This window comes from Chanodichthys erythropterus, chromosome 13 (genome assembly GCF_024489055.1).
Source record: "Chanodichthys erythropterus isolate Z2021 chromosome 13, ASM2448905v1, whole genome shotgun sequence".
NCBI lineage: Eukaryota > Metazoa > Chordata > Actinopteri > Cypriniformes > Xenocyprididae > Chanodichthys > Chanodichthys erythropterus.
Window position 1 is genome coordinate 33,301,113 of NC_090233.1, and position 61,729 is coordinate 33,362,841.

Below are 61,729 nucleotides of genomic sequence, written 5' to 3' on the forward strand. Positions count from 1 at the left end.
GATATGCACATTACTTTATTTAGTTTGCCTATTTGTCCTTTCTGGTTCTGTCGGTTTTTCGTTACTATCTTCAGGATGTCGTTTTATTTGTACAGGTAAATATACATTCGTACAAAAACAGCTATTATAAAGTTTTAATTTCCCTAAAGTTTCTTCTTTAAATATAGAATAGAATGGTGTATTATGCTTTATGCATCACGGCCCTATTTTTAAATAATTATTTCAGCATATCACAGTCATTCTCTCTCTCTCTATTTTTTTTCTTTTTTCTTTTGCAGTGAATGCCATGTATCTTGAGGAGATTTACCGCACAACTACGTCTGGAGTGACCCTGTTGCTCTTTGCTTTCGCTCTGCTCTTGTTGGCTCTCCGTGGTCGACAGAGAGGACCAGGCTGCTCCTTTCCCCCAGGTCCCAGACCTTGGCCGTTAGTGGGCAACCTTTTCCAGATAGGGGAACAAATCCATTTGTCATTAACAAACCTGAGGGTTCAGTATGGAGATGTGTTCCAGATGCAAATGGGTTCTCTTGTGGTAGTTGTTTTGAGCGGCTATTCTACAATCAAGGAGGCTCTGGTACGGCAAGGAGAGGCATTTGCTGGACGTCCTGACCTTTTTACATTCTCTGCAGTTGCTAATGGCACCAGTATGACATTTAGTGAGAAGTATGGCGAAGCTTGGGTGCTTCACAAAAAGATCTGCAGAAATGCCCTGAGGACTTTCTCCCAAGCTGAGCCCAGAGACTCAAGCGCCTCTTGTCTTTTGGAGGAACGTATCTGCACAGAGGCCATGGAGATGGTGGAGGCTCTGAAGGAACAAGGAGAAAAGGTTGGAGATTCAGGGCTCGACCCAGTTAAGTTGCTAGTGACCTCAGTTGCCAATGTGGTTTGCACTCTGTGTTTTGGCAAGCGGTATGCCCATAACGATAAAGAGTTCCTCACCATCGTCCACATCAATAATGAAGTGCTGCGCCTCTTTGCTGCAGGGAATCTGGCAGATTTTTTCCCTATCTTCCGTTACCTGCCCAGTCCGTCTCTGCGAAAGATGGTCCAGTACATTGGCAGAATGAACAGCTTCATGGAGCGCAACATCAGTGAACATCTTATCACCTTTGATAGGGTAATGTTGAAATAAACAAATGAGAAAACAAAATATTCCTACAGGAACATGATTATTTTATCTCAGAGATGAGTGGCAGGTTGTTAGTCTCAGAAGCCTCAAATTACATCTCTTCTCATGAGATGAGAATGAGATCAGATGAGGTTATCAGGACCTGGACCTGTTATGAATATACTTCATGCATGCGTACATGCTTCATTAGCAGAAAATCTGTCAGCATGCTTGCATTTACAGAGGTTTACGTTTGTTTAGGGTTGGCATGATTTTTTGGAACAAGTCTCTTATGCTCACAAAGGCTGCATTTATTTAAAGGTGCAATATGTAATATTTTTGCAGTAAAATATCCAAAAACCACTAGGCCAGTGTTATATATTTTTTTATATATTATTTGTACACTTGAGTACTTACAATATCCCAAATGTTTCCAAATATTTGTAAATCGTGAGAAAATTGCAATTTTAACCATAGCTCCGGGACGTGTGAGGAGTCGCCTGCCAATTGCGGTTTCCGGTTTTATTTTGTAGAAACCATGGAAACACCAAAGACACTTTAAAATATTACACATTTTAATAGACAAGGCAACATCTGTTTTGATATATTTATAGACAGAAAACGGATTGTTATTATACAGCTCAACATGTTTAGTCTTATTGTTTAAATCAATTTTCTTGATTTTTTTCGAGTACCATGCTTTACCATGCCTCAGAGAAAAACACTATTTTGTCAAATAGCTAACATAGCATAATCAGATGCAGCTTTATTTTTAGTAACAGTAATACATAATTTTCTCCATCATACAATACATTTTAAAATTAATTGCATGCCATTTATCAACACAAGACATCCAATATTTAATATTATATTCTAAAATCGATCTAGGTTACTGCAGTGTCTCACAGCAGCCACCGAGCGAACGCACAGAGTAACATTATAAAATTTTCGAAACACTCAAATGTATCTAATATGATAAACAGAGCTGTGTTACCTCATACTCATGACTGGAAAAGCGCGAGCGGCGACGGCGTCATAATAAAGTTCCGCTGCTCGTGAGGCGTGTGTTTCGCAATCGCTCCAGCGACCTCGTTCAGCTCCCACACACAGTTGGTCCTGCTCTGCTTCATACTACAGTAACGTTAATAATTGCATCCATGAACATGATTTGTTCCAGAGTCATATCCCTATTCTTTTGCACCGTCCGTTGAGATGGAGACCACATGTCCCAAGATTCCGCTCTAAAACTTGGCGTCATCAAGCTACGCCTTTGTTTTGAAAAGGCTTCTAGCAACTTCTAGTGGACAAAATTATTACATATTGTACCTTTAATCAAAATACAATTCAGTAAATTCAATAAAACAGTAACATTGTGAAATGTTATGACATTTTAAATAATTCTTTTCTGTTTTAATATAAATATATGTTATTATATATGTATAACAAATATGTAATATGTTATTTATTCCTGTGATGGCAAAGCTCAATTTTCTGCATCATTACTTGATTGAAGCTGATTTAGCACTAAAGTAACATTTCTTGTTGTTAGCAATTTTGAAAATAACTGTCTTTACTGTTACTTCTGATCAATTTAATTCATCCTTGCTGAAAAAAAAAAATCAATTTCTTTCTTTCCAAAAAAAAAAAAAAAAAAATCTTACTGACCTCAAACTTTGAAAAGTATGGTATAATGGTATTTTTTTTTTTATACTGTACGTTGTGGTCAGTAACTATTTGATCCGACCTATACTCCAAAATATGAGATTTCTCTTTCAGAGCTCCTGTGAAGTGATGCTTTGTTTCTGTTTATACGAACATATTCACATACACAGTTGAATTTGGTATAAACAATTTATGCATGTGTGGAGAAGGCACCCGCATACATTGCCAGGAACAAGATGGATGTAAATGTCATATAAAAGCGAGTATACATTCATAGTTTATTTTTCTGCATTTTGAACATTTTGCCAATCTGATTCTCTGTTTTTTTTGTACAGAACTGTATCCGGGACATCACTGATGCTCTCATAGCAATGTGTGAGGACAGGCAGGAGGACGAGGAAACGGCCATGCTCAGCAACTCACAGATTGTCCACAGTGTCATTGACATCTTCGGAGCCGGTGAGAGACCAGGAGTCAAGACATTAAATGTGCTAATGTCAACAGCATTGTACTCTTAGAAATACAACAGACAAATTTACATCCAGAACCAGATGTTTTTCCTGGCTCTTTGTTGTCACAGGGGAGGCACTGCAGACTGATCTAGAAACAGACCTTGAGTTTTTCTGAGAATTTGCTTTAGATGTATGCGTTTCATCTGCTCTTGGCTCATGCTGTTCATTCCTGTTTCAGTTTATGCATCTTGGTAGTTCTAGTTCATTTAATAGTATTTAACAAACCCCCATGAGGAGCGTAAACCATTCCTTTGCATTCTTTTAGCCTGAGAACGTTGTGGGTTTTCAACCCACAGCATGTCTTGCCCATAACCTAATTGTGACTTGTGTCTTGAGGCTGTTTACAGATTATTATCATAACCAATGCCATTTTTCCTTGTAGGTTTTGACACTATCATCACCGGTTTGCAGTGGAGCCTTTTATACCTGATCAAGTTTCCAGACATCCAGGCTAAAATCCTCCAGGAGATAGGTGAAGACTAGAAAGGGCCAATCAAAACAACATTGTGTTTACTGGAAAAAAACAAAACGCTTTCTTCGGTTGTGCTGTGGCATCCTGGGGAAACTGGATCTGCATTAGCTGGGATTTGTGGTTTGTTTTGAGGCAGACACAGGAAACCAAAAATTATAGACAATTTGATACACAATTTTGAAAGTGGAGCTTAAAAGATGTAAACATAAACAGGAAATTATTTTGTTTAAATGAGATTTTATCTACACGGCTATTCAGAAGTAACTGCAAACAGCAATTTAGTATGATCTGCTGAACTCATAGAGATGAACTCTGTAATAATGTATACTAGATCAAATTTGCAATGTGCAAGCTAAAGTTCAGAAGCTTGCTTTTGTCCCACAATTCAGTTTCTTTTGCAGTCTGTGGGTGTTATCTTGCCAATAAATTGCAGGGGTCAACTCAGCGTAATGAGCTCATATTTCCTCAATGGGCTTAGAGTTTAGCCCACTTGGGACTCACACGACTGGTCACAGTAATATGTTGACGCCAGAATCCCTCTGGACCTAAAAAACGAATGCGTTCTGTCATGAAAGCGTCCTGCATTTTGTTATAGTTTTTTTTTTTTTTTTCTTTTAAAGAAGTGCTAAAATGATTATTGAGGTCCAAAATAATTCAGTTTAAAATTCCTGAAGTATTTCTTCATCATCTGTTCTGTGTGTTTATTATTTGCTATATGTGCTTTCCTAGATAACCAGGTTGGCATGAACAGGTTTCCACAGTTTAAAGACAAGCCAAACATGCCGTACACAGAAGCTTTCATATTTGAAGTGTTTCGTCATGCGTCCTACATGCCTTTCACTATACCTCACTGGTGAGTCCATTTTTCTTTCTGTTGGTTTATAGTATTATAGTATCATACTGTAATCATAGGTCTGCATTCATAAACAGGTACTCATATTTTCCTCCGTCATGTTATCTAGCACAACTGAAAATATTACACTGAATGGATACTTCATCCCCAAAGACACATGTGTGTTCATCAACCAATATCAAGTCAATCACGACATGCAAGTATCACGTTCCTGCCACATTGTTTTTACAATTAGTTTCCTTAGGCTTTAACAAACTTTAATAAATACAATTTTTGTCATTATTTGCCAAAAAGGGATATTTGGGGTGATCCTGAGGCTTTCCGACCCGAACGATTCCTCACCCTGTCTGGCCATCTAAATAAAAATGTCACTGAGAAGGTAATGATATTTGGCATGGGAATACGGCGTTGTCTCGGTGACAGCTTTGCCCGTCTGGAGATGTTTGTGTTCTTAACCACCCTGTTGCACCGTCTGCACATTGAGAATATTCCAGGGCAGGAGCTTGACCTGAGCTCTACATTTGGCCTCACCATGAAGCCCAGGCCCTTCCGAATAAAAATCTCACCTCGTAACTAAACTATTATGCTCTCAGTGCTCCATATGTTATGTTTTATGCACACCAAATGGACCTACAATGCACCTCAGAATCATTGCTGGAGTCACAGCACAAAGCTAATGCTGGCCATCACTGGACTGCTAAGCTAATTCGTCACTAACTATCATGTGGTCTTTTCTCTACCTCTGTTTTAAATGTTTTAGTAGTTTTTTTTTGTTACTTGAATGTTTACTTTTGTTGATCAATTTGAGATTATCAGTATTTGTGATTAATGCATGAAGTTTTAAGCTTGTAAGTGGTCTGGATACTGTTTTTCGCAGATATCTGAAACATTAAAGATGGCCACAATGTGTATTTAAGTGGCATTGGAGGTTTCAACAGATCTACTTGTTGAAAATGTGCTTTGTGTTATTTAAATTGAACCAGTGAGAGAGAATCAGAATTTATTTTACTGATGATTTTGCATTAATGAACAAATATTGTTAATAATTAATAAAATGTAATCAAAGTTAATATAATATATTGACTATACAAAATTATATATTTATAATACTTTAAAATTGTCAAGTCTCTATTATATCACTAAACTATGTTAACCATCACACAACTTAATAGAATAAAGGATAGTTAAAACCACTAAAATGTGCATTTGCTGCTTTTTTTTCTTTTCTTTTTTCAAAGTTTGTGAAGAGAGATGACTGATTCAGATCTGTTTGTGTCTCAGAATATAGCATGAGCTTGTATTAATGTACACCACTGTTTAAAAGTTTGGGGACAGTAAGATGTTTTTTAGAAGAAATAATACATGATTTTAGCAAGGATGTATTAAATTAAGACTTTTACATTGTTACAAAAATATTATAAATAAATGCTGTTCTTTTGAACTTTTTATTCATCAAAGAATCCTGAAAGAATATATTTTTTATAACACTGTGAAATGTGACTTGATCACCAAATCAGCATATTAGAACGATTTCTGAAGGATCATGTGACACTGAAGACTGGAGTAATGATGCTGAAAATTCAGCTTTGCCATCACAAGAATAAATTACATTTTAAAATATACACTCACTGGCCACTTTATTAGGTGCTCATTAACACAACTTACTAATTAGCCAATCACATGGCAGCAACTTAATACATTTAGGCATGACATGGTCAAGAGAATCTGCTGAAGTTCAAACTGAGCATCAGAATGGGAAAGAAAGACTTTGAATGGCATGGTTGTTGGTGTCAGATTGGCTAGTCTGGGTATTTCAGAAACTGCTGATCTACTGTGATTATTTACACACAACCATCCCTACAGCTTACAAAGAATGATCAAAAAAAAGGAAAATACCCAGTGAGTGGCAGTTCTGTGGGCGAAAATGCCTTGTTGATGCCAGAGGTCAGAGGAGAATGGCCAGACTGGTTCAAATTGATAGAAAGGCAACAGTAACTCAAATAACAACTTGTTAGAACCGAGGTCTGCAGAAGGGCATCTCTGAATGCAAAACATGCTTGAAGAAGATGGGCAACAGCAGCAGAAGATCACACCGGGTGCTGCTCTGTTCAACTATAAGAACAGGAAACAATTCGCACAGGCTCACCAAAATTGGACAATAGAAGATTGGAAAAATGAGATCTCTGGGGCCAGTTGCATAAACTTAGTGACTATATTAAGACCGTGTCTTAAAAACTAGTTTGACCAACTTGCAGTTAACCAAGGGGTAAGCAATGTTGTTTTTCCAATTCAAATTACACCAGTCTACCTTTTTATGTAACGGACTTTAAAAAATTAGAACCACTCTTCAAGAAAAATATTAGTGTCTTAACTTTTAAGACTAGTCTAAGTGGTTTATGCAACCGGCCCCTGGGCTGGCCTCAGTCTCAATTTCTGCTGCAACATTCAGATGGTAGGGTCAAAATTTGGCATAATATGAAATCATAGATCCATCCTGCCTTGTGTGGTGTAATGGTGTGGGAGATATTTTCTTGGCACACTTTGGGACATTTAGTATCAATTGAACATTGTTATCCAATCATCTCTTGAACATGAGTTGGCCTCCACAGTCACCAGATCTCAATCCAATAGAGCACCTTTGGGATGTGGTGGAACAAGAGATTTGCATCATGGATGTGCAGCCGAAAAATCTGCAGCAACTGCGTGATGCTATGATGTCAGTATAGACTAGTGATGGGTCGTTCTTTTACGTGAACGTAGGGAGCCGGCTCACATATCTGAAGAGCCGACTCTATTTTAAAAATATAGCCTATAGAAATTAAATCATTATGTAATGAATGATTTTAATTTTATTTAAAACAATAGACTAATAATTCAAAGAAAAACACAAAAAAATATAATTATATAAGCCTAGGTGCACACACTAGAGATGGGCATTCTGGCTCTTTTTCGTGAGCCGGCTCGTCATAGTCAAACCTATCGTAGTCAAAGTCATAGTTAAAACATTTATTATTTAAAGAGCCATTTATGAGCCAAAAGAGCCGGCTCTTTTCAGTGAGCTGAGTCAAACGAGCCGGCTCACGAAAAATAGCCGGAATGCCCATCACTATTATAGACCAAAATCTCTGAGGAATGTTTCCAGTTCCTTGTTGTATCTATGCTACAAAAAAGGCAATTCTGAAGGCAAAAGGGGCTCCAACCCAGTACTAGCACGGTGTACCTAATAAAGTGGCCAGTGTGTGTATATATATATATATATATATATATATATATATATATATATAAATAACAGTTATTTTAAATTATAATAATACTTCACAATATTACTGTTTTGTGTTTTACTGCCTTAATAAACATAAGAGACTTCTTTTAGAAACATTAAACAATCTTATGGACCCCATGGTAGTGCATGAGCATTTAGATCAACTGAAATACATTTCACTCTATTTTATACCCTACAGCTCACATATAGTCTTCTCCAGTTTCTCTTGCACTTTGTGTACTTGTAGCTTTATATTTCCTATTTACAGGCTGTAAAACAGGACTCTAAATTTATGGAGATTGCCATTGTCCTCAAACCATCAAATGGGCCTTTCATGTCCCTGGGCCACCCTGTGTTTTGCATTGAGATCTGACTGCATGACAGCGTCAATCAGCACAACTCTCTCTCATTTGCCTCCTGTATTTGCCAAGTGAGGCTTCATTCATGCTCATTTCCTTTTCACACATTAGCAGCATAAGTTGGCCAAGTGACTTCATAATTGGCGGTGGTTCCTCTGATCCCTCCACTGGGCACCGTATGCGCCTTATTGGGTTGCATGCAATGGCCTGGCCCAACTTTGCCTTCGGCATTAGCCTGACACGCACATTTAGATAAGGGGTGAAAAGGGACACACTGGGTACAAATTCCTTTTCACAGAAAGAAATCATATTATACAAACAAACAAAGAACACATTACACACAAAAAAGGCCATGACTGGAGCTGCAATTATTGAAATGTATATTGAAATGAAAGATATGTTTGATTTTTTTTTAATTAAATGTACATGTACATTTCCAGTGTTCATGAGAAATGGTTAGAAAGGTATTTAACATGCATAAATGCAAACAGGCCTAATTTAAAACAGCCATATCTCCAGGACTATATGATAGTTTAGATGTCTTCTTCCACAGGCTGACCTGACTTCAATTTTAAAATCACCTGTGAAGTAAACAAATAGTGTAAATGAGACATAAATGTGTGCTCACAGAATAAGAAGGTGTGATTTTGATAAATAATGTACATACCTCTTTCAGTTGAGCGATTTCTTTGCTGTCTATGTTCCTTTGAGCATTGTTGGTGATGGCTTTCACTCGAGTTGCATAGCTGGAAGACATAAACCAATTTTAAAATGTATATTACTATATTCCTTGAACAGCTGATTTATAGCCTTTATGCTGCAAAACAACTGTATATAAAATTGTATCATTACTCAAGATTTCAAGTTGAGAGCAGAAAACATGTTAGTGTGGTACAAAATCTAAAGTTAAAAATTGATCTTGGAGTTTATTAACATATGTAACTGATTTTTTTTAGTTCTGCTAACTTTATAGAGTTTACAGTGAGATAAAGTGAGGTCCAAAAATCTTTAAAAATATTTTTATTTAAACCTGGGGGGAAAAAAACCCAGAGAATTTTTGACTTCTCAGGTGTGCAAGAATATTCAAAAGACTTTAGGACACAGATTATCTCACTTCACATTAAGTGACATTTATTTATATAATGCTTTATACAAAGATTGTTTCAAAGCAGCTTCAGATTAATTAACAGAAAAAAAATTAGTGTTATTGATGTGAAATGCATCAATTATGAAACAAATTCAATTTCAGCTGTAAAGCAGCTCTACAGAAGATAACAGTGCCATTATTCAAGTCAATTTAATTCAATAACAGTGTTGATGTTGAAAAGGTCATTAATATGAAATGCAGTTCTACAGAAGGCAGCATTGCATTATTTAATTATTCAGTTCAGTTCTGTTCAATAACAGTGTCAATGCTGTAAAGTTAGTGTCATTATCCAGCTCAGTTCAATTTACATTTTTGCAGTTGATGAATCGGTGCAATTACTAAATATTAATTTTCTTTTAAACCCCAACTGAGCAAGCCAAAATGGACAATGGCAAGGAGCAGCCTTGTGCTGCTATTGATTTAGGTGATTGAGCATGTAAGGTGCATGCAAGGTATTTGGTTCTCACATGAGCGAGGTGAGAGTCTCGTCCAGGTTGCAGTCAGAGGGAGAGATGTTGAGAAACATGAGGGTCTTGGCATTACCCCCCAGTGAGTCCTGCATGAGCTGGGTCAGCTTGTTGTTGCGGTAGGGCACGTGAGGCTGCTCCATTGATAAAGCTGAAATTACATCTCCAAGAGCACTCAGAGATTTGTTAATAGAGTTTGCCTCCTGGGAAGAAACACACACAATGTGGGACAAATGTTGTCATGAGAGGTAGAGGTATGTGAGGAGGGGCTGTTGTTGGCATTTGGACACTTTGAGGTTGTCAAACTTTGTGTTTTTGTAAGTGATGCAAGTGTATTACCTTATTCACGTAATACTCAGTAATATTATTTATTTGACACTGACTTGAGCTGGATAATGACACCACTGTTTTCAGCAAAGCTGCTTTATAAAGGATTTATAACAGTTTCATAACAGATGAATTCTGCAACATCAACATTTATCACTGTAAAGCTGCTTTGAAACAGTACACTGTAAAAAATTACCGTGATTTTAACAGTAAAAGACTGTAAAAATGCTGCGGTGAAAAACTGCTAATTGGTTTAGAGAAAGTTTCCGTACTATATACGGTGATTAACTGTAATAGATCTAACGGTACATTTAATGTAATTTTACAGTAAAATACCGTTAAATTCACAGTTTTTGAAAGTGAAAAATAACAATTCATTGTAAAATTTACAGTGAAAAAACGTAAATTGACATTCCCACAATTCCCTGCGTGACACTTCACATTTGATATATTTTCGTTGAAATAACTCTGTTTCTTCTTAGTTTTTCTCATTTTTTTCTAATCAGTTATGTACATTAGGGTTTTATGTTACATCTAATGTTGTTAAATTAAATTAATTAATGTTTATTGCATTTTTAAAATTTCATGCATGTTACCATGATGGTGTTTAGTGTGTGTGTGAATGAGACTGTGTGCTCCTTCTATATATTAGTATTGTGCTTTTCAGCTTGTGGAAAAGCTGCTTGTGATGAACTTTGATTCATCATGTGACTCTTATCACCACTGTGTTTGGTGACTGTCAGTGTATTATAAAGTTACAAAACAGATATTAGTACTTCATTAGGTTGGTAAATTAACATTATATCAGTTAATGAAATATGTTATTTTACCGTAAATTTTACTTGGATTTTTTTTACAGTGTACTGAAATCCAATGTTAAATATACATATTTAAAATGTAAAATTCACATGTAACTCTGTAAGTATGTTTACGGTTTGGTAACCACGGCTGCCGGTATTTTTCCGTAGAAACAACAGGATTTTTTTTACAGTGTATATTGTATAAAACACTATATAAATAAAGGTGACTTGACATATTCAGTGGAACAGCAGAAATAAAAGTAGTTTTGCTATGGTTTAGCTATGAATTAAATGTGACAAGTCATAATAATGACTGTCCAATTTTCTCAGGCGCACATAAATGCTAACATGAAGTGTCCAAATACTTTCTGGGGCCACTGTAAAACCGTTTAAAAAAAAAAAAAAAAAAAAAAAAAAAACCTTCAGCTGGTCATCTTTTGCTCCAGTTTTTGCTGCTCGTTCACTTCCTGCCAGGTCCACCAGACTGAGCTTCCCAAAACTCACACTTCCATTGGTCAGATTCCGGCTCTCAATCATTATGCCAACGATCAGGTGAGAGCGGGAACTCTCTACGTTCATCTCTACAAGAAGGCACAATGAAAATGAAAATGTTTCAAAATTAATGTGACACCAAATATTAATGGATAGATTGATGAATGGATGGATGCATTCATAGATGATGCACAGAGACTGTATTAAATCTGTGTTTGTTCAAGACAGACACACTTGTCTCTCTTATATAATGTTAATGCTCTTTATAACTCTAAATCACTCATTTAGGGATGTTCTCAGACACATCACACGGTTAAACTCAAGGACCTCCTCCTTTGTTATGAAGTTTGGCATCAGTGCCAGGTCATTATGTTCTTACCATGAATTCATACTGAGTGTATCTAAAGCAATTAATCCAAACCATTTAACCAGAGCCTTTTGAGGTTTCATTAAGCACATACTTGTGGCCGCAATGTGGCGATTTGCACAGCCCTGCTCAAATAATGCAAAGAGTTCGCCGGCACTGGCTGCCTCCTTTGTCTCTGCTCCCTGGGCAAACACAAGCCCCTTTCTGTCCCTCTTAATTTCGATTCGCTTGCTGAAAGCTTCAGCGGGGCTCACAAAGAGATCCTGTAGACGGTCGTTGTACAGCTCCAGCATGTAGGCTGAAACCTGAGGACGGACAAAAGAAAGGAGTTTAACATCAGCTCAGCTCAAGAAACACGTACTGTACCTAAACATACCTTAAACTCAAATTTAGACTCATTATCCTGGATGATCTCAAAGATCTTGGTGAATGTTCTGGGAATGATTCCTGGGTTCCTCCGATCTCTGTCTCCAACCATTGTGAAGGTTTTCCCTGAACCCGTATGACCGTATGCAAAAATGCATACGTTAAATCCATCAATTGCACACTGGATTAGCCTAGGAAAAATGAGCATTTTAGCATCTTCATCTTGAGGAAATCTGCACAAATGTCACAAGGAATATTTCACAAAAAAATTCATTATTTACATCTCATGTCATTCCAAATGAAACTCAGAATATACACATCACATATTATGATACTTTTATAGTGCCTTTTCGTCATTTTTGCAGCTTGACAGCCACAGTCCTGATTAATTTTCATTATATTGAATAAAACATCCAGGATTTTCCTCAAATTCATCTTTTGTGTTCAACAGACAAAAAAAAAGGTTTCGAGTGACATGAGGTTGAGTAAATGACAGGTTTTTCATTTTGGGATGAGCTATTCCTTTAATTTAGCACATTATTTTCAGCAAGAAGTATGTCCCAGTATCACATTTACCCACTGGACTCTATGAAGACCTCCTCTTGCGTACAATCTGAGTTGAAGATTTTGTCAAACTGAAACTCACGAGGTCCTCGAGGGGTCTCCAGGATCACAGAGTAGTCATCAAGACAAGCAACAATGGTCTGACCTCTTCTTGTCTGCTCTGCAAGAGTCAGTGGCCTTATTCGACAGAATACTCTGATCTTACCTGTACAAGACCAGACCAGACATAAAGTCAGAGACAGCCTTTTTAAAGGTCAAAAATTTACTTATTCGATTAGTGACCTGGTAGTAAGTGCAGAAACTTTTAATTTGTATTTATTTTATATGTGTTTTATTAATTTCACATCACAACTTTTCTATTCTCAGTGTACCTTTGAAAAATTTGAAAAAGAAAATAATACTTTAAATTTTTCAAAAGAGACAGTAAAGACTAGACTGGGTAAACCCAGCCTGATCTGCCGACGATTTGATTTTGCCTGGCAACTCAGTCTGGAAACCCGTACATTCATTTCTACTGCTTCTGTTACACTTTTGCGGGAACCAATCACAGACTGGCATATCCACCTTGCTCGCTATTGGCGGGTATAACACGATGACGATAGAGAAGCGACGGCATGCATGACCATCAATCCAATTCTTTTTAACCTCTCGATGATGCTGAATGACTTCTTTAGTTTAGCAAACAAATCGCTCGAGTGGGAGTAAATACCACTCACTTTCATGTTTTTTTTTTTGCACAACCTGCAAAAATCGCTCGATGTCATTTCTGATTCTGCAAACCGCTGATCAGTGCTACAAACCAATACAAACTAAACCTGTCTGGAGTTTTGCTAAGCATAAGACAACATTTAAAATATTCTGCAATTCAAGCCTTGCAAATCATTAAAAGCCTTTCATGGGCAAAAATGCCTGTATCTGTCATCTGTAATACTATTGGATTTGAATACAACTGATTAAAATAGGGGAAAAAAGTATGTCTGGGAAACCAGTCAAGGGCCTTTGGGATATGAAATTGTATATCCAAAAAAAGGGCTTTTCCAGTCCATGTTGGCAACAGTTCTTATATAAACTAATTTCTTAAGTCAAACTGTAAGACAGAGCTAGACGCATTCCTGGGTCAACATATTTTGTTGATCCTGAAACAGCATTCCTGTCGGAAAATTTTATCCTAACCATATCCCTACCCCTAAACCTAACCCTACCCATAAGATATCCTTAAAATCTGAGGGAAATGATAGGTGAATAACACTGATGTAGAAGCACCTAACCCTGGTTGTAAGCCTAAACTTGACGTAAACTGTAAACTTCTCCCACAAATCTGATTAGTTGATTGGAAGGTTGTTCCAGGATCAACAAAGATGCTGATCCAAGAACATGTTGCTCTCTGTGAAATCAGGTTCTGCATGCCTTTCATGTCCTCCACCATGTTGTAGTACTTCTTCCTCAAGGTTCTTTCAGCTGAGTAGTTTTCAATAATCTTCTTGTTTTCATCTTTGATTTGCTTCAACTAGATAGACAGACAAGAAATATAAGGCCATAAATGGCAAAACAAAAAACTCACTATTCCTCTATGACATTTTAGAGAGTCTAATATTAGTTTAGATTATACATTGAAAGATATATTTCTTGGCTGTGGTCACCTCAGCTTGAAGTGATAACAACTGCTGCCCCACACTTTTAGCAGTTTCAGAGTTTAAGAATCCATTGTTTTGGAAATCCTCCTCAAATTTCTAAAATGAGAGGGGAAATGTCTGTATGGAGTGAGAATGAGTAAATTTAGTAGTGTGTGTGTTTGAGAGAGACAGTTTGTGCCATACTCTGACTTTTTCATCCAGCTCTGCCTCCCATGCTTCATTCATGTCAGTCTCTAAAAATAACACAGAATGAATTTATGTAGACATCCATCCAAAAAGACATTAATCATTTACACAGTTACCAATTTACCATATTTACCAATGACATTGGGTTTAGCCCCTGCTCTGATGCACTCCAAAGCCACCTGTATGACCTGATGATGGAGTAAACTGGCCTGTGATTCATCAGCCAGCTGTGGCTCTGCCCTGATTTAATGTGTTATTCAGTTAGAAGATGCTTATGTTCTGAGTTTGATAGTTTTATTCTGACTTTAGAAACCATGCAATGATCCTACATTTTCTGCTGTGCATCCTCTAGTTCCTCTTGACTCTTCTGGCTGGACTCTTCCACTGTTTGGCCAAGACTTTCTTTAATCTCAGCCAGAAGTTTTAGGTTGTCTTCTGCCATTTGATCAAACTGCTGTTTAGCCTCTGTCAGCTCAGCATAAACATGATGAGCCTGGAATACACAATGCAGGAAAATCGTTTTGTTCAGTCATGATCAATTTGAAGGCACAAAGTAGCATTTTGTTAGCAGTTCATGTTCAGTTTTAGTGCACTATTTTTCATAGGACTATATTTTACTCATATACTGAAAACTATATAATAAAATAAAATGACCTGTTGTATAACAGCACTGAGGAGGCGAGAATATTCTGACTGTTTGACAGTATCTGTCACACGCTCTTGTTCTTCCATGAGCATTGAGATCTCTCTCTCCCTCTTCAGCAGATTATCCTTCAAAATCTCCAGACGTGCTTGTGCTCCATCTAGTGGAGCATCTGAGTTACTACTGTCCTGATGGCAAAGGTGTGTACAGCACAGTTAAAGTAAGTTACCTCACAAAAATCACACATACCAAGTTACCTCACAACACCACTTGAATGGTAAACACCACAACACGTCTTTCTTTGCAGGGAATCTTTTAGAATGAAGATGGTCTTCAAAGCTGGAAGTGACTTTTTTTATAGATTTTCTACCTTTCCTTCAGAGGTAGGTTCTTTCTTCTCCTGAAAGGCCGCAAGCATCTCCTGGACCTTCCCCATCTCTGCCCTGGCCAAATGCAGCTCCTGCAGTGCTGTTAAAGAAATGGAGACATATGCTAAGACGTCACATCTTAACATATGTCTTTTTATCCTTGTAAAAAGCATACAATATTAACCAATATTAACCTCTTACTTGATGCCTGGTGGTTGTGAAGGAGGTCCAATCGAGAGGAGAACAATTCCATCATCTTGTTCTGTAAAAGTTTTCATTGATGCCTTTAGTCTATTAAAATCTTCTATATAGTCTCTGATATAAGACAGTGTGTATATATATATATATATATATATATATATATATATATATATATATATATATATAGATATAGATATATAATGATATACAGTACTGAGTAAAAGTCTTAGGCCACCACCAGCTTTGTTGTTTTAGCAATGTTTTCAATGACCATCCATATTTATTTTTCAGCTTTTCAGTCTTTATTATGAAACAAACAGAAAATACAGGAAATATGTACACAAAATGTGTAAAAATGTGAACAAAATAGTTTCTTTAAGCAAAAATCAGTATTTATTGTGAACTCCTGGACTTCTTCCATTTTCTCAAAAATGAAACTCTGAGAAACTGCTCATCAGATTTTGAAAGTTTCCTTGGCCTTCCAGTCCTTTCCCATTTCATTTATGTTTAAGAGAGCCAGGTTCCTGCTATTGCTCAAGTGTAAGGATAGGTCACTAAATACTTGCCACTTTAGCCTAAAAAAGCTGTTTTGTTTTTCTTTGTTTTTTTTTTTAATACTGCATACAAATTTACTGTATTTTCTATGTATATTCTATTAAAGAGACTGAGAAATGATATTGTCATTATATCATTACTAAAACAACATCTAATGGTAGCCTAAGACTTTTGCACAGTACTAATATATATATATATGGTTTTATATATATATATATATATATATATATATATATATAACTATAATTTACCAAAATTTGATACCTTTTCTTTATCCCATGAAGCCAAGTCTTTTTGGTTCCTCTCCTGAAGCAGTTTGTGTTGCCCCTGAAGTATTTCATTTAGATTCTCCAGAGTCTGATCCCAGGAAAATGAAATATTCAGTGACATAAACTTTAAGACAATAAACCATATAATACAAATCCTATACTATATAGCATTACATCATGTGTTCAGGTTTAGGCCTGAATTGGGAATTACATGTGCTGTGATCAAGCCAATGAGAGTTTGGGAAGATTGAGGAAGTAAAACAAATTTGATGATGCTTGTGACTCACCTTGACCTTCTCTTCCCAGTATGCGTTTTTTCTGGCCACCTTTTGCTGATAAATATCTAGGATTCTCTTCAGGGTGTTAAGTTTGTTTTGGTAATACCTTTTTATTTTGAGAGCTGTTTTTTCCTACACACATACATATTAAGCATCAATACAATCAGCACATACTTTGTTTGAATGAATGAATGAATGAATGAATGAATGAATGAATGAATGAATGAATGAATGAATGAATGAATGAATGAATGAATGAATGAATGATCAGTAAACAAGCTCATCACCTGATTCTCTCGTGATGCAATGAGAAAGTTCTCCTCCAGTTCTTGAATCATCTCCTCATGTCTGCTCTTCAATGCGATCATATCATCTGTTATCTGTTGGTATGGTAACAGTCATATACTAAAATACATAGTGGCAATAAAAAAGATTCTACATGACCGACCCCAGAACTGTTAAAATGTAAATAGTTCACCATTAAAGCTCTCAAAAAAGCCACTTGGTCAATCTTTTTAACCCACAATATAAATTATTTTTTGTGTAAACGTGAATAATTGTGACCATTTTAATAAACTGAATTAGTACTGAATTATATCATCATCATTAATTGAAACTGACATATTTCTTGGTACTTGAGCCTATGACAAGGTTGGGAACCATTATTATAGGTGTCTGCATATAACATTTCTTAATGGAGTACAGTATATGATGGCATAATGCTTTTAGCAAAACTAAACAAAGATAACATGAGGTATGTACTGGAACCTTTTGAGAATCAATATAAATTATGGGGTATGAGTTGTTTAATAATGTGTAGTTATGAAAGGGCCTTGCTCTCAGAAGAACCTAAAACACATGACATCCGATGAGATGTCTCATCCCCACCCTATGCCCCTGGGAAACAGAGGGAGTGACAGACATGTGACTAATGCAAGAAGCAAACCAAAACTCTTGAAAAACATCTTGTTCCAATTTCTTAACCAAAATATTTTGGCTTAGGTTACATCTGATGGATAAAGAAAACAATACAGAGAACAAAACAGTCCGTATAGGAAAGCATAAGGGATGATAACTACATACTTGGGTTATGCATAGCTTGGCAGAGTCGTATGGGATAAACATCTTGACATCCATTGGAGTCTCATCTTCAGGATGTCTTACGCTTGCACTCATAGAAGACACATTGGGTGCTGTGATTTGAAAATGCAATGAAAATGAAAGAACTTCTATCAGTACTTAAGTATGCCCAATTTCCACTTGTAGAACCTACCTTTGCTACCTCGCTTTGGATCACGGTGCCGGTCTGTGCCGATCCAGCGCCTGAATGTGTTCCATTTGAGTCTACCTTTCCTCAGCCATGAGAACTCACATTTTGCTGCACCTTCAAATATTAACATGCAGTTACAGCGACACTTCACTCAATGGACTCAGTTGGGGAGTCTTGAGATTTTTTAAAACAGTCTGAAGAACACTTCCTCTAGATGTGGGATAGATCAGTGATAGTCTTTTGACTAGTATTGATGTATGCCAAACATTAGGGTGCAGTAAATGTAACAAGGTAAATTAGCTAAACAGGTCATCTAGGTACGCAGTAAAATCCCCAGACTTAAATCAACTCTGCTCAGAGTACATATGGTTCCTCTCTAAATAGTGTTAAAATAACACTGAAGCAGAGTTAAAGTTAATGAGAAAATTAAGCAATTAATAAGGCTGTGACTGAAATCACTTGTAGTTCTTGGCTGCGTCCGAAAACCTAGGTAGCTGTCTTGCTGCCTCGCTATCTTATAAGAGAATGACTTGTACGGCAGCGTTTGTGCATGAAGGTACCTCATGAAAATGATTTTGGACAGACTTCTGAGGCAGTGTAACAGTTTAATGATCTACAGCAATATAGCGCGAGCTTTGGTGAGAACTAAACAAATATTTAATTACTACAGTAGTAATTTCTCGATAGAAATGATATCAAAATTGAAAAATGTTGATCAAAATCGTACATTTATACACACACTGTGCAGCAAACGCAACCTTCGGACGCCATCTTTATTTTTCTAGCTCAACTGTCACAGAATGGAAAGCACAAGATTGTGGGATATCAAAGGCAGCTAAGGATACATCTATGCTTCCTTCAAAAATCGATCTGAGGAAGGTATCTCATGAGAGAGGAAGTGAAGCTAACATTGGATTCGGACGTGCCTTGATGCCTTCTTACCTTGAAATGTGTCCTTGGAAGGCAGCATTTTTCAGTTTTCGGACGCAGCCCTTGTGTTTCTCTTTTCTTCAGTGATTTTGCTTGTTACCAGCAGGTGTTCATCACTAATGCTCAAGCATCACTTAATTGTTTAATTATCTCATTAACTTTAACTCTGCTTCAGTGTTATTTTAACACTATTTAGAGAGGGGCCATATGTAATCTGAGCAGAGTTGATTTAACTCTGGAGATTTTGCTGTGTATTCATCTTATATAGTCAGATGCATCTGAATAAACAATACCATTCAAGTATACAAATGTATTAAATCTTTAATTTATACATTTTATCATGCAGTTTATACATTTTAAGAATTGATTTATTTCTTAAAGTTACAGTTTTACAAACACATTCATTTTAGTTTTATTTATTCCTTTATTTAAATTTACATTAGATTTAAGGTGTTTAATTAAATATGCAATTAAGTGAGAGCACAAAGTTATTACTGTAATGTACTTTATTACATCATTGTTTATCATAATATTTCCACAATAGCACTGAATAAACCTTTTAAATTACTTAAACATGTCTGTACAACACATTATGCATATTTATACATTGAGATTACTTTCAGATTACTTTCACTTATTTTTTATGCAAGTAGTTTCTTCTTCTATCATTTTCAGTGGCATAAACATCATGTTGAAACGTTTGTTCCAGACGTGCTTGCTTAAAAGACAAAAAAAGAAAAGAAAAAAAAAACTATGTAAATAAATTAAACTGTTTTAAAGAAGATGGCTGAATGTCATTTTTAATGTTTTAAAATTAGGTTTAAAATCTAAATGAGTCAGATCAAGTTATTTTAGTCAGGTAGTATTGAGATTATTATGTTAGGATTAATTAGGTGTTAGTTTAAATGTTATGCAAATATTAGATTCTTTAGATTCTGGGAGGTTACAGGGACACTCAACTTACCTCTATTTTTATCCTGGTCTAGGAGCGTATTATGAATGTTACACGGTCTACGCCACTGAACCTCTTCTCTCAGATCAGGCACACTGCCTGGCAGTTCCTCTGATGACATGGGATGTGAAAGTACCACTCGGGTGGAGACCACCGGATCATCCTGATATCGAGAACGGTCAGTGTTCTCCCAGGCACCTAGAGATAGTTAAAGAAAACACTTAGCCTGTCCTAAGACATGTTCTTCAATAATGTATATAATATTTTGACACTTAAAAAGGTGACAATTGGTATGTGAAAAGCCAGCAGTTTGTAGTATGGAAATGAATCCTCTCATGCAATAATATTCAGAACCAATTTTCTTCTAAAATCACTACCTTAAAAGGAACAACAGAACATTGATATAGACTACCGAGTAGGAAAACCCTTCATTGCACAGAATAAACACTCAAGTCTGATTACACAAGACTCAAATGATATATTAAGATGAAAGGAAGGAGTGGGCACTTGTGTGAATGTGATATTTACTTACGTTGTTTGGCTGCTGGGGCAACAGTGTGATTACGTAACTTCCTGCCCATGAAGTTCAAAGACATGGACACATTTTCTGCTCCAGAATTGGCATACATGATGCCAGAGCGCTTGTATCTGTTTTGTTTAGAAATGGTAAAGAACCCATCACAACAAAACATTAAAACACTGTTTGCTTGTTACTGTTTGAGGTCACTGTACCTGCCGGATTCCTTCACAAACATACAAACTAAGCAAAACATATATTTTAAAGAACTATCTATTTGAATATATTCAATAGAACAGTAAAAGCATCCTCCAGTGTATCTTTGATGTTGAAAATTGTAAACTTTCATAGCATTTTACTACACCACTGGTTAACCAGGATTAAGCAGTAAGGGTGTGAATGACCTTGTCATCTAATGAAAGTATAGGTTATAAACAAAAGCTACCTCTGGCTATAAGAGACAGATAGACTTGCATTTAAAAGCTTTTGTTGAATCTGAGAGATAAACATTAACATAATGAGTGAAACCATCACTATCCACTTTACAAATCAGATTAAAGAAATGAATGAATCATTAAATCAGAGAGATTACCTGAATTCAAAATGATGCTTGACTGCGGTTAAAGCTGTAGGAAGACCTGCCTGGCAAACATGATAGAGAAAAACTGGAAAGATGCTTGTTTTTGTGAGGAACCAAACTCTCAACACTTGTTAAATATTAACCTCAGTGGATGAGGTTTCAGGTGGGATTAGTTTGCTTGAATGGACGACACAAGCTGCATCAGGTTTCCAATGTGTGAGATAGAGATTGTAATTAGATCTACACTGGTCTATCTCTCTGGTACAGTGCTAATGGAAAACCTGCATTGTGGTCATCTGTCAGTTTTGTGAATTACTATCTTCCCTTAATAATGGGTTAAATATTTTTCATGAACTGAGAACCATATGATTGGACATCATTCTGTCATAATGCACTTCCATTGTCTGTTTGTGTGTGTGTAACAATACAGACTGTCTCTATGGACAGGTAACTATACAGGTAGTCAATTACTTGTTATTTATTGTAGCATTTTCCCATTATTTTTTGGTTTAACATTTTATACAGTGTGTATGCAGTCATCAATCACATTTAAAGGCAAAGAAAATATAATACAGTATTGTTTATCTTCCCTATGTCAAATATCACTGGGATTTAATATGCTTACTCAGTGGAGTGGGAAAAAATAGCTGTCAAGAGTTGTCAAGTGAGTTACACTTGTTGAAATCAACCCAGCTGATCTTGTTGAGTTGTGCAAGTGTCGAAAATTATATGGAGATCACATTTAGCAACTAATAAATCAACATTACCCAATTGTGCTAGCAAATGTTAGGCAGAAATGTTTGAACATAGTGGATGCATGTACAGTATACATGTCAAAAGAGTATAGAGCACTAGAGGTTTACACGGTCAAGTAAAAGGTGTGAGGAAATACTGAAAAAAATGAGAACATGTCACAGTCTGTCTGGGCAGTGGTCATAAATACGTGTGTCGACAGGTCTGCATTCACAAAACAGCAATTACTGGCTGTACCTTTCCAACAAACAACCTTTTGTACTGGAACATTAATAGATAGATAGGTAAGATAGCTCATTTTAATCGGTTGGTGTGTATTGAGGAATGCAGGAGAACTAGAACCTCAAAAGCATTGCTCGTCACTGTTTGTTCCCCAATGCCCTTTTCTCACAAATTCAGTTAATTAACCAGTTGTTCAAGGTGATCATAATGTGTTATCATAGCCACTGAACCATGGGTAAAAAACAACATTTGCACAACACAGTAAATAAATGTAAAAACCTTCACATAAATTGCTTGCAAGAATTGCGCAAACTGCCTCCATCTTGCATGTTTGATGGAGTGTAGCCAGAGTATTCACATTGCATACTTTTCGCAACAGCATTTCCAGTTGTTCTCCTCCTGAGAACAAGTACATTCCTTAGCAAAGAGTGTTTAATATGGATGCCCAAACCTGCAGAAATGATAAATAATAGGAAAATAAATAAAGGAATGGGCAAAATTTTTTTCATTTATGTTTTAATTGCTGTTTCTGTTGCTCTAGGATAAAGCTGTCCATGACTGCTGGTCATTTATCAGTTGTTGTTTTTTGGTTTTGTGTTTTTGAACCAAGGTGCTGTAACAGGAGATTTAAAAGCTGACTCTAGAACAGCGACAGCATTTTTTATGGCGTAGGCGTTCATGTCTGCGCACAGAAAGTGTTCATTCTGGTTTTACACGATGTTGCACTATTTTTAAATAACCTGACCTAGTGCGATAAAATGTGAAATGAAAAGTACTAATTAAAAGTATGGAAGCACTAAAAACATGTTCATCCAAGTACTGTCTGTAGGCTATGTAAAATGATTTGTTCTCTGAAATGACTTTGGTGAAAATAAATTAACCAGACATGCCTTGAATTTGCTGGTCTCTCTCCCCCAACAACAACAATGCACCTAATGTCAGGTTCAAGTGTTGCATGAAGTAAGAAGACAATGGCTGGCTATTCTTTACGACTCATTCTGGCTTCCATGACAATGGAAAACAGTATACAGTATACAGGAATATGCCTGCTGAGTTTCTTAAAAAATGAGTAATATGAAGTGAATTGGCCTATATGATCATAACCTGTCTAAGTTGCACAAAGGGACTTCTGGTCCCACGTGACCTCTGTACCATCTGGCCTGCATATTTCCCGGTCCAAAGACGTGAACAGAGTAGAACTTTAGGGATTGTCATCTCGAAATTACGGTAATTACGAACGCAGCACATGATGCGACTCAATCCATGTGAAATAAAACAGCTTTTTAACCGCTACTGATATGACATGTCAGTGTATTTAATTTAAAACTGATTTTAATTTACCTACTATTCTTTATGTGCATTTTTTTAAAATCAGGAAATAAATTAATCAATGTATCTTTAATAAAAAAAAAATAAATAAAAAAAAAACCTATGCTTCCCACATATTTTCTTTTTGCGCCATAGAACCGGCTGTTTAATACGGGAAGGAGGCGAGGAGGAAAGTAGACTTGCCGAGGCAACGCCCATCTGTAGCGCAAGACTTCAGCTGATGTTGCTAGGTGTGGTTCTGTGAGTATAAATACAGCTCAAACTCTTCTCCTACTCTCTTGCTGTGCATTCGGTCTCGGTAAGTGGGGAACTGGGATTTTCTTTATTTCTTACACGTCGTCTAACCCCGGAGAGTGCTTTCGGTTTTTTTTTTTTTAAAGATACAATTGTTGCATATTTATGACAGCGTTGTTTTTGTTTACTGAAAGATAAATTGCAAATGAGAAAAGTTAAAAAAAAAATGCTAATGAAAATTATGCAACAAAGTTATGCAATGTAGTTGCTTAAAGTAGTTCTATAAAAAAAACTTGGCACAATTTGAGCTCTAAAATTCCACATCCTGGTTTTGTGAACTGGTTTTGACATTCTCAGTCCTGTTCTATTGGTGAATCATGTGCTTCCTGTAAGATTAAAACTGCTAGAAAACGTATATTAAAACATGATTAGTTCCTTAAAACTATAATGTATTTTTAAAGGATTCTACTTTGTGATATATGCATTTTAACATATTTCAACATGTAGGTTTGGCTGTTCAGTTCCAAGTGTCAACATGTCATTCATCAGTGCTTTTCTCGAGCAGCTTGCCTATCAGGGCATGCAAGACAGCACAGTACAAGACATCACAGTAAGTTTGCTTTAACTTTCTGGAAAATTTGAGCAGTTCCAGACTGAATGAGTCAGCAATAGGAATGTAGTCCACTCCCCATTTTAGTCATGGCCATCCTGTTAAAGGGCAAGAGCTTCAATGTTTCTCCTTTCCTTCCTAAAATTTGCCTCTTACATTGATCTGCTATTAGTCAGTTTGTTATCATGTGTAGGCTATTATTAAGTGTCTCTCATGTCTTTAGGAGGGGCAGGGGACAGTGAAGCCCTTTGCTCAGTTTAATGCAGCTGCAGATGCAGGAGTCCTGGACAAAGCTATCAAGGCAAAAGGTTGGTATATGTTGAAATGTGAAGATTTATAAAACACCTGTATGCCAGTGGATTGTGCATCTGTTTGCTCTATTGACACAAATGTTTGTTCACAGGTGTGGATGAGCCCACAATCATCAATACACTGGTCCACAGGAGCAATGCCCAACGCCAGCAAATTAAGGCTGCTTACCAGCAAGCCACCGGCAAGGTATTACATTCACTAGACCGGAAATGAACGCATTCTTACTCTCTGGATCCTCCCTCACCTAAATGATCTCTTCTCCTCTCTGCAGCCTCTGGATGTAGCCCTGAAAGCGGCCCTTAAAGGTGAGCTGGAAGATGTGGTTCTGAGCCTGTTGATGACTCCTGCTCAGTATGATGCCTCTCTGCTCAAAAATGCCATGAAGGTAACATTATTTTGGGGCTATATACTGTAGATAAACTTCACATTTTTACCCTGAATTTGGTGAATATTTTAAATAGACAGCCCCTGGACTTGTAGATCTTCTCAATTTCACAACCCCACACACAAGATTTGACATGGGTTGTTGTATAACTCAAGTCTTTTTCTCTCCAGGGTTTGGGCACAGATGAAGATATACTTATTGAGATTCTGGCCTCTAGGACCAATAAAGAGATACGAGAAATTAAACAGGTTTTCAAACAAGGTAACATTAAAGCTAATTATTAGCCAGTTATCTTTTGAATATGTGTATGGCATGGGTGTCCAATCTTGCTCCTGTAGTGCCAACGTCCTGCTGAGTTTGGCCCCAACCTGCTCCAACACACCTGTCTGGAAGTTTCAAGTTATCCTGAAGATCTTGTTCAGCTGGTTTGTTCAGGTGTGTTAATTAGAATTAGAGCTAAACTCTGCAAGATGGTTGCCCTCCAGGAGCAGGATTGGACACCCCTGGTTTATGGCATCTGAGTTCAGTATACCTGTAAATTAATGTATGGCTTACATTTATAGATTATAAAAAGGAACTAGAGGCGGAGATCAAGTCTGAGACGAGTGGCGACTTCAGGAATGCCCTACTTGCTCTCTGCAAGGTTGGCTTTTCTTACATAGATGATCAGCCTTACATTTTCTAGTAGTGTTTCTCAACTCTGCCCTTCCCAGTACGTGCATGTCTTGGATGTCTGTCTTATCGAAACCATCTGATTCTGCACCTCAGTTCACTAGGAGAGTGATTCGTGACTTGAATTGGTTTGTTAATAAACGTTCTTTTTATATGAATCCACAGGCTACAAGAAGTGAAGACAAGATTGTGCAAGATGACCTGGCTGACAAAGATGCCAGGGTAATTAAGTGTGTATTGTGAACATGGGGTGGCTTGTTGTATGTGCGTGTTTCTTGACCTCTCGTTCTACCTGTAGGCCTTGTATGAGGCAGGAGAAAAAAGAAAAGGCACAGACTGTGCCGTGTTCATTGACATCCTCACTTCACGGAATGCTCCTCACCTGAGGAAAGGTATGACTGACCTCCTCCACCACCCTGTTTTCAAAAAAAGTAGAGCAGTTGTCTTCTAATCCACTTTGGTGATGATGATAATGTCATATTTTTTCTTTACATTTAGTTTTTCAGCAGTACTCCAAGTACAGTAAAGTGGATGTTGCAAAAGCCATTGATCTGGAGCTGAAGGGTGACATTGAGAACTGCTTGACTGCTGTTGGTGAGACTCTGAAACCTTCATGACTGTCTATAGCATTACATATTGCATTTTAAAATGGTGTAACTGCAAATTTTTCTTTGAATGGCCACAGAGACTCTTAGTGACACTGTGACTTGTCATCTTTTCAACAGTGAAATGTGCTGGAAACAAAGCTGCATTCTTTGCTGAGAAACTAAATCTAGCAATGAAGGCAAGTGTAACTTGACAAATAATTTATACCTTTTTTATATCACTACTTTTCTAAAGTGTTGGAATTAAAAAAAACTCCAGCAAGAACCATCAATGTGACTTTATGGGTTCACAGGGCTCTGGTTACAAAGGCAAGATCTTGACCAGAATATTGGTGAGCCGCTCTGAGATTGACTTGGCCAAAATCAAGCAAGAGTATCAGAATAAGTTTGGCAAGAGTCTCTACCAGGACATCCAGGTAAATAAATCTCCGTAGCAAATTTTAAATATCTTTATTTCGTATTGTCATTATTATACTCTTCAATACAAAAACACAAAATAGTGAGTGATATATTGTGGTCCTGTAAAGATTCAATTGTTAAAGATTGTGTTTTTTGTTTTTAGGATGACACCAAAGGAGACTATGAGATGATCCTGCTAGCCTTGTGTGGCAATTAATTGGCGCTAACAATTAATGTATACAAATGAGAACCCACTATCTATCAATATATGAATTCTACACTCTGTATAATCAGCCGTATTGGATTAAAAAATAATTTTGATAGATAAAAACTTGTCTTAAAGTGTGTGTGTGTGTGTAAATTATGCAATACTTCTGGTGTGGTTTGTGTCTGAATTTAAAGTCATGTTGACAAAAAAAAAAACTGCAGATGATGGCAGTTTTATGACTCAGTGGTCAAAGTTATTAAGGGGATCAAGAAAGCATGAAGAGTTATGCTGGTTGAAAACCGGGATGGAAACTCAAGTCGCAAATAAGAAAGAAGGACTTGAGTTGAACTATAAATTAGAGCCTAGTGAACAACACAAGTCTTTAAGCTCCTTCTGTTCCTTTAAAGGGTGCTCCAGAAGGTTCTGTCAGTGTGGCAATCTGAGGAAGCCCATTTGGTGCTTCAAGAAAATTTTCTATCTCTTTAGTCTGTGCAGTCTCTGTCATAAAAACAAAGTGAACCTACTATTCAAAGAGGGGAAAATGTGCCTAAAAGTTCTTAGGTTTTTAGTAAACAGTCCCCCATTTGCTGACTTATAATGAATACATTTGCTTGTATATAAAATACCATTTGATTCAAGTAAAATCTCACATATTTCTTTTAGATCTTTATATTTATCAAGGAAATAGTAGCTACATTATTTAAAAAATAAATGAAATTTCCTATCAAGATGTGTTCTAAACTTAACTGCTGTATAGAAAACTATTACCACAAAAGATTGAGGATGACAAAGACTAGACTCTGTGCGAGAAACATGTTTGGCTGGAACAGTGGGAGTGGTGGGAAATGGATAAATATTGACTAAGAGAGAGGGCGTGATGTCTTTAAAATCCATACTTAATGGACTTGTGAGAAACGGTACAGTACTTTATAATGTCATCGGTGTCAGTACACGCCAAATCTTGCTGTGATTCCTGCCCTATGCTGCAATACCGAGTGGCGCTGTTGATTTATTGGCTATGAGACGGGGGCTCTGTCGAGTGCTATATGTTGATTGGTTGAATGGGTGCGTTACGTCACGCGCTCGCGCGGAAGTAACAAGGATTGGAAAATAGAGGTTATGCAGCATCGAGCACAGCATCTGAAGGAGACATTTACGTGTAAATACAGTAAGGCATTTGCTTTACTTAAATTGTGTTATTTGTACGTTGATATATGTATAATCTCGGTTGTTCGTAGTCCTAATTGAAAGTCTCCTTCAAGTAACGTAACGTTAGAGCAAATGTGGACAGTAATGGACTCTTTGACTGTGAATTAATTGTTCTTATGCTCAAATATTTAATTTTAGTTCAAAGCAGTTTGCAGAATGTTTATAAAAAGATATCTACTGACACTTGCAAATGTTCTCGTTTATATCAAGTTATGATGTTATGTTAGTGTCGTGAATGAATGACTGAACCGCTCAGCACTCTTTGCAGTGCTAGTTTGTGTTTTTAAATAGAAGAATGCATTAAACCACTACGTTAACTTGACAATTCCATTGCAAACACTCTAGTTCTGTTCGTTACAGAGTACAGCCATGAGCTGAGGCTCCCCAAACCCGCCTTTCTCAATGATAAACGACAAGCTGGTGTTCCTGGGTCTCCTTTACTTCATCCAGGGGATTCCATATGGCCTGCAATCATCCCTGCTCCCAGTGTACCTGCGCGGTGCCGGTCACTCCCTCACCCGCATCAGCCTCACCAAAATCCTCTACTTCCCCTGGGTGCTCAAGGTACTCTGGGCCCCTCTGGTGGACCGGACGGGCACCAAGCGCTGCTGGTTGGTGGGCACGGTGGCTGGACTGGCCCTCACCTGTTTGGTGAGCGCTACTATTTCACCTGATGTTCAGTACATGAGTGTGGCGGGCTCCCTGCTCGCCATGAACATGCTGGCATCCGTGCAGGACATTGCAGCAGATGGGGCGGCTGTGCGGCTGCTCAGGGGGCAGGGAGAGCTGGGTCTGGGGAACACTGTACAGGTGGTGGGGTATAAAGCTGGGTCTGTGTTTGCTGGAGGGGGGCTCCTGGCTGTGATTGATGTTGCAGGCTGGGGATGGATGTTCGCACTGCTGGCCTGCGTGTACGGTGGTGTTGCTTTGTTCGTGTGGGGTGCCCCAGTGTTGGATGGAGAGTCAGCGCGGGGACAGGGAGAAGGACGAAGAGGGCCAAAGGATGTGATGCAGCCATGGAAGGTGTGGAGGAAGCTCTTGTCTGTGCCAGGAACGCCATGGACGATGTTCTACGTCCTCACTTACAAGCTAGGTAAGATATTTGTCATAATTCAACATCATTTACATTTGTTTACACTTACATTTGTTGAGTAAGTTGACACACTCCTGTTGTTTTGTAGTTGTCCACTGAATAAATTATTTTCAGACCGTTTAATATGTAAAGGTGAAGTGTGTCATTTCTACATCACCAGAAAAAAACTGCAGGTTTTCCAAACATTTATAACTTTCCTTTCCACCCCACTATTCTCACATTCTATAGATTTACTAATCATTTTCACGTTTAACATTTACAAATAATTTTATTGCAATGTATTATTATTTTAAAAATATATATTTGTGTGTGCGTGTACAATTCTTGTACACACACATATATACAGTATTTCACAGAAGTGAGTACACCCCTCACATTTTTGTAAATATTTTATTATATCTTTTCATGTGACAACACTGAAGAAATGTGACTAGTTAGTGTTACAAGGTCTCAGGTGTGAATGGGGAGCAGGTGTGTTAAATTTGGTGTTATCGCTCTCACTCTCTCATACTGGTCACTGGAAGTTCAACATGGCACCTCATGGCAAAGAACTCTCTGAGGATCTGAAAAAAACAGTTGTTGCTCTACATAAAGATGGATTGCCAAGACCCTGAAACTGAGCTGCAGCACGGTGGCCAAGACCATAAAGCGGTTTAACAGGACAGGTTCCACTCAGAACAGGCCTCGCCATGGTTGACCAAAGAAGTTGAGTGCACGTGCTCAGCGTCATATCCAGAGGTAGTGTTTGGGAAATAGACGTATGAGTGCTGCCAGCATTGCTGCAAGAGATTGAAGGGGTTGGGGGTCAGCCTGTCAGTGCTCAGACCATACATCGCACACTGCATCAAATTGGATGGCAGAAGAAAGCCTCTTCTTAAGATGATGCACAAGAAAGCCCGCAAACAGTTTGCTGAAGACAAGCAGACTAAGGACATGGATTACTGGAACCATGTCCTGTGGTCTGATGAGACCAAGATAAACTTATTTTGTTCAGATAGTGTCAAGCGTGTGTGGTGGCAAGAAGGTGAGGAGTACAAAGACAAGTGTGTCTTGCCTACAGTCAAGCATGGAGGTGGAAGTGTCATGTTCTGGGGCTGTATGAGTGCTGCCGGCACTGCGGAGCTACAGTTCATTGAGGGAACCATGAATGCCAACATGTACTGTGACATACTGAAGCAGAGCATGATCCCCTCCCTTTGGAGACTGGGCCGCAGGGCAGTATTCCAACATGAATACGACCCCAAACACACCTCCAAGATGGCCACTGCCTTGCTAAAGAAGCTGAGGGTAAAGGTGATGGACTGGCCAAGCAAACCCTATTTAGCATCTGTGGGGCATCCTCAAACGGAAGGTGGAGGAGCGCAAGGTCTCTAACATCCACCAGCTCCATGATGTTGTCATGGAGGAGTGGAAGAGGACTCCAGTGGCAACCTGTGAAGCTCTGGTGAACTCCATGACGAGAAGGTTAAGGCAGTGCTAGAAAATAATGGTGGCCACACAAAATATTGACACTTTGGGCCCAATTTGGACATTTTCACTTAGGGGTGTACTCACTTTTGTGGCCAGTGGTTTAGACATTAATGGCTGTGTGTTGAGTTATTTTGAGGGGACAGCAAATTTACACTGTTATACAAGCTGTACACTCACTACTTTACATTGTAGCAAAGTGTCATTTCTTCAGTGATGTCACATGAAAAGATATAATAAAATATTTACAAAAATGTGAGGGGTGTATTCACTTCTGTGACATACTGTGTGTGTATATATAATATTATATATATATATATATGTATAATATATACACACACACATTTTAATAGAATTTGTAAATGTTTAATATTATTTATGTGCTGTGATAACTATACAGCTATAAGTTAGAGATTTCTTAAGTTATTTAGTAGGAAAGTGACTACTTTGTGTCAGAATGGTGGGACGGAGTGAAAGTTATAGTTATAAATCAAAAACAACAACAACGCTTTACTGACCACAAACTTAAAACTGAGCAGAATATATACAAAAATATATATTTTTTAGTTCATGGACAGTCATGGTAATGTTGTTTTGCCACAAGATGGCAGCCTTGCCCTTTTCCATTCTTACTGTCACATTATTCTCTATGGCTTTGAAGCCGCTAAACAGCAGGAAACCATACACAGTTGAGCCATCCAGTTGTTCAGAATGTCTGTACGGAAACGGATATTGAAATCTTTCATTTAACTTTAAGCTAGCATTTCACCACAAGCCTAATGATAAGTGTCATAATATAAATCAAGAATATAGGTATAAATTGCAGCTAATGAATCACTTTCAATGAGCTGAATGTGGTGTTTGGCACCAGAAGGGGATTATGGCCAGATTAGAGTCTCTTTGTGTCTGTGGTATTTTCATTGAAAACTGAATTAATATGTTTATTTGGATGTGTTTTGTTTGTCGCTTCATTTGAGTGCAATATTTTTTGTAAAATTTGAGCAATTTAATCAGAAAACCAAGCTTTGTGTGGCTTGTGTATGTACAGTATATGGATCTCTGGCAAAGAGAGAGAGGTGGCACTGTAATCGGATGAGCTCCAGCAGACAAAATCAGACAGGACAAGCGGCAACCCCCCTGTTAATCCGTTTTATAAGGTTTCTCCCCCTGATCATCATCATAATCATTATTAAACAGCACTTCATATGACACAAACTACTTTACTAATTCAATAACATCTTTCGTTTACAAGTGTGCTAGCCAAGGTGCAAAACATCATTTCATTGTCTTATTTTTCAGTAAATATATCTATAAAATAAGATGCATTTACTTGAAACAAATTTGCATAAGATAAGATTTGTTTTAGAGAATATGACATGAATTAAGTTTATTTTTTGTTTTCCAGTGACAATTTTGTTTTCTTTTTTAATAGACAATCTTATTAATTAGTTTTTTTTTTTTTTAGCACAAATTGTCCAATTTTGTGCAGTTTGCGTTTCAAGCAAACAACAAACAAATCTGCCAGTGGGATAAGAAAAGTTAAACTTAATTCTCTGAAAACAAGTCTTATATTATGGAGTTTTGCATCTCAGTTATTTATTTTTAAGATTGTGTAAATGTTAGTATGGATTTTTTTAGAAAACAAGACAATTTTTGATTAAGAAAATTGTTTTGCTTTGTTTATTCCTAAAATATCACTAAAAGATGTTAGAAATCACATTAAAACTATTAACGCATATTGATGGTGAGTGAAGATAGAAAGTCTTAGAATCCACCATGCATTAAATGGTCATTTGCAATTAATTATTGCTTATTTCTCAAAAGATTGATATGATCATATATATTACAGTACATAGGAATTCACAAACTAAAGTTCTCTGTTATATACTTCAGGATTTAATAAGATGTTTATTGGATTGTAGAATAATGTGTCTTACTAAGCTGACAAATCAATCACGCTTTACTTCGTTGCTTGTCATCTAGCGCCTCTATTGCATCACAGGTTGTTACCAAAATGTGTTCAGCCCAAGCGTTGATAAAGGGTGATGGAGGGACAGTGATGGGATGGAGAGGGCTGGGATCAGGCCAGACGTGCTTTCCTGGGAAGTGTCCAGCTGGAGGTGGGAGTGTACTTGTGGGGGGTTAAATTTGGACTCTGTATGGGAGTAGAAAGCCACTTTTGCTCTATGTCTGTCTGTCTCTCACTCTCTTTCTCTAACTATATACACATAACAAACACTCATACACACTTACATGCATGTATATTGCCTGATGCTGCCCTCCCTCTGTTCCGCACAGCAGGGGCTAGGGAAAGGAGGGGCTCGCAGGGGGGATGGAGGGGTGACAGGAGGCAAATATTTTCTAGAGGGAACGCAGAGGACTGCAGGGGGGATGAATTAATGAACACCCACCACATGGTCAACTATGAGAGAGAGTGAGAGAGCGAGAGAGATGGTGGGGTGCAGGGGGCATTTCTTATTATGAAAAAACGTGCGAGTTGGAGCCTGATGGAGAAAAGACAGAATTCCAAGGAAGAAGATGAGTAAAGTATGTGATGTCTTTAAGTTGACCTACATTGTTTTCCCATTGTCTGGACCATTGTGTAACTCGGGTGTGAACATTAAAAAGCATTCTGTTTAGATATGTGAGCTTACATAACATTTTGAATAGGATGTGTCTCCGTTTCCTATCCATACCAACGTATCTTCGCTCACATTCACATAGCTAACGGTGCAAGTGATCATTCTCTATGCTTTTGTTTCAGCTGAACTATTATGTCATTGTGTCCCAGAATGTAAAGGGAATAACCTAGACCTTTGCGTATTCTAACCTCAGAGGTCCGTAGAGACTTGGTATGGAGCTTGTTGTTGGTTGAGGAACATTTACAATAGAGTTGTGTGACCTGCTCAGGTACACACAAATGCATATACACACGGCACAGTGACCTACATGAACTGGGAGGGACCCAGGTTCCTCAGGCTGTTCCCATGCTGAAGACTCTGGGGACTTTAAATCATAGAGCTGGTTTTAGTCAGCATCTAGTTGACTATGATGGCATTTCATTGAAATGCATGCTCATGTTGCTCCAAACCCATATGGCTTTCTATCTTCTGTGGAACACAAAAGGTGAATACTTGAAGAATATCCTGGCCTTTCTTTTCTATGCAATAAAAATAACAGAGGACTGGAGCTATCAAGTTTAACGTGATAAAAAAAAAAAAAAAAAAAAAAAAAACTTAAAAGTGGTCCATATGATTTATCCACTATACTTCAAGTCTTCTGTAGACATGATAGCCTTGTGTGAGGAACAAACTAAAATGTAAATCATTATTCATTGAGATTCTTGACATCTGTACTGTATTGCAGTTTGGTATGTCATGAAAATAGAGATATCTGATATATTTTGGGTTTTGAGTGAAATTTCCAATGAATCAGGTGATCCAATTCACAAAACCTCTGTGATTTGTTCATGAATCAGACTTATTAGTTTGTCAAATTCAACTCGCTGACTCGATCTGATTGTATCAGTTAACAAGACACTGGATGGGAAGATCACTGTTAATAATCATATACATTTCAGTCTTTTAATTACACAAAGCTATAAATCATGCAAAATATTGATACTTTATGGTGCTTTTGTGTCCTGTCTAGGACTTAGAAACTCCAGTCCTTATTTATTCTAATTGCATGTATTTAACCAATATATCCTTAAAAATATCTTGTTTTGGTTCCATTGAAGAAATTAAAAGTGCAGTGTGTAAAATTTGGGAGGATATATTGACAGAAATGCAATATAATATACATAACTATGTTTTCAGTGGTGCATAAAGACCTTACATAATGGACCGTTGTGTATTTAATACTTAGAATGAGCCATTTCTGTCTCATACACTGCCCCCCTCCATGTCAAGTCACCATTACGCATTGGCATTTTTTTTACAGTAACCCTAAATGGACAAACTGCTCTACAGATCGCGTTTCATCACTGTGTTTGTTGGTGTTTTTAGGGGCAGCTTGCATCGTAAGAAGAAACATTATTGCTTTAAAGGGTTAGTTCACTCAAAAATGAAAATTCTGTCATTTATTACTCACCCTCATGCTGTTCCACACCCGTAAGACCTTCGTTAATCTTTGGAACACAAATTAAGATATTTTAGTTGAAATCCGATGGCTCCGTGAAGCCTCCATAGGGAGCAATAACACTTCCTCTCTCAAGATCCATAAAGGTACTAAAAACATATTTAAATCGGTTCATGTGAGTACAGTGGTTCAATATTAATATTATAAAGTGATGAGAATATTTTTGGAGCACCAAAAAAAAAAAAAAAAACGACTTATTTAGTGATGGCCAATTTTAAAACACTGCTTCAGGAAGCATCGGAGCACAAATTAATCAGTGTATCGAATCTGCTGTTCGGAGCGCCAAAGTCACGTGATTTCAGCCGTTGGCAGTTTGACATGCGATCTGAATCATGATTCGATACACTGATTCATTTGTGCTCCGAATCTTCCTGAAGCAGTGTTTTGAAATCGGCCATTAAAGGAGCTTTAGATCTTTCATCAAGTTTCAATCAGATGTATCAGTACCATGCAAGTGTAGTACAGTTCTTTACCTATTTGCTATCATAATTGTTCAGTCTCATCCTGAATCTGTTGTCCGTTTTTGTCTTCATCTGTTCCCCATTATCTATCGTTGTTAACAGAGGTGAACTAAGCATCTCTCCCTACTCTCTCTCTAACTCCCCCCTTTCTCCTCCCAGGGCCCCCCCTCTTCTGCTTTCCTTCGCTGTGTTTTTGTGGATGTCTAATGAAATCCCATGTGAAATGGACAATTGTTGCTCTGAGATTATTTATAGACATAAATAAGCAGCCTTGTTGTTTGTTTTCAATCCCTGCTTAAGAAATAATTAGTTTGAAGCAGCGTAGGAGAAAAAAAAAAGACTGAGATAGAACGCTGAAGCGCATGTCCAGAATTCACATATGAGATGATTTACAGCATCTGAACTGTTCAATCAATCATCCTTTTTTGCAATTTATTTATAAAGCACTTTTAAAAACAACTTTTAGTTTACCAATGTGCTGTACAATTTGTAAACATATACAAAGAGCAAACACACAAAACACACCAATATTACACAACACAATTTACATTACCATGTTGACACTGATCACTGTTTGTTTTGCAGTGTTCAAATTTTCACCTATCTTAATTGTTATATTTTAGTGGAAATGTAGATTCATACTATCTTTCCATAATCTTAAGGATTAAGAAAGAAATAAGACATTCATATAAAAAAAAAAATTTCTGTGGGAGCAATTGGGGGGTTGGTGCCTTGCTCAAGGGCACCTCAGCTGTGGGTAATGAGAGTGGAAGAGAGCGCGTGTTCATTTACTTTCCCCACCTATATTTCCTGCCGGTACTGAGACTCGAACCCGCGACCATCAGGTTACAAGTCCGACTTGCAAAGATATTTTTACTGTGGTTTTTACTATGGTAATGGCCTCCGTAGTTCTATCTGTGGTTACTATGCTCTAAAACAAGTAAATTATGGTTATGCAAATGCAGGACCTGTGCTAGATTTTCAAGGGGTAGGTGATAAATTACTATTTTGACATTAGTCAACACACAATATAAGCAAAGTAACACGCAATGCCCTGTGTGCAGAGTGAATGTGACTGGCTTGAATGTGTTCATTCTTATGTAAAATTGCATCCTTATTCCTTGAACGCTTTGGACCTGGGTGGCATAGCTGCCTTATATGAAAAAAAGATGTGCTGAATGTGAAAAATGAGTCCCATTGTTCATTGTTGCCACCACATTACAAACTTTACAACATCCTTTACAAATTTAGTTCTACTGTCAGACTCAATCCCCCACAAAGAAAGCGATGTCAAAGCACTCACGTGGTGCTGTCAGCGACCGTAGCAGAACTCCGGCAGAAGCGTCTGATTTTTGATTTGATTTTCTGTTTTTGTTTCTCACCGGTTTCATCCCGGGGTCCCCGGAAGCGCAGATTCTGTTTGACGGCGGTCTCAGAGCTGTCAGTCAGCGGGCTGTCTCGCTGTCAAACTGAAGGCAGACTCCATAAATAATGACAATGGCTTTAAATAATACACGGCGGCGGGTTACCAAGGCCTCCGCGCACCCACTATCATGCAGCGAGGCAGGACTCAGCGCAATGTATCGGCAATGCTTTCACTGGCAGCTTTTGTTTTTGTCACATTTGTCTGAGTTTAAGTGACAAAGTCTGACTGGAAGGCAATCCAGGCACTGATCCTTTGAGGAGTAAAGAAAAAAAACCATGGTCTCTCTGCTCAGGTTATCACTTTTTTTTTATTTTGACTAAGTTTGTGCTGTGATATGCAGTTAATATCATGAGTTTAACACCAGGTTTGAGAAAAGTCTGATGCAATGTTAAGAATCCAGCACATTTTCAATAATTCTGTCAATTTTCTTGGTCTTTTCGTTTTCTCTATCTAAAGTCCAGAGTTTTCCAAGAAAAGAACATTTACAATCCTTGGAACTATGTCTGTGTGTGTGTGCTGATGTAATCCTATGTTTTTTGTACAGGTGAACAGGGTGCTATCACCATGTTTCCTCTCTTCCTGCTGGACCACCACATGACGGCCAGAGAACTGGGGCTGTGGAACGGTGTGGTTGCCATGGCGTTTTCCATCTGCGGCTCATCAATCGGGGGCTTCTTGCTCTCTCAGTACAGGTAGGGAGTGTGTTTTGTAATAAAACGATGGTGAAACTGACTCAATTCTAGCTGCAACACCCTTTCAGCCAAGTCATGCTTTGCTATTAATGTTGCAGGAATGGTGTTGGAAGACTTTGTTCTTTTTGATTTCACCTTACATGTTTTCTAAGCCCCCTCTTGCTTTATCGGTTTTTGTAGCCCGTCATCTCTCTGTGAAAGAAACACGGCCCTTTTCTTTTTCTCAGTGTTTTCTCACTATATCTCTCCACCCATCTCAGCCCCAGGTGTGAAAGAAGGAGAGAGAAAGAGATAGAGAGTGTGTGTGAGAGATAGAAAGAGTGATAGTAATGGAAGTAAACACAGCCTTTTGTGGGAGCTGAGAGTAAAGAAGGCTCAGGTGTGAGCTGAAAGGCCTCCAGGATGCATAAGGTTGGACTGCGTGAATAGAGATATACTTGTTGCTGATACGTTGCCCTTGTCTACTGAACTGAGACCGGTTTTTGCTAGTTATGTCTTGCAAAAGTTAAGATAGGAGTTTGGTTGCCTAAACTGTTCCAAGAGCAGCCGAAGTCACTTATCTTCCTCAAGCGGTATTGACTCATAAGCCCACACACCTGTTAGTGTGCTCAGAGAAAGGCATGAGGAAGAGGATTTTGGAGAAACAGGTTCTGTGGTTCTGTGTTTATTTTGTTCCTTCCATACTTGAGGGCAGACATCCAGTCATGTTTTAGGGATTAAAGTGAAATGATACTCTTCATACTGGACATGTGCCATTTTCTCCAGGCTGATTTGCTTTACATTATGGCATCATGAAACATTTTAATGCAGTTTACACAACTCTGGAATGCATTACATTATCTTCTGCACTTGACTGTTGGTGTGTACTTTAGTTAAAATGATGTAATGTTGGTCTATTAATAGCCTGAGAGTAACATCACCCTTAGTCTACCGTCTCTGTGAGCTGCAATTCCCTAACCATCTAAACAAGTATTAGTCACTGAGGTGATAGAAACATTGGCTAGATCAGAGGTCACCAAAATTCAGACCATAATGTTTAAAGTCAGTAAGATGTTGTTGAAAGAAGTCTCTTACCATGGGTGCATTTATCTGATCAAAACTGTGTTATAGTTTAATATATTATAAAATGTAATTTATTCCTGTGATGGCAAAGCTGAATTTTCAGCATTCATTACTCCAGTCTTCAGTGTCACATAATACTTCTGAAATCATTCTAATATGCTGATTTGTTGCTCAGGAAACATTTCTTCTTTTTCTTCTTAATAATAATAATAATAATAATAATAATATTATTATTATTATTATCAATGTTAACAGTAGTTGTGCTGCTTAAAATCTTTGTGGAAACTGATAGATTTTTCAGGATTTTCTATAAATACAAAGTTCAAAGAACAGCATTTATTTGAAATAGAATTTTTTAACTTAATAAGCATTTTTCACTGTCATGTTTGAGCAATTTCAAGGAATGGTAGCCAATGTTTTTCATAAACATGTTTTGTTATACTGGTTGAAATTCTTCACATCCTGATAGTAATCGATAACAGAAGTGGTTTAAATACTAAAAAATGTACATATAACTTCTGTGAAAGTCTTGGACAAGTGGCAACCTCCTAGCCTGACTACGTCAGACTTCCTACTTCCGCTCAATTTCATTTCGCTTCTGTACTTAGTCTGAGACAGCGTCAGAGCTTTCTGTTTACCACCGGTCTGGAAACAGCCGGGCCAATCAACGAACAGAGGGCGGGCTGAGAGCCGTGACGTAGATGTTAAGCGCCGAGTCTTACATTGTAGGTTAGAGAAATCGAAAACCGAACGCGGAAATGGCTGAGACACGGGATGCAGTTCGCTCGGTTATAGAGAACATTCAACTCAAACTGAAGCCAGCTGTGTTTAAAAGATCTAATCCTAAGTTTGAGAGTTGGCTACAAATATTTTCTTGTTTCACTCTGTCAAAAATAAGTTTAGAGCCCGTGATTGTACCGTGTATGCGTAGATTAACTTCGCATAATCTGCAAAAGTCGTTTACAGCCATGTTCACTCCGGTATTTCGCTTGCATCATCATGTGTTTACAACAGGTTTACAATGGAAGTTCAATCATAGATTTGAGCTCGATGCATGATGCCTGTGCTTCGATGAGGCTGTAAAGGCGCATACCATACGTCATAACTAAACGTATCTGATTGGCTTACGGGTAACCAATGATTTTAAACTTCAGACAATCGCCCCCTAGCGAGAGAGTAAACACTTCTCTATTATGCCATTCCAGACTCTGTCTACGAAGCAAAGTGAAGTAGCAGAGTCTGGTATTACCAGGCTAGCAACCTCCCCCAGTTTCTCTTGAATCCAGTACTGAAGTGACTTGAACTGCAATTCATCGACTGGCCGCTAGGGGCAGGCTGCAAAAGAGAGCAGAATCTCATTGACTCACCTTTACAGCAGAAAAAGCATGTTTACAGCCTGGAACAAATTGTGGTGCCCTTCATGACAACTCTGAGGGGGGTGAATTGTTTTATAACTCATCCGTTTAAGCCTAGTTCTGCATAATTGAGGGCGTGGTCAATTGAGTGACAGGTAGATTGCCGCTGCTGTCTGTGAGCCGTCATTTTATTCCAGCAGCTGAATTTGGCATCTCTGCCGTATTTGTGCTTTTTTCTGGATTATTTTATACAATTATAAAATAATATGGCTTTCTGCGTTAATGGTCGAGACTCGAGACAGATGTACATCTGTGTAGATGTGCACGCATGCGGAAGATCAACAGAACACACGTTGTTGGATCGTGACAATGGCAGGAGGATATAAAACAATGACAGCCTGCTTGGATATTATAAAACTAAAACTGCTGCATTTTGAAAAATTATACTCTGGACGTGGGCTCATTTTACAACATAAATGCTGCTCAGGTTGCATAATTTCTTGAAGAACGATGATAGAGAGCAGATCATTCAGAAGAAATAGATAAATAGCTCCTTTGCCTACTAACATGATCACGTCGAGCCAGGCGCACATGGTTTCAGCAACCAGCAAACTCTGCCCATTTTCAGTTATCCGGGAGTGATGTGCGGTGACGTGCAGCTAAGATGGCAGCGGCCTCATTTTCGCTTCAGAAATGCTCTTCAGAAATCTACGGGTGACGTCACGGACACTACGTCCATATTTTTTTTACAGTCTATGCTTGGGACCAAAAAATGTTCATCCAATCTTTGCCTTTGGTCTGAATGCAATGATGGGATGTCTTACCTGCCTGTATTTGCATATCTCCGTGTACCCTGCTCTCCCAGACATCACACACATCATCAGGGTGTTACATGATGCTGTGAGTTGTAGACACATAGTCATTGAGTCAATGGCAAAATGAATCTGCAGCAGTCAGGTGGTACAAGTCAAAGCTCTCTAAATTGTGTACATTCATTATTATTGTAAAGTTATGTGCTTTGAGACATGAGGTAATTTAACACCTTCTCTCTTGACTCTTTGCAGACTGTGCTCTGGCTGTGTGTGTTCATGTGTTTTGAAGGAGGTGTGGCTTTGGGGAGTGCTCTGAAGGGAGGGTGGGATCTTGTGCTTTCAAAGCTAGCTTGCTATTGCAAGCCTTTCCAAAATTGCCTACCCTACCTTTAATGCATCCTTCTTTAAAAAAAAAAAAAAAAAAAATCTGACCTCAAACGTTTGAGTCACTAGCCTAGTATTCAATTAACACTTAAGTATAGGTCCAGTCTCTAAATTTCCTTCCCAGCAAATATCCAAACAATCATAACTTGTACTGGGTAATCAGCCAATATGTTGTATGGATATGAAATTAAATGTGCATTTCAGTGTAATATTATTGCAAGAGTGATTATGGGGAATATAAATTTCAGGGGCTCATCAGGGGCTCATCAGGGGCTTTGAGATGATGTGGTCTCTAAGAAATGTAAATTATAGATGGATACTGTAAATGAACATGCCTTCAGAATACCAAGGGCCTCATGTATAAAATTTTGCATAGATTTCATCCTAAAAAGTGTGGGTACGCACAAAAGGCAGGTTTTGCGTGCACACAAAAGTTTTTAGATTTGTAAAACCATATGTATGCCAGCCCAAAACCTGTAGAAAATTCCCTCTTGAAATCTTAATCAGATTGTGTGTACATGCTTCCCCACCTCACGCCAAAATAACCATATCAGGAGCTTACAATGCCTAGTTTTACTATGCGTATCCTCACCTGCATATCATTTTCATATGTATATTTCCATCCATGTAATACCCTACTACTGCTTTTAAAGGTACAAGACACTCGGACAATATGAGATGAGCGGACGGTAAATGCTGTTTTTGCCATCACATTACATTGCTAAAAATCATTCAGTATCCTTGTCTTGTTTGAAATAAAAATATTCATATAAAATATTCAGTAAAAGAGCACCAATATTGTAGGTATAAAATACTTTTTAGAGAAATTTTTCAAAGAATTATTCTCATTCATTCCTCTTGGCAGAATTTACAATTTTTAGTTGTTTTAAACAAAACGAATTTGTGCAGTTTTACGCATAAAATAAACGTTTTTTAAATAAAATGTTTTTTTGATAATTTTATTGGAAACTGAACAGATACTCATTTTTCGGTGTAACAGTTTTCTGACATCAGTGCTTCACAGAACATTTTAAAAATAAATAATGTAAATCTTACTGTTTCCTTTAAATGGGCATTTTCATGATACTTGGAAGACTGTGTAAGGTGTTATCATTAGGCTACTGTCTGTCTGCACAGGATAAACAGCACACCTGTGTGCGATGTGACAGCAGTTGTACAGTATTGTGTCATCAGACCTATGGACCGTTTGACCACCCAAAGAGTCTGTGAGTGTCTGTCATTATGCCGTCAGAGTCAAGTGTACATCAATGATCAATTTTCTCACTGTTGTTAAAACATTAAAATGTAGCATTCCATAGAAAAAATGATAAAAAGCAGCACATCTATTACAAATATTCATATTTAAATTGATGAATTATTTTTAAACTTCTGGATAATGATTTAATGTAATTTGAGTGCTTAACTCGATTAATGAGAGTGGCATATTTCATATAAACTTGTATATTAAATAGAAAAACAATAGTTTAAAATAATTTTATTTACTTCAAGTGCATTTGCATCCTCTGTACAGGCGCTGCACGTATATTTACTGTAAGTTTATTTTTTATAAATCCCGATATGTGCATGGAAAATTGCGTACACATATTTCAATGCCCATTTTGTGCAATGTTTATATGCCCGGCCTCAGGTGAGTGGAACAGATGTGCGGTCCCAAAAATATGCTAAAAAAATTTACAAGTTAAATATCTATTCTCTCTTAAATGTTCTTACCTTTCCTTCTCTCTCTTTCTCTCTAATCTCTCCATTTCTCTTGTTCCCTTCATCTTTTTTTTCTGTTTTACCTTTCTCCCTCCCTTTCTCTCTTTTGGTCTCTCTCTCCGTCTCTATGCTAAAGGCAGTGTTAGTGAATGGGGAGGAATGTAAAGTTTCACACGCAGGGGGCTTGTTCATTCGACACAGTCGTGCATTCAGGCCTTGCTTCCCACAGATTGGGTTTCTGTCGTTGTCTGTTCAGGGCCACTAAAAGCTAATTTGGACACTTATCCCGGCCCCATCTGAAACGCTTGAGTGGCCAAAAACTGACCCCCATACACTGATCGCCATCAGCAATCTGAGAGTACGAATCTTATCGGGCCTAACTGCTCGTGTGATACGCCTGTTTTAGACTTGCTTTCGATCTCTCGCACCCTTCTCTCTCTCTCTCTCTTTCTAACTTGCTTGTTTTCGTCTTTAAGACTTTCTCTGCCTTTCTTACAGCTCTTTCTCTCTCCTCTCATCTGAGTGAAATATGAAAGAGTGTTATTGAGTGAATGCAGGGAGGGTGTTTGCATGAGAATGATGGCAGATTGGCTTTCTGTCTGACCGGCTGCTGTTGTTGACTGGGTTCATCTAGATCTAAAAGGCTGGTTTAACATGACAGACGATTCCTTACTCTTCTCTTAAAGTTCAGTTGACCTTTACCCACATCTCCTTCTCTCTTTCTCAACTTGCTTTCTCTGTCAGAGGCCTCAGAGTTTATTCACATGGAAAGGACATTTAATTGATGATGCAATTTTATACTTCCTTTTACAACCTTAGGGACTAGTCAAACTAATTTTCATGCAATAGATGCTGTCATCAGAGCTTAACTCAAGCCTGGTTCTTAATCATTCTGCCTGACCTCTTTAAGCATTAATGCATGTATTCATTTTAGAGAACATGATGTAAAATGATGCTAACTATACTGATAATTGGAAATATTAACACCGTAGAAGCCATGACTCCAGACCCTGTGTGTGATTGACAGGGCCCGACGGGTGTTCTGATTGGAGCTGGTAGAAATTGAGGTGTGTGATGGTCACTAATTAGCGGGGGGGGGGGGTTAATCAGCCCATGTCTATGGATCTTGACGCGTTATTGATTATGTCGTTAAGAAAGTTCACCCAGGGGGATTCTTAACTGCTAATAGAGAATCAATGTGAGTGTGCAAGCAAACACAATGCATGTGTACAGGAGTGCTTCTCTGTCTCATTGTGGCAGTCATGTGTGGGTGACTCTCATTAATGTCCTACAATTAGAGATGCACTAATATCATGTTTTTCCAGAACATGACCGATACTGATACTTTCATTTTTGGTACTCACCAATACCGATACCGATACATGTATTTTTACTGCATTTGTAGTTTTAAAATATATTAGGTAGAGAAACCAAAGGAATATTAGCAAAAAATAATGTATTGTATGAGCTTCTGTTACTTTCACTGTTTCACATTCTATTGCTCTATCATATTTTCTTTTTCTTTTAATAGTACAGCACATATTTAGAGCACATATTGTCCTTTGTTTTTTTTTTTGTGATTATTTTTTTTATTGCAGAATAGAACATGGACAATTTGTGTGTCACAGCTTAACTATATACAAAACCAGGGTTTGCATATATAAGAAATAAAATAAATGACAATAATAAATAATAGATGAATAAAAATAAATAAAAAGAGGAGGGAGAGGGGTTGAGTAGATAACACCAACACAGATCTAAGAATCCAACTGCACCTTCTTCCTGGACTTATAGAGCGAGCAGTACAGCTGCTCTAATGAGATATTAACTGGGAGATTTTCCTAATAAATTCTGCCCATGCCTTAAGTGTTTTTGGTTTGGCTTTATTAATTCTTGCTGTTGTGCATTCTAACAATGCAATATTTTTTAGTTCTATAAGCCACATTTTAAATGCTGGGGATGTGGGTTCATGCCAAATTTTAAAAATGATCTTTTTGGCTGCAGTTAGAGCAGCGTGAATGATCTTTCTCTGATTAACATTCAGATTGAGCTCACTATCATCATTCAACAGACAAAGAATGGGATGTTTAGGGATAACCACGTCACACAGCTCTGTCAAGGCTTGAAAAACCTTATCCCAAAATTTTCCAATATGTTGACACTCATAAAACATGTGCATATAGTTCCCCACAGTATTTGAATTACAAAGTAAGCAAAAAGGGGTAGGCAGGCGCTTCATTTTGTGCAGGACATATGGAGTAGTGTAAGGCTTGTGGATGAGTTTGTAGCGTATTAGTTGGTGGGCGAGATTTTTGGACATTGTTGGAATACTTTCCCAAATCCAATTCCAGTTTGGTTTGTAATGGGCCAGTTCCTTTTCCCATATAGTAGTGATAGGGAGTGTGCCACAGCACTGCTTGAGTAATCTGTTATAAATGAATGACACTGCCCCGCGTGCCTGAGAAAAATTCACACAGTCCAACAGAGGATGAGAGTCCAGGTTACAGTTCCATGGTACACCATATGCACGCCTTGCGCTTCTCAATCTTAAATACAGAAAATAGGAGTGACCAGGAAGATTATAGCAGTCTTTCAGATCCTGAAAGGATCTTAATCCTTGAATGTTGAATAAATCACCCAGAACATGTACCCCTTGGTCAGACCATGGCTTGAAAACAAAAGGTTTGTTATCAGATTGTAAGTGATGATTATGCCAAATCGGGGAATCAGTTGTAAACTTCATAGAACTTCCCATAAATTTGCAGACCTATATTGTCCTTTGTTGTTTGATTAACACTACAAACACATTAGCAGGTTTATTAAGCTGCTGTCCCTTTAAGACCGAATGCACTGATCCAATATTTTTACACATACGTTTTATTTCCCATGTGTTTACATTCACATAAATAAACTGACCAAAGTACAAACTTTCTAGAGTTCCCTGAGCCTAGGGGCCTGTGTAGACCTTAATTCACCCCAGGCAGGGCCCGATATCGATACTGGCATTCCTGCCTACAATGACTGATCTGTAAAATATTAGCCTTTAGTATGTATTTTGTTTATTTTTTGCCTTTTTAATGTTGTGTTATATTGCATTACCGTAAACAGGGTCACACTTAAGATTAGGGTCCAGTTCTTACTATTAACTAACTACGACTTTTGCCTCAATAGACTCCTAATTACTGCTTATTAATAGTTAGTAAGGTAGTTGTTAAGTTTAGATACTGGGTAGGATTAAGGGATGTAGAATATGGTCATGCTGAATAAGGCATTAATGTGTGCTTTATAAGTAATAAACAATCAATATCCTAGTAATATGCATGCCAACTAGTTAATAGTGAGAATTGGACCCTGAAATAAAGTGTTACCAAAAACAGTAATAATATTGTGAAATATTATTACAATTGAAAATAACTGTTCTTCGGTGTCACATGATCCTTCAGAAATCATTCTAATATGTTGTTTTAGTGCTCAAGAAACACTGTTCCAAACATTGTTCTGCTCAGTATCTTTATGGAACCTGTACCAGTGATAATAAATAGAAAGTTTGAAAGAGCAGCATTTATTTGAAAATTACATTTTTTTGTAATATAATAAATGTCTTTACTGTCACTTGTCAAAATCAATTGATTGTGCCCTTGACAAATTAAATTAAATTCTTTAAATATTTTTAACTGTAATGTACATTATATTATATTATACATATTTGTGGAGTATGAGATGATATGAACTTTTTCTCTTTTATGTCTTTAGTATTGGCCTGCTGATGAGACGTGTGTTTATGATACGGACTATCAGCATGGTCTTCCAGAGCTCACTTCTCGTAGTGCTGGAGCCCTCGCCCTTGATGAAAGGTGAGAAATTCGCATACACACATATACACATGAACATTCTATAGGACCAAATTTTATTTTATTTTATTTTATTTTATTTTATTTTATTTTATTTTATTTTATTTTATTTTATATTATTTATTTTTTATTTTTTTATTTTTTTTTTTTTTTTATTTTTTTTTTTTTTTTTTTTTTTTATTTTTTTTTTATTTTATTTTATTATTTTATTTTATTTTCAATAGTACACTGCTTTATAAGTTAAAGAACAGAAAAAAACTCAGTACACTGTTTTTCAATGCATTCAAAACATGTTTATTACTGCCATGTACATTTTGCGGATACAGTTTGTTCTTAAGAGTCAAATGGCTTACCTGTACGTATGTATATATAGAAGTGAAATTGACCTGTTCTCCACTGAGCTTTCTACTGTTCCCCTGCATTTAAGAATCCATAGGGCCATCTCCGGTTTCCCGCGTTTTCCACTGACAGGCTGAAGTGTCCATTTCAGCACCTTGCACAGAGTAAACAGGTGTTCAGGCAGAGTGTGTCTGAATAAAGCTTTCAATGCTGCATTAAACATCATCTGATTAAAAAAAGGGAGAGTATTAACATGAATGTCATACAGACCAGCATAGAGTTCATCTTGCTGTATAGTGAGATCAGAATAGAAAAGTTAAAATCAAAAGTTGACGTGTGCGATTAAAAATAATGTGTTTCATTTAGTATTTATTTTAGGATAATGAAGACATTTGCACTCTTTATATAAATCTCATCAAATATCAACATGTATGAACAATGTTATTTTGCAAACATTAATATAACCATCACATGATAACGGCAAAAACTTTTTTGGTGCTTAAGTGACGTCTGGAGAATTACAAAAGAAAAATACACATTTTCAGATTAATCCGGAATTGACAGTTAAGTCTGTTCACAGACTTGGTTTCATTTCATCACTTGCTCAGTTCTGTTTATTTGTTGCCTTAGGTATCTCTTTTAATATTAAAAACCGAAGTACCAGAGGCTGATATCTTACTGAAGCCAAACTTTCAGTATTGATCCAACCAGATCAGTGTGCTCTCTTTTATTCCATAATTCTTCTGTAAGACTCCTGTAGATCTGATGTCGATAACCATCTTCATAGTCCTAGTGCTTGGATTCAGCATAATGCATGCAAAATTTTATGCATGAACTGTATAGAAGTGATCATACAGAAGTTATGTCAAACATACTCTCTCCCGGTTCAACTTGCTTAAGTGGATTTGCGTTTCTGTTTCTGTCTGCAGAAGCTAACGCTATTTTACCTTGAGTATTCTCAAGGCTCACTTTGATAAATGAATAAACCCATATTCATACCCTCTGCCTGTTCCTCTTTTTTTCTTGCGCTGTCTCTTTCTCTCACAGGTGCTTTGAATGTTTATTTAATGACAATGAAAAAAAGGAAATGGGGAAACTCTTTCGTTTTAGCTGTTTTACTCTGTATTTTTTGCCACTGTATTACTTCTTCCCCTGGATGTCGATGCTTTTTAGTCAAGATGTTTTTGTCAGCGAGCTTCTGTTTGACAACTCCCTCATCTCTCTGTCTTTCTTATTCTTTCTCTCTGTCTCTCTTTTTTCCACTCTCCCAAACGAAACGGAACAAAGTAACTCTGCACCCCATCCAACCCCCCTCCAAAAAGGAAAAAAAAAGAAAAAAGAATGATAAAGTTCTGCAGAAAATATTTTTCAATATTGTATGAGACTGGATGCCTCAGAAGAGCTGATTTTCCTTCCTGTGGTTCCTGGATAAGTAATGGAGAAGTCTTGTTAGGCAGAACTAAACATTTCCAGTGAATAATTCAGATGGAGCTGGATGTGAAAGCTTCATGGTTTTCTTTTTTTTTTTTTTTTTGCAAATGGGCTTCTGGTAATGATTGATTTGAGATTCATGATTTTTAGAGGCTTTAATGGTAGACGTTCTGTCTCATGCTCTGGGTGGACGTTATTCAGGTGATTTACTAATCAACTTCAAAAAGGCCAAAAAAGACACCAATTTCTAAGCGTCAGGGCAACATATAGAGTCAGATTTTGGGTGTCTCTTAAGTTAAACTGCTAGTAGTTTGACATGGTTCTGTCTTCATAAATGATAGTCTGGGAGAGCTTAGTGTTATAACAAGCATGTGCGGTACTGTTTCTGCTAACACAGGTATGACAGTGTTGAGTCTGAGTAGAGATGAAATGGTATAAGTTTCATATCATGACATATTAACCAAAATTATCATGATTGTCAATATTTTAATGGTATTGTTAAAATATGCTGATGAAAACATTTCAAGTTTTATGTCGAAAACCAACAAACAACAAATAAAAGTAGCAGCAGTATGCACAGGTTTGCATAAAAATATGTTAAAAATGATGGTCAGATTTTAAACTAACGATAAATATTGGTTGGGTGACTTACAACATAACATGTTATCTATCTACTAATATGTACTAGATGTTTAAATAAAGTTTTGGCAAAATAATAATAATAATAATATATATATAAATAATTAAAGGCTGAAATGTGAGGTTTATCATTTTTTATATATATATATATATATATATAAATGATAAACCTCACATTTCAGCCTTTAATTATTTTTATGAAAAGGATGTAAAAATTATAAATTATCGGTATTTTATCTGATTTTTTTAGAATGCACATTAGCTTATTTTCCATTCTACCAGTTAAAATTTACAACAAAAATTTGGTCCGATTTTGTTTTCCTGGTAACCTCTGTAAACAAATCAGCGCTGCACCTGTAGAGTGCAGCAGTCGGGTTCCAGTAGGTGGCGTTTTTCTGGTAACCTCTGCAAACAAGCACTACACCTATAGAGTGCAACAGCCAGGTTCTGAAAGTAAAAACTTTAAGTTTCTTTATAGGGAAATTGATTTTTAACAATAACTTATAAACCTTTAAAGACAGACCCACTGTCAGCTATGAGGTTGTTTAAGTCTTCCTGTAGTCAATCATTTTATCCCTTAAAACTCATCTTGAATCACCAGAATGACATTTAAAAAATGTTTCTGGTGAAATTTTTTTTTTCATGCCTTAAAATAGCTTGAATGTAACTCTACATCCTTGCCTCATTTATTATACGTGGATATATGAATATGCTAATTAGCCCCACCTCCACTCACTCATGAGATCCACTCGGTGAACTTACTGTGATAACCGCTGCACAATGGTATCGCTCTTTACAACGCCAGACACATAACAGTAATTAATTTGATTAGCCTTTTGTTTATTTTTTTATTAATTGGATTTGTCATTATTGTTGTTGTTGTTGTTATTATTATTATTATTATTAATATTGCTATTACTATCGCTACTATCACCTTCCTCATCCCCCATTTTCCATTTTCCAACACTGGTTATGTCTGTTGTACTTCCCTACATGCTCCTTTATTCCTATATTTCCACTCCCACACCCAGTTACACACACACACATACACACACATACCCAAATCCTACTGGCTGTTATGTATGTATGTATGTTTTGTTGGTCTAAGTATTTGTATTTTGCATTTAATTTCTCTTCTGTAAATATTGTAATTGTCTGTTTGCAATTAAAAAAAAAAAAAAAAAAAAAAAAAAAATCTATTTAGATACTACTTATAGTACATTTGAACCCATAGTGTACTAGAAGTGGTAACTAAATATATTTTTAAATACAGAGATAGTATATGAGACCATTGTACCAGTCGCATTGAGACATTTAGAAAAAAGAAAAGAAAAAAAAACCCACCACATAGACATAAACAATATTAAAAACCTTATTTTCACCACAGGGGTACTTTAACTGATAGTATTTGCTTCCATTGAAGCCGTTAGCCTGCATTATTCAACTGTTTGCTTTGTGTTTTGTTTTATGTTTTTTTGTGTTTGTCCACAATTTCATTATTTGTATATTTATATGAAAATTCAAAGTCACAAATTAAAACTTGAGATGTGTCTGTGACTGACACATGCTCTGAGTTTCCTACGATCTGAGTCTATTGTTGCCGACTTAAAAAGTATGTTGTATTAATGTGTATTGCGTCTGTTCTTCCTCAGGTATGGCAGTGCTGAGTCTGAGTTTGCAGCATTTCATAGCGGGTCTCATCACTACTCTCACTTTCACCACAATGATGAACTGCACACAGAGAGCCGAGGAAAGCATACAGGTATCACACGCCACCCTCTTCAATTGACCGCAGCTCTTCGTGTTCCCTGACGGATCAGAACAGACTTCTTAACGGCATTACACATGTTCACCTGAGGTCAACAGCAGAACAAATCTGTTGTGTTTTCTCTTAAGTTTCAGCAGCCAAGCTCTGAAGACAACAAAACACGCATCTTACAGTTTTTGATAGTTGTTGACAGGTAGAGTCTCACAACAGGTCGTGAGCTGCAGAACGCCTGAGAGTGTTTCCTGTCTGCCACATGCGTGAGCACATCACAGCAGTCAAAAGCTTATTTATCTGTCAATCAATATCTCCACTCAGAGAACTGAGCAGTTTTAACACTCTCTTTAGCTCTGCACGTCAACCCATTTCAACTCATCAATCACCTACAAAGCATACTCATCAGAAAGTATATTCACATTCACAGATTTGACATTTTGATTTATTTATTTATTTTTAATTTGTCAAGATTATATCTTTGGTAGCAGTAGTCCAGTGGTTAGTTTGCATGCTCTTAACATTGAACCTTGGTGCTTATGCGAGCAATGGAAGTTTAAGTTATTTCAAGTCTCTGTTACCCTTCTCTATGGTTTCAAAACTTTCTTCCTAGCAAAGGTCTCAAAAGTCACTGCTTTCACTTGCAATTTGTATATATACAACCGTTCAAAAGTTTGATTTCAGATTTTATAGTGTCAGATACACTTATGCTCACCAGGCCTGCATTTATTTGATAGAAAGTTCAGCAAATAATATAATTTATTCCTGTGATGGCAAAGCTGAATCTTCAGCATCATTACTCCAGTCTTCAGTGTCACATGATCCTTCAGAAACTCCAAACTGAGAGCTTTCTGTCCCTCCATAGACAGCCTACACAATTGAAACTTTGACTCTTCAAAATGTTCATAAAGAGATCGTAAAACTAATCCGTATGAATTGAGTGGTTTAGTCCAAATTTTCTGAAGAAACTTAATCACTTTTTATGATGAACATGTGATTTACTCACATATAAACATTGATCAGCACACAAACAGATGCTCAACCAAACCTGAATGACGCACAAGGACAAACCTCTTCCGGAAGCTCAAACGTGCTGCATAACACACGAGAATGAACCTCATTGGTTATGCAGCACGTTTGAGCTTCTGTTAGAGGTTTGTTCTTGTGCGTCATTCAGGTTATGAACTTTTTGAAGCGTCAAAGTTTTGTAGCTGTCTGTGGAGGGACAGAAGGCTCTCATCAAAAAGATCTGCATTCAGAAGATGAACAAAAGTCTCACAGGTTTGTAACAACATGAGGGTGAGTAACTAACATCATTTTCATTTCTGTGTGAACTAACCCATTAATGTGAGATAATATACAGTGGAGGTCACTGTATATCACTGTAGGTCAGAATTATTGGCACCCTTGGTAAATATGATCAAAGATGACTGTACAAATAAATCTGCATTGTTTATTCTTTTGATCTTTAATTCATAAAATTAGCAAAAATCTAACTTTTCATTGAAGGAAAAGAATTGAAAGTGGGGGGAAAGTCACATTATGAAATAAATGTTTATATCCAAAACATGTTGGCCACAATTATTGACACCCTTTTATTCAATAGTTTTTGCAACCTCCTTTTGCCAATTTAACAGCTCTGACTCTTCTTCTATAATGCCTGATGAGTTTGGAGAACACCTGAGAAGAGATCAGAGACCGTTCCTTCATGCAGAATCTCTCCAGATCTTTCAGATTCCCAGCTCCATGCTGGTGCTTCTTCTCTTCAGTTCACTCCACTCATTTTCTTTAGGGTTCAGGTCAGGGGACTGGGAAGACCATGGCAGAAGCTTCATTTTGTGCTCAGTGACACATTTTTGTGTTTGTTTTGATGTTTGTTTTTGGATCATTGTCCTGATGGAAGATCCAACCATGGCTCATTATTGGATTTCTAGCAGAAGCGTCAGGTTTAGATTTTTTTATCTGTTGATATTTGGTAGAATCCATGATACCATATATCTGAACAAGATGTCCAGGACTTCCAGCAGAAAAATAGGCCCACAACATTAAAGATCCAGCAGTAGATTTAACCGTGGGCATGAGGTACTTTTTATCCATGTGTGCACCAAACCCATCTGGTGGGTTTGCTGCCAAAAAGCTCTTTTTTTAGTTTCATCTGACCATAGAAGCCGGTCCCATTTGAAGTTCCAGTCGTGTCTGACAACTCAATATACTGGAGATTGTTTCTGGATGAGAGCAGAGGACTTTTCTTGAAAACCTCCAGAACAACTTGTGGGGATGTAGGTGCTGTTTGATTTTTTTATTTTATTTATTTTTTTAACGCTTTCTGAGACTCAAGACTCAACTAATCTCTGCAATTCTCCAACTATGATTCTTGGAGAGTCTTTGGCCACTCAAACTCTCCTCTTCACCACGCATTAGGACAATTTAGACACACGTCCTCTTCCAGGCAGATTTGTAACCTCTTTAGTTGATTGGAACTTCTTAATTATTGCCCTGATGGTAGAAATGGGGATTTTCAATGCTTTAGCTATTTTCGTACAGCCACTTTCTATTTTGTGAAGCTCAACAATCTTTTGCTGCACATCAGAACTATATTCTTTGGTTTTACCCATTGTGATGAATGATTAAGGGAATTTGGCCTTTGTGTTTCATCATGTTTATACTCCTGTGGAACAGGAAGTCATGGCTGGACAATTTCATGTTCATGATCACCCTGGTTTGCTAAAAAAATGGAAATATGAATGGAAATATACTTCAGAGATATTTTACTCATAAAAAAATTCTAGGGGTGCCAATAATTGTGGCCAATGTGTTTTGGAGAAAAACAATTATTTCATAATGTAATTTTTTTTTTTTTTTTTTTTCACTTTCAATTATTTTCCTTCAATGAAAGGTTGATGAATTAAAGATCAAAAGGATAAACAATGCAGATTTATTTTTACAGTCATATTTGATCATATTTACCAAGGGTGCCAATAATTCTGACCACCACTGTATTAATAATTTGTTCTTCAAAACTTAAAAAAAAGTTTAGTATTTACAGTAAAAAATTGCTGTTTATATAGCTGTGATGTTTAGGAAATCCATTCTGTAAATCTACAGTATAAACAAAGATGGCATACAATGTAAAAGTTTGCTCTTGTGACAATCAGTGCACGTTTTGTTCTGAATATGTGCATAAGATGAATAGTTTTTTTTTTAGTTTGTAAAACACACCTAATGCACCATGTTATTGTATTTTTCTTCAAATACTGCTTCTGTTTCACTTTTACAGTGTAATGACAGCTTACATGTCTATCGAAAAACAATCCATCTATACCAGCTCTGTTCATCGGCTCCCTATTATGTCCCACTAAACTTGTCTAATTTCTCTCTTTGTTAGTTCAGTTGTTCATTCTCTCTATTTGTTTATTTATGTGTCCCCTAGATGATAAACGGTAGTTCTCACTGTTCATAGATATCTCTCCCCTCCCATGTTCTCTCATTTCATCCCCTCGTTCATCTTTGACATGACTGTATTGTCCTGTTTAAATGGGCCTGCGCTGCTTGTATGTGATCTTTCACTGCTCTCTCAGCTTTTTGTCACTCCATCAACTCAGTACGTGCTGAATTAATGGCACTAATGAAACTCATTAAACAATAAGCTTAAACAAGTGTTGGTTTGTTTTCCCTCAGTCTCTAAGCAATTAAAATCTTCAGATTCACATTCGGAAAAACATAACCAGGAGGAGGATTGTAAACTGTAGGTTAATTCGAAATGTTCTTATGACATACATACTGTAGCGAGAGCAGCTTGTGTGTGTTTGTTTTAAGGTGGTTTTAGATGACCGAAAACTGATACTGTGAATGTTTGTGAAAAGGCCCTGGAGGGAGAAACTGAACACCTTAAACAAGTTTGTAGGAATAAAGGTACTTCACTTAACTTTAGTGGCGGGGCCATGTGAAGGAATGGACTTGGCATTGCTTTCCCATTCTGTGTGCTAAGTTGAAGGACTAGAGTATGGAGACAGACAGAGGAGAGGGATTCAGACTGATTCAGACTGCTCTTTGATCCTCCTATTGGAATTGTTTTGATGTGAGGCAAAGTTAAAAATTGATAAAGAAGAATCAAGTTAAAAAGTCATAAGTTATTTTGAAGAATATCACACATCAGAAAGGTCAAAAGCAAAAAGCATTTCTGTTGTACACATAATCTGGAGTGTTGCACTTTGGCACTTATGGTGCCGACCTGAGTTTGAATCCGGCTCAGTTCTTTTTTTTTTCTTCTAAATCGCATCTTTTCTGTTGTTTCCCGTACTGTCTCGGACTATCCTGTCCTATGAAGACATTTAGGGCCATAATATTTAAATCAATGAAGCACAATGTATATTAGTTATCATACGAAATTGGACATATTTTTAATTTGTTGTAATATTGTATATTTCATTGTGATATTGTATATTTAATTATGCATATTCAATTGTGCCTGCTCATTTCCCCTATTTTTACATTTAGATTACCTTTGCCATCATCTCCTTAAAGTTTGTCTTTAAAAATACTAATACATTAATAATCTCAAATTAAATATCCATTTTCATACTGTACATTATAGTGTTAATTTTAGTATTTCAACTTATTTTATTTTAAGTTGCTAAGGCAACATTTCTAATTTTTGTTTCAGTTTTTCATCTAATATTTATATTTTGTTTTATTTCAGCTTTATTTCAGTCAATGGAAACTTTTTTTTCATAGTTTTAGTTTCAGTTTTGGTAAACAACAACAAACTGAAAAATTATGTAATGATAACATTATATGTTGTGATGTCTAAAGGCACTTATTATTTAACATGTAAGATTCTAGTTTGTGTTTTCTTTTTAGGTTATAAGGCAATATAGTGTAGAATTGTTATATAAGTTATTTATTGGTTTTCAGCCATAACATGGGGGAAAAAATATTGGGTTATTGGCCAATTTTTAAAAAAAATCGTTGCATCCTTAATGTAAAGATCACTTGTGTAATTTAGTTCAGGACCTTTGCAGGATTTAAAACATTTTTTAAAAGTAGAGATCAGTGAGTGAATGGCATGTTGCACACACGGCATGCCTAACAGCAAAACGCATTCCCCTTTATAATTTACTGTCCCTTTTTCACTACTGAGTGATTCCCAAAAATTGTCAAAAGTTAATGCTTTCTATATTTCTCTCTTTCTCTGTCTATCTATCTTTAGGCTACCCACTACAGTTTTCTGGCCACTTTGGAGGTTCTGGGGAAACTGAGTTTTAGTGCTTTGGCTGGCGGTATGGTGGACACTGTGGGCTTTCCCATAGCCTTCATCCTCTTCCTTTTCCTCACCTCCAGCAGTGCCCTGCACGTGTGGAGAGCCACAGAGACTGGCGTACTGAAGGAGCAGCTTAAAGAGCAGCCAAAGTGACCAGTGTGAGCCGTGTGTTCATGTCTGGTGACCAAATAACCAGAGATGCAAATATGTTGTTTTTATTTGTATTTATTTGTGACACAACCAGCATTTTCCGTGACAAGAGCCACATGAGCACTCTCACTGAAAGCCAGTACCTCTCTGAAAAACACTGCAAATGTTTAACAGCTACATTTAGTCAATTAGATTTAAAGGTATTTGCTTTTATACAACAATGACAAGCAGACTGAGCTATGGCAACACTGTGAACATATTATCTAGTCTGCCTGGAGGACAATAGTCAATCATTGAAAAAATAAAATATGGTTAATCCATTATATTTGCTATAATGGACAATGCCAAACGTATAATTCAACAGAATTTTACTGGTTATGAAAGGTTAACAGCTTCTTTAAGGGTCTAGTTAGGTTTACAGTAGTTATACACACCCTAGTCATTTACACATTTCCTTATATGCAGCATGTATTCACCTTAGAAATGCCTTTAGTTTTTAACCAGATGCTCTCTGACACCTTTGGAAACACTTGCAGCAAATTCAGCTTGATGACCATTCAGCAACATGCTGCATTTTAAGAACCGCTTGACTTTAGAGTCATGCAAATTTGTAAGCAGAATGAACATTGAATTATGGTTCTATGGTTAGTGGAGTGCTTTTGTATTCTCAATGCAATACTTTTATTAAAGGGGTCATATCATGGGAATGTGCTTAACTGTACCTTTTGACAATGTAGTTCAGCAACTCGGCCAAAACATGTTACCTAACTCCTCAAAAATTAATAATGAGAGTTAAATGAGTTAAAAACCTTGTGCTGCTCCTGGTTGTGCATAGCACCTGAGACATCTGCTTGGATTGTTAGGAAATGTAAGAAAAAGAGTAGCCCTGCAGCAAAGTGACCAAACTGTTTCTCATTTCACTTACCTAGATGGTGTTGTGCAAGGCAGAACACCAAAAATTGCTGCTTCATTCAGCAAGTTAGAGAGAGGGTGGAAAGCAGTCATGACAAACTAAATTAGTTTTGATGCAGAAAACTTGACTAACATATTAAGTGGACCTCAGGGAAAAAAATATTTTAAAGTATGATGTGACCCCTTTAATGTCTAATAAATACTGTACATTTAAACTCATCAAGCTCATTTTTGAGCCAGAACTATATTGTTTAAAATTATTATTTTTTTGTATAATGAGTTGTCTGCATTTCCTATGCAATAACACAAATTATTCATGATTATTCAATACAATTTTGCTTCTCATGGTACCTAAAAAAATTTTTTTTGAAGTTTAGTGAAATATAGACTATCATCATGAATTGATATATTAACATTAATCCTGAAGTTCTTGTCACTATCTTTTCTTTTTGAATATGTTTGAATTGCCTTACTTTTTTATATAATTTATTGCAGAGCCAAAACATGTGGAGATATTGTTGAGCCTACACAGGCATACATGTGGGTTTTGCCATAACTAATGTGTTTAAGATACCTTGAATCTATAATGTACTAAAATTATTTATAAACATTTTGAAGGGGAATTTCAACTGCAAAAAAAAAAAAAAAAAAAAAAAGGCAGAAAATGAAAATGCAATGATACATGTAAATGTTTTCCATTCTGCAGAAAAATATTTAAATATATATAATACACCATAAGGTATGGCCAATTAATGGTTATAATTAAATCCTCTGATAAGCAAAGGCCTTTATACATTTTTGGGGATATTTGCCCTAACTATACATGTAGGTGACTCAAAAATAAAAGCTATTACTGAATCCAGAATGTGCCTGTGCTTTTATGAGCTTATCAGACAAGAATTAAAAGCCATTCATCTGTGTTGTTAAGAGATCTTGGCCATACCACTTAACCTTAGTCTTTAGAAAATCCAATATCGTGTCGTGCACATTTGTGTTTTATACACTGCTCTAAAGATATAAAGCACAGTGAAACGCTAATAACTCAAGTATTTCCCCAGATGGAGCCTGGAGACGTTTCCCTATGATATGACGTAATAACTGTAGAACCGTATGTTGTTGATGGGACTGAACCATATCCTCAGCTTTTACCATGACATTGTATACTCTCCCTCATCATGACAGAGAGGTGATTCTTCCTGATCTGTCAAAGGGATTAGGAGTCCTTATGTAATTCGTGAATAGACCCGCTCTTCACCTTTTCACTGAGACATTATTTCCTGGGTGGTTTAGACAGAAAAAAAGGACAGGGAAGAAAGGAAGGGAGCGTCTTCTTCACACTTCAGCTTCGCAAAGCACAAGAGACCAAGAACTGGTCAAATAGAGAGTGTGTGTTTACATGCGCAGTTATAATTGAGACGCAGCAGGTTTTTGCATCGTCGTCAAAAGTATATTCAGAAATATAGATTAACTATGCATTATTTCACAGTATGTAGTGTATAGTTTCTTCAGTTCTTAGCAAGATACAGATGTTTTTTTCTTTAAAGCACATTGCAGAGGAAGATGTTAAATCTGGGTCCACGTGTCTTATCAAAATTGGAATGTCTGTCACTCAAGTGTCAAGTTATTAAATTGTCCATGCTTTCAGTTATGAAAATGTATAGTATTTTCAGCTGTTTAGCATGTTTTCAAAACGTATACAGTAAATCCAACACAATCTGTGATGTTTTTTTAACATCATAAATCTATTTTTTTATTTTCATTTGTACATTTTCCGCATCTTGAGAACCCCCTCCTTCAAAATCAACACATACTTGTAAAAAAAAATGTTTAAAAGTCTGCTGAATCTATCTCTGCCTGTTATGGTGTTGTGGTAAGATTTTCTGTTGGTACGAAAATAAAAAGTATTGATTATTGAATTATGAATTCTGTCTACAATTTCTTAAATTGGTAGCCGCATACAGGTTTTTTTTTTTTCTTAGGTCATATAGCCAGTTAACCTCCAATTAGGGCTGGGCATGAAATGTGTCCTGGATTCACAGACAGCTGAACGTGACCACCAACTGTTTTTAAGGTAGCAAAGCTGTTGTAAATTGACTTGTCTTACCTAATAGCAACAAACAATAGGTATGACATGAAACAGACCTCAAGTTGTTTCTTGTGCTTTTCCCAGGCATTGAGTTTCCATTTTCTGGGAGCAGAAAGGAGCATTAGAGCCTCAGGTCTTTGGGAAATAAGCTGAGAAGAGAAGAAAGGACACAGTGTAGAGTGAGAAGTAAAGGGACAGTTTGTCTCGTGGTGTCGATTGGAGACAGACCCCCGACTGGGTTCGAGAAATTGGGAGGAGTTGTCCAGCTGAGTGAGTGAGTCCAGAAACTGTACAGTCACCAAAGCCCATTCTGCTGCTTTCTGTCTTGTCTTTGCATGTCTCATACAAACCTTGCACAATATTTTTAACTTGAAACTTGACCGTTCTGAATCCCTAAATGCGCATCTTGTGGACAGTATAATTTTAGTATCTTTGAGATATTATTATAGTTTTAATTAATTTTTTGAATTCGTTTTTATTTTCATATTTTGTTTTCATTTTTCATTTTACTTTTTTAGTAATTTAGTCTGTATAGTTTTTATATCATACGTCTATATAGTTTTTATAAATTTTTAGTTATATTAGTACATCAAGTTAAACTAAGTGAAAATGAGAAATATTTCCTTGGCAACTAGCTGCAAAAAATAAAAATTAAAAAATAGATGATTCGCTTGTTGGTTTTAAGATGAATCGCTGCTTGTATTTCTCATTTGTAAGTTGCTTTGGATAAAAGCGTATGCTAAGTGAATAAATGTAAATAAAAAGTTTTTTTGTTATATTTTATTTCATTTCAGTTAATTTTTTTATTAATTTTTTTATTCAAGTAACAAAAATATTTTTAATGTTTTAAATAACCCTGGTTGTGACTAAATCAGCAATTTAATATTTCTTTTTGCTCCATTATTAAGGGATGCACTGTTCTGTGTCAAAGGGATAGTTCATCCAAAAATAAAAATGCTTTGATCATTTACTCATATTACCTCATATTGTTTCAAACCTGTATGACTTTTTTTTTTTTTTTTATCTCCTTTTGTCCATTCAGTGAAAGTAGGAAAGAAAGTTGTACAGGTTTGGAATGCCATGAGGGTGAGTAAATGATGACAGAATTTACATTCTTGGGTGAACTATCCCTTAACAGTATAATTACATCTCCGCTTCTTCCAAGTTAACTTTAAACTAACCCTTCTATCATAAATTGACTAACCCTCTCCCCGATGATGTGCCTAGTCCCCATATTAAAAACCAGCTGGCTAGCTTCCTCATCATGTGCGTGATAAAGTTTCCTTTGTGAGACAAGGGCTGATATTGCAACATGTTTTAATATCGACTAACAAAAGTGTTTTGTGGAGTCCCCGAAGGGAAGAGGTGTTGGCTTTTTCAGCGCAGCTTTCTGTGGGCAGGCCGGCAGAATGCGCTGGTGGCTCTTTGTCTGCCAGGGAAACCCTAGCCGGGAGGTGCGGGCTGAGCGCGGAGCGGCGGCATCGGATAACCACGCATTTCCTCTCCTGCTATTTACCGGCCTTTTGTTTGTTTGCCGAATGCGAAATATATACATGTCGCCAGATCAGATCTGCTTTCCACACGTTGCCCTTCTCTTTGTTTAGTTTTTTATTCATCATCCTCCTCTTCTCCTCCTCTTTCTCCTCTGCCTTTGCAAACTCTTCATGCACTGTCAAAAGTCTGTGCGCCTGTTCTTGAATATTTCTGAGTGAATTTGATAACCCTCTCAGAACTGTTCAGATATCATTTACATAATGCGGTCTATTATTGAGAAGGTATAACACTTGCATTTGTGTGCCAACATCATAGAAAAGGTGTTGTTGTTTGTTTGTTTGTGATGAAGGGAGATGGGTAAGCTTGAGATGACCTAAAGGTCATGTTGCCACTTGTTCAGCACATGGGACAGTCAATATGTTGAACAGTAGCAGTTTTGAGATCAATATTTTGATTCCTAAACTGCTGACTGAACTATACAGTACAGTTGGGGTTTGAAAATCTCAGCTAACTGATTGCAATCTGTTTTCTATAGCTCGGTCCTTTTACAAGAAAAAGCTGTAGTGACTTAGATTGGTTTTGTACACCCATCACAACCATTTTACCATCTCAAATTGTTGTTTTCTTGGAGTAGAGTAATATTTGTATATATCTGATATTTCAAATCATCCTGTACTTTAATATATGTATGTACTTAAAAAGATGTATAATCACTTCAGACTCATCTTATTTCCATAGTAAATGGAGAAAAATTAGTTCCTTCTTGTTCCATGTGCCCACACAATAATCATATTCAGCTATTTTTACCAACCTGACTTTAATCTGCATAAATATTCATAGGAAAGACAAGGGAAATACATGAGTAGAGGCTTAGTCTATTAACTGCCATTCAGAATTGAATTTAGAATTCCTTTTAAATTTTCAATTCCATTTCAATTCCATTCCATTTAAGATAGATATGATGGATGGATGGATGGATGGATGGATGGATGGATGGATGCATGCATGCATGCATGCATGCATGCATGCATACAGTGGATTGAAGGATGGATGGATACAGTAGATAGATGGATAGATAGATGGTAAGATTCGGATGGATGGCTGGGTGGGTGGAAGTT

The 61,729-nt window shown here is 37.0% G+C and overlaps 4 protein-coding genes across 8 annotated transcripts in view; 3 read left to right on the forward strand and 1 right to left on the reverse strand.

The window, feature by feature from the left end:
* Nucleotides 1-5,854, forward strand: part of cyp1d1 (cytochrome P450, family 1, subfamily D, polypeptide 1) — a 5,961-nt gene extending 107 nt beyond the window's left edge. Inside the window, exons 2-7 of one of the 2 annotated variants that reach the window (XM_067406705.1) lie at nucleotides 279-1,117; nucleotides 3,106-3,229; nucleotides 3,665-3,754; nucleotides 4,484-4,607; nucleotides 4,717-4,803; nucleotides 4,902-5,854. In XM_067406705.1, the coding sequence (XP_067262806.1) occupies nucleotides 287-1,117; nucleotides 3,106-3,229; nucleotides 3,665-3,754; nucleotides 4,484-4,607; nucleotides 4,717-4,803; nucleotides 4,902-5,184 (1,539 nt within the window). In that variant the 5' untranslated portion in view covers nucleotides 279-286 and the 3' untranslated portion in view covers nucleotides 5,185-5,854. The remainder of the gene's footprint in view (nucleotides 1-278; nucleotides 1,118-3,105; nucleotides 3,230-3,664; nucleotides 3,755-4,483; nucleotides 4,608-4,716; nucleotides 4,804-4,901) is intronic. The other variant, XM_067406706.1, reaches the window with a different exon arrangement.
* Nucleotides 5,855-8,677: 2,823 nt separating this feature from the next.
* On the reverse strand, nucleotides 8,678-14,184 carry si:dkey-96l17.6 (uncharacterized). Its single transcript, XM_067406047.1, has 8 exons — nucleotides 14,166-14,184; nucleotides 12,771-12,963; nucleotides 12,205-12,385; nucleotides 11,923-12,133; nucleotides 11,390-11,550; nucleotides 9,843-10,045; nucleotides 8,896-8,974; nucleotides 8,678-8,809 (listed from the first exon to the last, which is right to left on the reverse strand). The coding sequence occupies exons 1-8, from the start codon at nucleotides 14,182-14,184 to the stop codon at nucleotides 8,762-8,764; spliced, it is 1,095 nt and encodes a 364-aa protein (XP_067262148.1). The 3' UTR covers nucleotides 8,678-8,761.
* Nucleotides 14,185-23,650: 9,466 nt separating this feature from the next.
* On the forward strand, nucleotides 23,651-26,978 carry anxa1a (annexin A1a). Of its 2 annotated transcripts, none has more exons than XM_067406045.1 (13): nucleotides 23,651-23,685; nucleotides 24,187-24,289; nucleotides 24,513-24,597; nucleotides 24,693-24,787; nucleotides 24,873-24,986; nucleotides 25,157-25,247; nucleotides 25,550-25,629; nucleotides 25,824-25,880; nucleotides 25,957-26,050; nucleotides 26,157-26,252; nucleotides 26,384-26,442; nucleotides 26,557-26,679; nucleotides 26,826-26,978. In XM_067406045.1, the coding sequence occupies exons 1-13, from the start codon at nucleotides 23,666-23,668 to the stop codon at nucleotides 26,877-26,879; spliced, it is 1,071 nt and encodes a 356-aa protein (XP_067262146.1). In that variant the 5' UTR covers nucleotides 23,651-23,665; the 3' UTR covers nucleotides 26,880-26,978. The 2 variants fall into 2 exon arrangements, with proteins under 2 accessions (XP_067262146.1, XP_067262147.1); XM_067406046.1 differs by lacking the exon at nucleotides 23,651-23,685 and adding an exon at nucleotides 23,691-23,743.
* Nucleotides 26,979-27,851: 873 nt separating this feature from the next.
* mfsd3 (major facilitator superfamily domain containing 3) lies at nucleotides 27,852-58,915 on the forward strand. Of its 3 annotated transcripts, XM_067407664.1 has the most exons (7): nucleotides 27,852-28,038; nucleotides 28,440-28,730; nucleotides 28,957-29,172; nucleotides 37,211-37,358; nucleotides 46,444-46,544; nucleotides 50,603-50,712; nucleotides 55,919-58,915. In XM_067407664.1, the coding sequence occupies exons 1-7, from the start codon at nucleotides 27,990-27,992 to the stop codon at nucleotides 56,120-56,122; spliced, it is 1,119 nt and encodes a 372-aa protein (XP_067263765.1). In that variant the 5' UTR covers nucleotides 27,852-27,989; the 3' UTR covers nucleotides 56,123-58,915. The 3 variants fall into 3 exon arrangements, with proteins under 3 accessions (XP_067263765.1, XP_067263764.1, XP_067263763.1); XM_067407663.1 differs by having other exon boundaries at nucleotides 27,854-28,029; nucleotides 28,440-29,172; XM_067407662.1 differs by having other exon boundaries at nucleotides 27,855-28,038; nucleotides 28,440-29,172.
* Nucleotides 58,916-61,729: the final 2,814 nt, after the last annotated feature.

What these genes read in the sequence shown, in the direction of transcription:
- anxa1a (XM_067406045.1), top strand. Translation starts at nt 23,666, where the DNA reads ATGTTGCTAGGTGTGGTTCT. An exon ending in CCCTACTTGCTCTCTGCAAG is followed by an intron (nt 25,630 to 25,823) that starts GTTGGCTTTTCT and finishes ATGAATCCACAG; the next exon opens with GCTACAAGAAGTGAAGACAA. An exon ending in TGCTCCTCACCTGAGGAAAG is followed by an intron (nt 26,051 to 26,156) that starts GTATGACTGACC and finishes CTTTACATTTAG; the next exon opens with TTTTTCAGCAGTACTCCAAG.
- si:dkey-96l17.6 (XM_067406047.1), bottom strand. An exon ending in AGTCTAAATTTGAGTTTAAG is followed by an intron (nt 12,134 to 12,204) that starts GTATGTTTAGGT and finishes GTCCGTCCTCAG; the next exon opens with GTTTCAGCCTACATGCTGGA. An exon ending in TCGCCACATTGCGGCCACAA is followed by an intron (nt 11,551 to 11,922) that starts GTATGTGCTTAA and finishes GCCTTCTTGTAG; the next exon opens with AGATGAACGTAGAGAGTTCC.
- mfsd3 (XM_067407663.1), top strand. Translation starts at nt 28,482, where the DNA reads ATGATAAACGACAAGCTGGTGTTCCTGGGTCTCCTTTACTTCATCCAG. An exon ending in GCCCTCGCCCTTGATGAAAG is followed by an intron (nt 46,545 to 50,602) that starts GTGAGAAATTCG and finishes GTTCTTCCTCAG; the next exon opens with GTATGGCAGTGCTGAGTCTG. An exon ending in GAGCCGAGGAAAGCATACAG is followed by an intron (nt 50,713 to 55,918) that starts GTATCACACGCC and finishes ATCTATCTTTAG; the next exon opens with GCTACCCACTACAGTTTTCT.